This window comes from Lolium perenne, chromosome 3 (genome assembly GCF_019359855.2).
Source record: "Lolium perenne isolate Kyuss_39 chromosome 3, Kyuss_2.0, whole genome shotgun sequence".
In the NCBI taxonomy this organism is placed as follows: domain Eukaryota; kingdom Viridiplantae; phylum Streptophyta; class Magnoliopsida; order Poales; family Poaceae; genus Lolium; species Lolium perenne.
In genome coordinates this window covers 265,656,814-265,728,218 of record NC_067246.2, presented here as the reverse complement: position 1 = coordinate 265,728,218, position 71,405 = coordinate 265,656,814, and the positions used below count along the sequence as shown (strand labels likewise).

General features: G+C 43.1%; 4 protein-coding genes and 2 long non-coding RNA genes across 9 annotated transcripts; 1 reads left to right on the top strand and 5 right to left on the bottom strand.

The window, feature by feature from the left end:
* Nucleotides 1-35,032: 35,032 nt before the first annotated feature.
* LOC127344077 (uncharacterized) lies at nt 35,033-38,871 on the bottom strand. Of its 3 annotated transcripts, none has more exons than XR_007877736.2 (4): nt 38,739-38,871; nt 37,988-38,535; nt 37,746-37,876; nt 35,033-35,559 (listed from the first exon to the last, which is right to left on the bottom strand). It is a non-coding gene; the product is annotated as an uncharacterized lncRNA (long non-coding RNA). The 3 variants fall into 3 exon arrangements; XR_007877735.2 differs by lacking the exon at nt 38,739-38,871 and having other exon boundaries at nt 37,988-38,097; nt 38,194-38,732; XR_007877733.2 differs by lacking the exon at nt 38,739-38,871 and having other exon boundaries at nt 37,988-38,732.
* Nucleotides 35,558-39,298, top strand: LOC127344076 (uncharacterized). The gene is made up of 3 exons (XR_007877731.2): nt 35,558-37,168; nt 37,265-37,381; nt 38,752-39,298. It is a non-coding gene; the product is annotated as an uncharacterized lncRNA (long non-coding RNA).
* Nucleotides 39,299-42,724: 3,426 nt separating this feature from the next.
* Nucleotides 42,725-45,236, bottom strand: LOC127344078 (pentatricopeptide repeat-containing protein At1g69290). The gene has a single exon (XM_051370295.2). It carries the CDS (start codon nt 45,183-45,185, stop codon nt 43,146-43,148), a length of 2,040 nt encoding a protein of 679 aa, XP_051226255.2. The 5' UTR covers nt 45,186-45,236; the 3' UTR covers nt 42,725-43,145.
* A 2,375-nt stretch (nt 45,237-47,611) lies between these two features.
* LOC127344079 (uncharacterized) lies at nt 47,612-49,056 on the bottom strand. Its single transcript, XM_051370296.1, has 2 exons — nt 48,718-49,056; nt 47,612-48,244 (listed from the first exon to the last, which is right to left on the bottom strand). Exons 1-2 carry the CDS (start codon nt 48,970-48,972, stop codon nt 47,822-47,824), a joined length of 678 nt encoding a protein of 225 aa, XP_051226256.1. The 5' UTR covers nt 48,973-49,056; the 3' UTR covers nt 47,612-47,821.
* Nucleotides 49,057-50,611: 1,555 nt separating this feature from the next.
* Nucleotides 50,612-53,403, bottom strand: LOC127338639 (F-box protein At4g22280). The gene is made up of 3 exons (XM_051364681.2): nt 52,597-53,403; nt 51,090-51,245; nt 50,612-51,006 (listed from the first exon to the last, which is right to left on the bottom strand). The coding sequence occupies exons 1-3, from the start codon at nt 53,368-53,370 to the stop codon at nt 50,632-50,634; spliced, it is 1,305 nt and encodes a 434-aa protein (XP_051220641.1). The 5' UTR covers nt 53,371-53,403; the 3' UTR covers nt 50,612-50,631.
* Nucleotides 53,404-58,244: 4,841 nt separating this feature from the next.
* On the bottom strand, nt 58,245-62,084 carry LOC127344081 (putative F-box/FBD/LRR-repeat protein At1g78760). 2 transcript variants are annotated; one of them, XM_051370299.1, is made up of 4 exons: nt 61,934-62,084; nt 60,413-61,227; nt 58,936-59,091; nt 58,245-58,832 (listed from the first exon to the last, which is right to left on the bottom strand). In XM_051370299.1, the coding sequence occupies exons 2-4, from the start codon at nt 61,184-61,186 to the stop codon at nt 58,578-58,580; spliced, it is 1,185 nt and encodes a 394-aa protein (XP_051226259.1). In that variant the 5' UTR covers nt 61,187-61,227; nt 61,934-62,084; the 3' UTR covers nt 58,245-58,577. The 2 variants fall into 2 exon arrangements, with proteins under 2 accessions (XP_051226259.1, XP_051226260.1); XM_051370300.2 differs by having other exon boundaries at nt 61,902-62,070.
* Nucleotides 62,085-71,405: the final 9,321 nt, after the last annotated feature.

Below are 71,405 nucleotides of genomic sequence, written 5' to 3'. Positions count from 1 at the left end.
TGGACTATGGGTCCATAGCAGTAGCTAGATGGTTGTCTTCTCCTCATTATGCTTCATTGTCGGATCTTGTGAGCTGCCTAACATGATCAAGATCATCTATCTGTAATGCTATATGTTGTGTTTGTTGGGATCCGATGAATAGAGAATACTATGCTATGTTGATTATCAATCTATTACCTATGTGTTGTTTATGATCTTGCATGCTCTCCGTTATTAGTAGAGGCTCTGGCCAAGTTTTTACTCTTAACTCCAAGAGGGAGTATTTATGCTCGATAGTGGGTTCATGTCTCCGTGAATCTGGGGGAGTGACAGAAACCTCTAAGGTTATGGATGTACTGTTGCCACTAGGGATAAAACATTGATGCTATGTCCGAGGATGTAGTTATTGATTACATTACGCACCATACTTAATGCAATTGTCTGTTGTTTTCAACTTAATACTGGAAGGCGTTCGGATGATAACCTGAAGGTGGACTTTTTAGGCATAGATGCATGCTGGATAGCGGTCTATGTACTTTGTCGTAATGCCTAATTAAATCTCACAATACTCATCATATCATGTATGTGCATGGTCATGCCCTCTCTATTTGTCAATTGCCCAACTGTAATTTGTTCACCCAACATGCTATTTATCTTATGGGAGAGACACCACTAGTGAACTGTGGACCCCGGTCCATTCTTTACATCTGAAATACAATCTACTGCAATTGTTCTACTGTTTTCTGCAAACAATCATCATCCACACTATACATCTAATCCTTTGTTATAGCAAGCCAGTGAGATTGACAACCTCACTGTTTCGTTGGGGCAAAGTACTTGGTTTGTGTTGTGCAGGTTCCACGTTGGCGCCGGAATCCCTGGTGTTGCGCCGCACTACATCTCGCCGCCATCAACCTTCAACGTGCTTCTTGACTCCTACTGGTTCGATAAACCTTGGTTTCTAACTGAGGGAAACTTACTGTTGTACGCATCACACCTTCCACTTGGGGTTCCCAACGGTCACGTGCTGTACGCGTGTCAAGCACTAAGCCACCGCACCTCTCCACCGGAGATTAGCACTCGCAAGAGTGTGAACTTCAAGATAAATCATCGTGTCCCGCGTGCCTCGGTTATCTCTATACCCGAGCTCTTTACTTATGCACTTTACCTTGTGATAGCCATCGTGCTTGAAGTTATATATATCTTGCTATCACATTAGTTGCTTGTATTGCTTAGAATAAGTTGTTGGTGCACATAGGTGAACCATAGTATAGGCTTTGGGCTTGACAAAGTAAACGCTAGTTTTATTCCGCATTTGTTAAGCTCATCTCGTAAAAGTTTAAATCGCCTATTCACCCCCCCCCCCTAGGCGACATCTGTGTCCTTTCAATTGGTATCAGAGCAAGGTCTCTCATTCTTAGGCTTCACTGCCTTGAGAGTAAAGATGTCGGTTAGGGGATTAGTGCACAATAACTTGTTTATATTTGATGGCACAAATTATGAACTATGGAAAATTTATGTGCTTAATATTTTGCGGGGTATTTCCCCGGACATGGAGCGATTTCTTGACATGGGTTTTTCTTCTCCTAAGGATCCTCAAAATTTATCTCTTGAGGAGAAGAAAAACTCTTGCCTCGATGCTCTTGCTTCTCATGTGTTTTCCATTGCTGTGAGCAATGTAGTTACTTCATCAATCATGCCTTTTGGGAGCTCTCATGAATTATGGACAAAGCTTCAAGATAAATATGATTTTTTTTTTTTGACCGTGGAACCGTAGGGGAAGCCCCTACGGTGTAATTTTTATATTAATATAAGCCGAAAGGCTAACAATAATACAGAAGACTACAATCAAGGTGGGAAGAAATGGAAAAGAGACATAGTCTAAATAAAAATGGAAGCTACCCAATCAACCAGAGGTTGAACCAAGGCCGTTTTGACTCTAAACTGATGCAACATAAGATCACTTTGGACTCTCACCCTCCAGCGCTGGAATGAAGGCAAAATACCACTGAATATGTGATCATTACGTTCCTTCCACACATTCCATGCAACACAGGCAACGATCTTCAAGATAAATATGATGTGTGCAATATTATTGAGGATGATTGTATTGCTTCCGCTTCCGGCCGTGATGAGTTCTCATCTTCATCCACTTCACCAATGTGTGGCAAGACACAAGGTAATGATATGGTGAGTAGTGATGGAAATTGCAATGTTGGTATTGAGCTTACGATTGATGATCCTTCATCTATATCTCATTGCAATGGTTCATCTTTGGACTCAAACACATCTAGCACTAGAAATGATTGACATGCTTGTGTTGATAGTCCTTGCATATCATGTGTAAGTTGCTTCAATAAATCTAATGATGATATTCTTGCTTTGTCTTGTGGCCATGACAAAAATGCTTCTCTTTCCTCTACTTGTTCTGTGTCTAACAATGTAGAGGAAACCAAAGATTCTATTGGTCAGGACAAGATCTTGAAAGGAGCCTGAAGTAACTCCTCATATTTATCTCACGGTCCTCATATATGCCTTATGGCCAAGGGTTCCACGGTACCTCCTACCATGGAACCTAATATGTCTCGTGGTGATAAGGATGAGGATGAATATGAAGAAGAGGATTGGGTTGTCTCTCTACGCGATAAGGGTAAGAGTGTACTCAAGGTTCTTTGCAAAGATAAAATTGCTAGCACTCACTTCTTTGAAATCTTGACTACCGCTATTGAGAGCCAAAAATGTATTTGGTTGCATGAGAACACCATTGATAAAATGGGTGCTCTTGAACGTGAGTACGCCAATGATGTGGCATCCCTAAAGGATGAACTTGAAGAAGAACAAACCACCAAGGAAGCTCTTGAGGAAACCTTTGCTCTAGAATTGTCTAGAGAAAAGGAAAACCATGATAGAGCTCTTGAGGTGGCAAATGAACTAAAGCTAAAAAATGATAAGCTTGTGTTTGTTAATGCTAAACTCCTTGAGGATTTTGAGCAACTCAAAAAGGGCTCAAGGGTCATTGAGAGTGCGCTCACCAAACTCACCGAGTCGCATGAGCAACTTAAAGCTTCTTATCTAAAAGAGCATGCCAACTTGCCTTCTCCCATTGCTATTAATAATGATGCTTGTGCTACTAACTCTACTTCTTGTGAAGCATCTATCTTGAAGGAGAATGTTGAGCTAATGGCTCAACTTAATTTGCTAACTAGCAATTATGGGAAATTGGAAGAAAATCATGGAAAGCTTTCTAGCTCCTATGAGGATCTTCTAGCTTCTCATGATAGGCTAAAGTTAGCTCATGAGGCTATCATATCAAAGGCAACACCTTGTGAGCCTCATGTGGATACTAGCACTACTACTCAAAATGCTATATTGCCATGTGTTAGTCCTAGTAATTCATCCACTCATAGTATTGCTAAATCTTGTGATGAATTATCTTCCTTGTCTTGTTGCTCTAACAATGAAGGTTCTAATTCCTCTATTACTTGTGTTGTTACTAACCATGTAGATGAAATCAAAGAGCTCAAGGCCCAAGTCACTTCTTTGAAGAACGACTTGGTAAAGAGTCATGAAGGGAAATGCAAACTTGACAAGATGTTGAGTGTGCAACAATCCCCCAATGAAAAGAGTGGACTTGGATTCAACTCCAACAACAAGAACAAGTCCAAGAACAACAAGATTAAGAAGGGCCAACTACAAGTCAAAGACCCGGCCAAGATTATTTGCTTCAAGTGCAAAATTGAAGGGCATCTTGTTAGATCTTGCCCTTTGAAGAAGAAGCAAAAAGGGAAGCGGCCTCAAGCTCAAACTCATATTCAACCTCAAGTTGAAGAAATGCCACTTCCCAAGAAGAATCAAGCCAATGCTCCCATTGTGGAGAAATCTAGTGAGAAGGAGTAGAAAAGAACTTGCTACATATGCCGTGAAAAGGGCCACATCTCCTCCTTTTGCACTATTGGTACCTCATCCAACTCTATCACCATAGATGATGTTTACTCTCTTCGTAAGGATGAGGGTGGCAATGTGTTTGCCAAATATGTTGGTGCTCAAAGTGGTGTCAAGAAAAGAACCATTTGGGTTGCCAAGCCTATCGTGACTAACCTCTTAGGACCCAACTTATTTGGGGACCAACAATCCAAAACTTGATCAATAGGTGCTTGTTGGAGGACATTGGAGACTTGACTACACCATGAATAATTAAGGGATCTTCATCTTTTATATTAGGGTTTTTTTGTTCTCGTGCCCCTGGTTCGTAAGTTGTACTCAGTTTTCCCTAGCCTCTTAACTTTTCCTCAGTTTTCCCCTCCCTCTAGTTTGAAACCCCTCTCAGACACTCGGACGGGAGGGTTGTCGTCTGGTCAGAGGCCTTCTGTTACCGGTGACGGCTAGAGAGCCGCGGTGGTTTTTACTTGACTGTTGCTTTCGAAATGTGTTGACTGTTGACTGGAAGAGCTGACCCAAAGCTTTCCCCTCCGCCAGAGACTGGAGGAGCTCACACACCGCCCCTCCGCCGCCACACCGTCCTGCCCACCTACCTTATGGCGTCGTCCGCCGCGGAGCCGACCCCACCCCCACCACCACCCCTGGGAGGCGGAGAGGGCTCCGCCTCCACCAGATCTGGATCTACCCCTGTCCTCTTTGAATTTCCGTCTGGTGTGCCGCCTAATCCCGTCAGCCGTGGAGAAGATTGGGAATCGGAGGGATCTAACGCATGGAATCCATCTGGGTAAGCATCGTCTGCCCATGTGAATTAACAGTAGGAAGTTTTTGAGCGCCAATCGTTGTTGCTCAACTAACAGCGTTGCTTTTCGAATAGGATGGATCCAGCGCTGGCTTTTCGGCTGGTGGTTAGGCTGGATTCTAGCTTTACGCGTGATTCTAAACGCTATAAGAATGGGTTTTACTTCCCTGCGGTGGTTGCAACCACCATCTCGTTGAGGTATTTCAAAGCTAACATCTACGATAAGTACACCTGGAGCTCTTTCGATGCAGTTCATTTCGAATATTTCAACAGCCCGGAGCGAAGATTTGTTCCACTAATTTCCGAAGATGATCTGGGAATTCTTTTTTGCTTTGAATGCTTCTTGCCTGTTCGGTAAAATTCGCATCCATGTGGACAGGGGCCAGGCATCATCTGGTGCTGGGGCATCATCAGGTGGTCGGGCGTCATGTCTCCCTACTGCTGCTGCCTCTGCTAATAGTGTGCGCCGCGGTGCTCCTTGTAGGTCCACAGCAGCACCATCTGTCCCCAGTGCTAGTGGTAGCCTGATCGTTCGTACGGTCGATGTGGAGGACGATGCATACATTGAGGATCAGTCTCCTCAAGATGATGAGGATGAGTTGATGTTTCCTGAATTGGTAGATCGATGCAGTAAGCAGGCAATGGAGGATCAATACATGGAAGATATTGCTTTTGGTGCCAGATTTGATGACACTGATGATGAAGAGAAGAATGAGAACAATGACAGCCTCGTTTTAGCCGATTACGAAGGTGATGACTTGCCAACAATTGAGTGGAACAGGGAGGATCCTCAGCTTGCAGAAGGCACCGTGTTTTAAACGATGATGGACTGCTGTAATGAAATTACTACATATTGCATTCTCTCTAAGAATAATTATGAGGTTATTAAAAGTGAGCCAGGTAGGTTCACAGTTAAATGCCCATACAAGAGGTGTAGGTGGAGGCTGCATGCATCCACAATGCGCAGAAGCAGCTTGGTTCAGGTACTACGCCAACCAGTTGTGTATTTTAGATCACGGTGTAAAATTTGTTATCTATTACTGACATCCCTTATCATTATGTTTCAAATAAATAAGAACATGTCCATGCTTGTCCACCTCTAGGGGGAGAGCCAGAGCTGAAAACAAAACTAGCGAAGACTAGGTGGTTGGCAGATATAATCCTAGATTGGCTGAGAGAAACTCCTTCACTTGGTCCAACAACACTCCAGAAAAAGATGGTTGAGAAGTTTAAAATGAAAGTACCTTACATGAGGATGTTCTATGCAAAGGAAATGGCTCTTGACAAGATCAATGGTCCATGGAATGAAAGCTTTCAGTTGCTTTACACTTTCAAAGCTGAAGTGGAGATGGCTAGTCCAGGCAGTGTTGTAGCGATAGACAAGCATACAGTTCCCTACAAATTGAAAAGCGGGAAGGTAATGCACAAGGAATGTTTTAGAAGGGATTTTGTTTGTTTCAAAGCTTGCTGGAAAGGCTTTTTGGACGGTTGCATGCCTTATTTGGCCGTGGATGCAACAGCTCTTCATGGCAGGTTTAAAGGACAGCTAGTTGCTGCTACTGCAGTTGATGGACATAATTGGATGTTCCCTGTTTCTTATGGAGTTTTGGAGGTTGAGTCAGAGGAAAGTTGGACTTGGTTTCTGCAGAATTTGCGCGACCTTATAGGTCATCCACCAGGACTTGTTATCCACACAGACGCTTGCAAAGGTTTGGAGAGTGCGGTATAAGCATTATTCCCTGGAGTGGAGCATAGGGAATGTATGCGACACTTGGTACAGAATTTTACAAAGAAATTCAAGGGTAAAGTTTTTACTGACAACCTATGGCCAGCTTCATACACATGCAGCTCTAGGAAGCATCTGTTTCATTTGGATGTGTTGTAGAAACAAAAACCTGGGGTGAAGGAGTACTTGGATGAACATCATGGTAGGGTGTGGTCAAGAAGCCAATTCAATGAAATTTGCAAGGTAGACTATGTAACAAGTAACCTTGCGGAGAGTTTCAATTCAAATGTCAAGTCATTGAAAGGGCTTATGCTATGGCAAATATTTGATAAGATTAGGCAGATGATCATGATAAAGATCGATCTGCATCAAAGAATTGCATCCACAAAATATGTTGGACATCTCATGCTCCCATCTTTGATTAACTCTTTGCATGACAGGGCAAAACAATTGAGGATGCAATGCCTCAAAAAAGGAATGGAGGCCGAGGTAACCTACACTGACAGTAAAAACAGGCAGTGGAGGTATCCATTGAGTTTGGTTGATAGGACATGCCATTGTAAGGGATGGCAGATCCGTGGGATACCCTGCATACACGCATTGTTTTTCATGAGTGTTATAGGGGGTGAAGATGGTGAAGTTGATCAGTATGTGTCAGAGTATTTCTCTGTTGCCAAATTTAGGGATGCATATGCTATGAATGTTCCTACCTTGTTGGGAAAAGACCAATGGATGAAAGTCGATCTAGGCTTCAAACTGTACTCTCCAGTATTGACTAGACCGGCAGGTAGGCCGAGGAAGAATAGGATCAGAGGTAGTGCAGAGGGAGGTGCACCGATTCGAAAACGTAAATGCAAACGTTGTGGAATCCCTGGACACATTGCTAGGCTTTGTAAAAATGGAGTTGACCCAGCTTTTGGAATGGAAGATCAGGCGGGAGCAGCAAATGCAGAGGAGAATGAAGCAGCAATTCAACTTGAGATTGAAGCAGCAGTTCAACATGAGGAGATTGAAGCAGCAAATGCTGAGGAGATTGAAGCAGCAATTGAACATGAGGAGATTGAACCGATGGATCGAGAGCAGAGGGAACAGATGGATGTAGAGCTGCTTGAACCGATGGATCGATAGCAGAGGGAACAGATGGATGTAGAGCTGCTTCAACCGATGAGTCCAGAGGAGAGGGAACAGTATAATCGAGATTGCTTCGGAAGTGGTATGGCCCAGACTAGTGCTCACTTCGAAGAGCTGATGGCAGAAGAAAAAGCACAAGCTTCGCTGAAGAAGAAGAACAAGAAAGAGGGCAAAAGGAAGGTAGACACCGGTAATATCCCTGGTAGGGTTACCCAGAGTAAGGTGGTGGCCCCAGCGAGTCACACCAGGAGCAAGAGAAAGATTGTATTCTGAACAACTAATTTGAATTTGTATGAACAATTTGTATTGGGGTTCCCTTTGTATTGGGGATCCCTTTGTGTTGAACAATTTGTATTGGGGTTCCCTTTGTATTGGGTATGCCTTTGTGTTGAATAATTTGAATTTGTATGAACAATTTGTATTGGGGTTCCCTTTATATTGGGGATGCCTTTGTGTTGAACAATTTGTATTTGTATGCCACATTTAAGCCACATTTATCATTTTCTCTAGGGTTTAGGGTTTTAGGGTTTTAGGGTTTTAGGGTTTAGGGTTTAATTCAAAATAATTCAAAACATGGTGGAACCTTCCCATGGAGTCTTGTTATGTTACCTAAAATCTAGACAAATAATAATGGAAAAGGAAATATAGAGATATGAAGTTTTTATGCCAAAAGCTTCAGAATCACTTCCTAGTCCATGAGCTACTAGCTATGAAGATGCAGGGCTTTCTGCTCAATACACCTCCCAAATACCCACTATGCTTACAAACTTTGTCCAAATGAGTCCAAATTCGTCACACTTGTGTATCTTTGAATTGCAAACAATATCACGTTGGCCAAAATGTAATATATTGTTCAAATAACACAATTTTACAATTTTTATGCCAAAAGCTTCAATTTCCCTTAGTCCCTTTATTATTTGGGTGGCCCTGTTTTACTTAGTGTTACTCAGTTTTCCCCCTCCGGGCCCACTTGTTTTACTCAGTCCTACTCAGTTTTGCCCTTCCGATAAACATTTCCTCACTTTCCCCCCTCTTAGTTCTACTCAGTTTTCCTAACTTGTACTCACTGGCTGATCTCTGATTGGTCGAGATGTATGTCACACGGATCTTGGTTGGTTGAAAGCTCAACGAACGCTTGCACCGTTCAATCATTTATGATCGGACGACCTGTATATCTCTCTCTACCACGATGGACACATACGGAGAGAAGAGCAGAGCACATACCTACCAACCCTGGCAGTCGCATATTCCAGTCGCATCTTCCTCTCTCATATTTCCTCTCTTACTCCGGCGGTCGCGGTGGCGCGGATCTAACCGTGCGTGCGGCGGCGCGGATCTAACCGTGCGTGTTGCGTGGATCTAAGAGTGCCGGTGAGGATCTAACACCAAGACGGCGGCCGCGCCGACAGTGGTCATCGATGCCACGAACATTGAAGCCATCGCCTACAACATCGCTTCGATGGCGCAGATCCAGCATTCAATGTCGGAGCCTGTTGATGTCTCACTTCCGTTGCCCTCCTCAGATCCGTTGCTGATGAAGGACAACAAGACGGCGGCCGTGCCGGCAGTGGTCATCGATGCCACGAACATTGAAGCCATCGCCTACAACATCGCTTCAACGGCGCCGAGAGTGCGAATCGATGCCAAGACGATTGAAGCCATCGTCTACAACCGCGCTGCAAAGCCGCCGATCCAGCCCTCCGCAGATCCGTCGCTGATGAAGTACACCAAGACAGTGGCGGTTCCGACAGTGGTCATCGATGCCACGAACATTGAAGCCATCGCCGACAACATCGCTTCAATGGCGGATGGCGCACATGACCACCCCTCAGCCGCCCGTCGTCCCGGCCTTTCTTGCCCATTGTTGCGCGGCCGTGTTCGACGCCACAAATTGGGATAAATTATGATAAATTTGTATTTTTCAATTTCCAATTGGGATAAAATTGTTTGAACTACTACCTCCATCTAAAAAAAAGCTTCTCCACGTTCTTGATGTGTCCATGTACATCTGTATGTATGATTTGAATTCTATCCCAACTTGATTGGGAAGATATTGATATGTATGTGATCCGGGAGGCTGGTACATGCTTTCACTTTTGGGATCCCTTCACTTTTATAAAATGTTCATGCATGCTAAAATTATCGTGCGCATTACTTAGCACAACTAGGAAATTGTACGCCAAAATAGAGTGCTTAGAGCCACAACAAAATACAGTGGTTAGAGCCATCTACTGAATAACAATTCTATACTAAATCGTCTACCAGAACCACATAACTGTTAGGATAGGGATGACACCTAATAAAACTGCCCAGATGAATCTACTTTTCTCCTCTCCCATCACTTGAAGTTCATGTTCTAGATTTTCTACCACTTGATCAAATACGTCAAGATCTGTCTCAACTCTCAACTTCTCCTTGTGAATAAGCTCTGAATTCTTCTTTTCTTCCTCCACAGTATGCTTCAGCTCGAATAGCATCAGGTTTTTACGGGCCAATTCATCACCTAAATTGGCCACCTTCTCCTCCAAATCCATCCTCTGGCTACACAACTGGGTTGATTCATCTTGGTATGCAATGTACCATGGATCATTGGCTTGCCTGGCTAACTGTAACAATAATGGAAAAAAGAACAACTGAAATCACTCCAATAGGCCATGGCGGCACTTCAAATTCAACGGTACTACAGCGATCTAAAGCTATATACCTGCACTTCCGACGAGGTAAGAGAAGTAGAACGTGGCCACGACATGATCGAATCCCCACCCTCGCCGGTGTACCCGCTACGACCAGACATTGAGGACTATTTCGTACCTGCAAACTCCAATAATTTACGGGAACCGAATCGATTAGGGGGTGGGGGAGGCAGAAGCGGAGGTCTTACCAATCTATACTACCAATTGGTGCGCGGAACAAATCCCGGTCGTCGTGGGCAGCGGATCTGCTTGCGGCGGACTTTCCTGCGGTGGGTACAATGCGTGCGGACGAAACAAGTGCTGGAGCCGTGGTTGACGTGCAGCGCCGCAGTCCGTCCGACGCCACCGGGGGACAGAGCCGGTGGCGCGACGAGGCGCTGACGATGGCTGCTCCGTCCGACGGTGGGGAACGAGCTGCCAGCGGTTCTCCGGTGACTAATGATCGGTCTAGCTTAAGAATAATTAATTAGCAAACTTGTTGCTTCTCTCTATGATATTCTCTAAATAAATAGACGACCCCACTGGTCATTGGCTGCGGCGCAGCCCCACAGAATATGTCTTTTCCTGAAAAATAAACGACCCCACTGGTCATTGGTTGCGGAGGCCCCACAGAGCGGCAATATATGATTTTCTCTAAATAAATAGATGACCCCACTGGTCATTGGCTGCAGCAGCCCCAGAGAGGGGCAATATATGTCTTTTCCTAAAAAATAGACGACCCCACTGGTCATTGGCTGCGGCAGCCCTATAGAGCGGCCCCATTTGTCATTGGCAGCACCGCGTATAAAATCATGAAATAAAATGGCCCACACGTCAGCCATAGATGGATGACTGCTCCGACGTGTCTCCTGACCCTGCCCGTCAGCACGAGACGGTCAGGGAGGAGCTGCCCCTGTGCAGCCCCACCCGGTCAGACTAACGGTCAAGGCCTCTGACCTGACGGCTACCGGCCGTTCCAGCACTTGTGCGTGTTTCAAACTAGAGGAGGGGAAAACTGAGGAAAAACTAAGGGGCTGGGGAAAACTGAGTACAACTAACGAACTAGGGGCACGAAAATAGAAATCCCTTTATATTATATCAAGGCAAGTCTTTTGGTTATCTTGCCTCTATCATATATTGAATGTTCCTCCTTGCGGTAACATGTTCTCAACTCATATATATTGAAAGTTACTCGCCCCTTTGCATGTGTTAGTTTTGTTCCTAACATGTGTTTGTATATGTTGTGCTTCCTACTTGTTTTTCTTGAGAAATCAAGTCTATGCATGTTGGGTTGCACACCATGTATTTGTGTTTGTGTTGGAGCCTCTTTGCATCTTGTTGTATCTTATATGGCTCTTTTGAGCGATTAATGGACTATCCCATTTTGGGGGAGTGATATTCCTTTGGGAATTTCATGATCCTAAACAATGTGTGTACATGAGGAATATCACTTAGAATTGATATTGTGAAATTATCTAGTCGCTATGTGGTATGTCATCTTCATGAGAAATTCAAATTCTAATGTCCATTAATATCTCTAGTTGGATCTTATTTGCCTGTTATGAAAATAAATTCCTTATCACATTATGGGGGAGTAATAAGCTTTGTGCATATTACAAGCCTAGAAAATGTGAACATTTGAGGTTGTGTCACATAGAATTGATACCGTAAATTATCTCTCTCCTATGTGGCATGTTTGCTCAAACAAGTTCCAATTTGCTTAAATGGCTTCATTGCTAATATCTTTGTGGATCTTATTTGTGAAAGTTTTTCTTGGCATGGTTTTTCACAACGTGTCCCTCAATACATTTTTGGAAAACCATGTGCTTCAAGTCATACTATTAATTGCTTTGCATGTTGGTATGAATACTATTAATTGCTTTGCATGTTGGTATGAATACTATTAATTGCTTTGCATGTTGGTATGACTAAATGAAGCTATCAAGAAACTATCTTTGCATGATGGTTAAATCTTATCTTTTACCATATGCTTTATTCGTTGTAAATATGATCTTATGTATAATTACAAACTACCACCGGGAAATATTTCCTAATACCTCTTGTCCTAGGACAAGTGGTAATCAATTATGAGTTAGATATTTATTGATCATATCTACATTGGCTCTTGTGTTCAAATTGCCTTATTTATTGCCATGAATTTGTTTTGCTTTGACTCCCATGTGTCTTCCTTGCATCTTATGGATCTTATTTGTCTATTCAAACTTTCTTAGCATTTTAATAGATATAGTAGCGTGATGATCCTAGTTTTGTGCATTTTGTATTCATATGAAAAATCCTAGATAATGCACCAATCTTGGGGGAGCTCTTCTATATTTGTTAGAATGCTTAACATCTCTTGATCTTTATCAAAAATTTGGTTTTGGGAGACATAAAGTTTTTTTGGTACTTCGTGCCATCATAAAAAGTGTCGAGGTTTTGGTTTATTTGTTGGAACCTTGCTCTCTTGGGAGTTGGTTATCTCATTCCTTCGTGTTTAGGCTTAATTAGCTTCTTATAATGAGATAAGTCTTTGGAGTTAATCTTGTGTTGATTTGATTCTTTAATATAATTTGGGCAACCATTGTCTCTTGATTTATTTTGTATTTTGTCCAAATTGTATCTCCATTTGGTTCTTGAAAGTATTGTGCATGCATATTTAATATATGTATATGTTATGGCATGTGTTACTTTCTTTGATCCAATATATAGGGTAAACTCCATCAAATCCTAATTTGGCTAAGATGTGCATGAAATTCAATTTCATATCTATATGCACATAGAATTGTGGAGTTTGTCCTATATGTTGTAGTGTGTCTAACTACTTCGGACCCAATTAGTTTGGGGACCATTTTGTACTTACCTTTGTGTTAGGTACAATGGATATGCACTGGATGCTTGTCTCACTCTTGGAAAGAAGTGGTGACTCAATGGTAACTTGAGGCAAGCTAGGATGGTCAACGAACACATATCTACTACATCCACACCAATGCTATCTTGGTAACAAGTATCTTCTCATGCATACTTTTCTTGTATCCAACCTTATGGTTGCATCTTGGCATGAATCTCTTGATTTGCAAATATTGTGCTTCTTGAAAAAAAAATTATGAAACCTCTTTATTGTGAATGTGAGTAATTTGAGACGAGTGCATTTGTTGGGAAGTATTTTAAATCATGCTCATGATTCATCCATCCCAACTATGCCTATCTAGCAATTTTATTGCATATCAATTCCTCAAGGCTCTCACGTGTGCAATATAGATGAAAGTGCAAATTTAGTTATTTCTTTTGGTATCCTCGTTTGTGATACTTGTTGCCTTTCTCAAATGCATCCCAACTATCTTCTATCCCTTGTTATATTTGTGATGTATTTTAGATGTTTGTGGTTGAAGTTCATGAATGTACAATAAGATAAAATTGAGCCTTTGGTCATGCTATTAAGCAAAAATTCTTATTGGTATATTGCATGACTTCGTCTTGGATATCATGCTATATGTCTTGTGTGTCTATTTTGTGTGTGCATGTTTCTTTGTGGATAAATATCTTAGTGATTTTGTCCACTTAGAGAAACTTATACACATAAGATATGATACATCTCCATTTGATATCTTATTTATTTGTTGCATGTTGATTGGTCATGCTAAGCAATATAATTCATTGAAGATTATGATGATGCTTTTTGCTCATCCATATAATAGTCTTATAATATGCTTTGTCATGCCTTTCACATATTCTCTTGGTTGAGCCTATTATTATGGTGCATGTTACTTGTTGCTCAACCATTTGTTTATTGTAAGTGTTAAGCTTAATTTTCTATCTATGATCTATTGCAAATGTTTGTGTTTTAAATGGTAATGAGGGAGTGAGGATTCCATGTTATGCATATTGTATTCAAATGCAACATTTTAATTTATGGATGTACCTTGCGGAGCTTTCTCATTTTATTTAAGGCACTATTTTGTGGTGATCATTAGAGTTTGATTCACTTGGTATCTTTTGTTTTTGAATGATATTATGGGAGTGATGATTCCATGTTTGTGCACTTTATACTCCAATGCAAATTGTCTAGTTTTGTGCACAAACCTTGGGGAGCTTCCTCATATTATTTAGAGCAATCTTCTTGATCTTATCATAATATCTATCTTTATTTTGGTATCTTCTTTGTGGTCCATTTGGTTGCTTGCTTCATTTGTTGAAGCTTCTTGACTTCGTTATCTTTTTGCGATCTTTGATCCTATCTATAGTGTGATTCCTTCCGAATATTCGTCATTGGATACGTGCATTTGATTCCACTCAAATTATGAGAAATGCACACGCTATTGAGGAACTCTCACTATATTGGCCTTCTAATTTTTCACCCATTTCGGCAATTGGTGCTTATAGGGGAGAAGTTTGGAGGGTTTGAGGGAATTTGGTTATGTCTTTGCTTTGTGCTTAAGCATGTGCCTTTATTGCATTGCAGCTTGTTGCTTTGCATAGTTGAATATTTAGAGGAAACTCCACTAGGCTTTGAAGGCCAATATATGCAATGAAAGTCAAGATCATTCACACATGCATATATTATGGGGGAGTTTTCTCTATATATTCAACTTGTTTGATACTTAAATTCCTTATATAAACCCTCTCAAAGAGATTGTCATCAATTACTAAAATGGGGGAGATTGAAAGTGCATGGTGACGAGGGATCACCTCGCCAATGCCTATGTATTGTAGACTTGGGTTTCGGGAGAGAGCGACGATGGAGATTCCGGGAGCGAGATTAGGCACACGACGTACCCAGCTTCGGGTCCCCTCGGTGGAGGATCCCTACGTGCTGCTAGCAATCCAGTATATGATCATTTGTATGTTTACAGGGTGATGCCATAGGCGGAGTTATGTTGTCTATCTATTGTCTATCCGTTGACCTCCTTCTATCGGGTGCCCTGGCTGGCTTTATATATGCAACCAGCCTAGGGTTTTACAAGAGTCCTAGTCGACTACATCTTCGGGTTACCTTGTTGGGCCTTCTCCATATTGGGTCTTCTCCATATTGGGCCGAGCCGGGTATACTAATAATGGGTACCCGAAGGGTATACCCATGTCAGTAGCCCCCGAGTGTCTAGGGAAGTCGAAGACTTACGTAGAGACTCCAAGAATAACCATCTCCGAAGTCGAAGAAAAACAAGGCAAGGTCCATGTCGTAGATGATGTCGACGATTCTCAAATTTATTTTTCTATCGGGTGCGCGACAGCGCTCCCGATGGGAGTAGCCCCCAAGTCTATGGGTAAGTGCTTGCACTTGGGCATAGACTCAAGTTGTTGACTGTACTTCTGGAGAACTTGATGAAATCCATGCGCTCCCGATGGGAGTAGACTCCACTTGAGTCGCAGACTTGAGTTGAGTCTACAAACCTTGAATGTCATATATCATGTATAGTACTTATATTGTCAACAATTTTCAAAGTTATTCTTTATCGGGTGCGTGACCAGCGCTCCCGATGGGAGTAGCCCCCCAGGGCTACAACCAAGTGTTTGCACTTGGGTGTAGGCTCAACTCCACAATTTTTCCTCTATCTTGTATCTTATCGGGAGGGTGAACAATACTCTCAATAAAAGTAGCCCCCGAGATTTTGCTTGAATCGAAGAATCAGGGAAAATCTCCAAATTTATAATCATCAAATAAAATTTTCAAGCCATCACACATTTTTTAAATAAACAACTATATTGTACAGGGATAATGGTAATTGGGGCTAGTTCATCTGACGGATCAGGTACTAGTTAACTGCTCTAGTGGCAATCCGCAAAAACCTACTTCAAGATCACGTCCCTGGACATGATCCCGGGATACTGGTGTTAACTCGACATGTGCCGCTTAAGGTCTTACCATCTGTCGAGTCCCAGTCATCTTTTATCGGGTACATAACGCGTCCGTTAGGATTTTTCTTCGTATCTGTTGATACGGAAAAAAATAGCAAACCGACGTCAGAGACGGTGCCACGTCGCTCAGAACGGATCCGTGGTCTTACCTTCACAGAGTTTTGCGGCATTCAGAGATTATTCGTGACTTTTGGCGCTCTGAGAATATATATTGCCGAGTGCCTTGTTCGGCTGATGCAATGACCCATTTTGCGGGTTCTTCTATATTTTTCTCGGGCATGAATGAGACAGCCGAATATATTGGGTTATTCTATATTATCAGGTACATCACCGATGCTTTTGCTCGGAACAATATCACCGAGTTAATGGACCCAGTTTTTTTGGTTCCTCCTTGATGAAAATTTCGTCGAGTTCCTCCTTGAAGAAAATTTCTTCGGGTCCTCTTTGAGGACAATTCTTCGGGTCCTCCCTGAGGACAATTCTTCGGGTCCTCGTTGAGGATAATTCTTCGGGTCCTCCTTGAGGATAATTTTTCGGGACCTTCCTGAGGATAATTCTTCGGGTCCTCCTTGAGGATAATTTTTCGGGTCCTCCTTGAGGATAATTTTTCGGGACATCCCTGAGGATAATTCTTCGGGACATCCCTGAGGATAATTCTTCGGGTCCTCCTTGAGGATAATTTTTCAGGTCCTCCTTCAGGATAATTTTTTGGGTCCTCCTTGAGGATAATTTTTCGGGTCCTGTTCTTTCTTGAAGACAATTTCGTCGAGTTCTCCCTGTAGACAATTTCGTCGGGTTCTCTCTTATATACTTTGAATTTTGCTTTCTCCTGCACAAATAAACAAACTTTTTCTATCTTTTCCTTGACTCTCTTTTTCGCATGCGGTGTCAGATGCTCAGATTCGATGATATGTAAAGTGAATATATGCCGCGCAGCCCCCGAGTATCGGGTGCGACGAAAGTAAACGATAATCAACTTTGTACAAAATAAAAGAACTCTTAGCTTTTTGGACACGACGAAGTCGATGCATGATGAAGTCCTTGAGTGTAGATAAGAAATCTAGCCAAAGTAGAAACCACCAAATAGCAAATAATGGATGCCATCAAATTGTTGATGAAAAAATAGCCGAGCCCCCGAACGTTGCTGGGGTGATATCATGATTGTTACTTAGACGCCGTGTCACAGTTGTTACTCGGGGTAAAGTCATTATCGAGCCCCCGAGTGTTAGCCGTGATGTCGGAAGAAATTAATGGAGTCGTGGCGTCATATAAGGTGAAGCCATTTAAGACGAAACCATTGAATATAATATGGATCCATATAGAGGATGAATCCATTGAGCCGAAGAATCCAATAATAACCATAGAAGATGAATCCGCCGAAGAAAATAAATCCAGTAATAATCCTCGATATTAAATACACTGACCCGAAACGCCTCGGGTAATGTTGTATAAGAGTAAACCAGTAATATCCATATAGATGAATCTTATAAGATGAATCCGATGAAGAAAAAATCCAATAAGCCGAAGAAAATAAATCCACTGAGCCAAAGAAGGTAATTTCACTAAACCGAAAATAAATCCACTAAGCCGAAGGAGATATATCCACTAAGTCGAAGAAAATAATTCCACTAAGCCGAAGAAAATAATTCCACTGAGCCGGAGAAAATATATCCAGAGCCGAAGATAAGAAATTCACTCAGTAACCGAGTATATTTGTGGTAACGAAGTAATAGCGCAGCCCCAGATGTCGGGTGAATTTGCTATAATAATGCAATTGTGTAGACCCCGAGTATTCGGGTGTAGCGAAAATACAGAGATAATTGAATCTTAGAGAAAAATGAAAACTTAGCTTTTTATCGGCTGCGCCGATGTGGACGCAAGTCGTGCCGCGGACACGGTCTGTAGTTGTGCGGCGCCTGGCTGGAAGTAGTGGATGTAGCCGACATAATCGATGAAGAAGACGTAATCGATCCGACGGATCCACGACGGATAAGCCCCCAAGTATGATGAGTGCGCGATGACGGGTGTGGTCGACCGAGCAGACCAGTCAAATCTTTGTTTCAGTATCACCATGATCAGATGAGGTAACGTTGTCTACTTCTGATTTTGGCGCTGAGTCATGAATAGTCTTTGTTGAAGATGATGATGCGCTGTTGACCGGTATGTACATGCAGCGTTGAAGCCGCCGAGTTGAGCTCTGTTCTCCTACTCATGAAGCCATGAGCACTTTCGCCTTGGTGGTCTGACTCAGATCATGCGGTTCATGCAAAGCAAATCAACACGTGGAGAATTAGAAAGCAAAAATAAAAAAATAAAAACAAAGGAATTGGCTTTGAGGCCTCCACGATGGAATAGTCAGGCTTATGATTCATTAATCTTCTCCGTTGGAACTTGAGCAGCTTGTATCCTTGCGACGTGATGATTCACGTGATAGGAAGTAGAGCTGATTCTTCTTCGAACTTGTAACTTACGCACGCAACGTGCTGCTCTAGGACATAGCTACCATATCCTTCCCGTGATGATGGATGATGCCTCGCTGCTCCGCGTCTCCGTCTGCTCCCGAAGGAATTCAACGCGAGATTTTTCGGCCACGACGGAGCTACGCGCACACGCATTGCAAACTATTGGATCGCCAACTCTGCTGCCGCCATGAAGTTGTTGTTTCTTGAAGAAGACGAAGATTCTCGCCCAGATGACAAAATCCAGTCGCCGCGATCCCCACGGTCGGCGCCAATTGACGAGGGATTACCTGCCAATGCCTACGTATTGTAGACTTGGGTTTCGGGAGAGAGCGACGATGGAGATTCCGGGAGCGAGATTAGGCACACGACGTACCCAGCTTCGGGTCCCCTCGGTGGAGGATCCCTACGTGCTGCTAGCAATCCAGTATATGATCATATGTATGTTTACAGGGTGCCGCCATAGGCGGAGTTATGTTGTCTATCTATTGTCTATCTGTTGACCTCCTTCTATCGGGTGCCCTGGCTGGCTTTATATATGCAACCAGCCTAGGGTTTACAAGAGTCCTAGTCGACTACATCTTCGGGTTGCCTTGTTGGGCCTTCTCCATATTGGGTCTTCTCCATATTGGGCCGAGCCGGGTATACTAATAATGGATACCCGAAGGGTATACCCATGTCACATGGAGCCCCATGTGTGGTTTTGGTAATTAATGACAATCCCTATGGACTAATGTTTGCATTGAGTTATATTTGTAGTTGTCCATAGGCAATGCTTGAACCATTTGTTGGCTTCAAGGTTGCAATAAGAAGAAATTGATGAAGGATATCAAGTGTCAAGTATGTCTTGAAGATGAAGATGAAGTGAGCCCTCAAGTTACTTCAAGACGTCAACATAATGAAGTGCATGTTCAAGATGAACCAACTCGAAGAGATCATAAGCTTGAAGCTTGCCATGAAAAAAAATGCTTGAACCATATGTTGGCTTCAAGGTTGCAAGAAGAAGAAATTGATGAAGGTATATCAAGTGTCAAGTATGTCTTGAAGATGAAGATGAAGTGAGCCCTCAAGTTACTTCAAGACATCAACATGATGAAGAATGAAGAAATGAAGTGCAAGTTCAAGATGAGCCACCTCGAAGAGATCCTTTGCTTGAGTCTTGCCATCCAAATGAAGAAGATCAAGTGTCAAGTATGTCTTGAAGATGAAGATGAAGTGAGCTCTCAAGGTTAACTTCAAGACATCAACGAAATGAAGTGCAAGTTCAAGATGAGCCAACTTGAAGAGATCATATGCTTGAAGCTTGCCATGAAGAAATGAAGTGCAAGTTCAAGATGAGCCATCTCGAAGAGATCCTTTGCTTGACTCTTGCCATCCATATGGTGATAATGGATATGTGAAGATCGCCTAAGAAGCTCTCCCATGGTGGATTATGGGGGAGCAATCCACAAGACTTTGTCAAGCAAGCACAATCAAGAAAGGCGTTCCATCTTGTTGAGGTCAAGATCGTCTTCATCGAGCTCAAGTGGAATGCGCAAGTATAAGTGAAAGATCGAGATGTCGCCTAGAGGGGGGGGGGGTGAATAGGCAATTACAAACTCTTGCGGATTTGTCTTGTAAGAATGCGGAATTAAACTATCGTTTAGTTTACAAGCACAAACCCTAAATATGCTAAGCTCAACTAAGTGTGACAATAGCAACTAGAGCTAAGCAAGATAGGCACAAGATATATGTAGCACAAGTGATAGCAAGATATATATACTTCAAGCACGATGGCTATCACAAGGAAAGAGAGCTCGGGTATAGAAATAACCGAGGCACGCGGAGACGAGGATGTATTCCCGTGTTCCCTTGCTTTGCAACAAGGTACGTCACGTTTGGAGGAGTGGAGGTCCCACGAAGGATTCCCCGCGCCACGAAGGCTCACCCTATTCTCCGAACCACACCCACGAAGGATAATGGCCCTTTCCTTATGGTTAGCTTTTCCTCCGCTCCGGAGATGGCAAGCTCCACAACCACTTCACAAGCTCCACGAAGGAGAAGCCCGGGCCCCTTCACAATCTTCCACGAAGAGATCACCGGGACACCAACCAGGCCAACTAGGAGGTCACCCTCCAAGAGTAACAAGCTCACGGTCTCTCACTCGAACAAATCGTGGTGGAGAGCTCAACACTATGCAATGATGCAAAGCAAGAACACCGGAGGTGTTCAAGTCCTTCACACTCAAATCCCACCAAAGCAACGAATGCTAGGATGAGATTGGAGAGGAAGAACAAGGGGGAAAGTCAACTAAAGACTCCAAGATCTAGATCCCAAGAGATTCCCTCACTTAGAGAAGAAATGGTTTGGTGGAAGTGTAGATCTTGATCTCCTCTCTCAAATCCTCAAGTATGAGCAAGAATGGTTGGAGGAATCAAGGGAGAGAGCAACTTCTTCAAATGCAACAATGGAGGTGAGAGAAAGGGGAAGAAGTTATTGTCTCAAGGTAGGAGAAAGGTATTTATAGTGGGGGAAGAAGAAATAACCGTTGGAGAGAAAACCGGGTGAAAATCGCATAAAAAACGGGTTAAAAAAGTGCCCAGGCCGGCCAGCAGGCCGGCCGACCGGAGCCTGGGCCGGAGAGGCCGGTGGCCTGTCCGGTCGGACCGGCCCACCGACCGGGCGAGGCGGAAGAGGCCACCGAGCGGCAGAATGCCCAGGGGCGCGCGGGGCGCGTCGAGGGCGCAGGCCGTGTGGGCCTCCGGACGGATAGGCGGCCCGGTCAGATCCCGGTCGGGCCGGGGAGGCTGTTGGGCTAGGCCAGCGCGTGGGCCGGATGGCGCCCGGTCCGGTTGGCGCCCGGTGCGGACCGGGTGGGCCGGCGTGCGGCCCGGCAGGCCGGGCGCCCAACCGGCAGCCTTCCCCTTTTTTCTTTTCTTTTTCCTTTTTATATTTTCTTCTTTTCCTTTTTCTTTAATAACTATTGCTCCCGAACTCCGATTGACATGAAACTAATTTCGTTGGAAAGATAACAACAAATGCTATCCAATAGAAAGTGCAAACACAAGAAACTGTAGGAGGGGATTTTATCATGAATATAAAAGGGTAGAACCTTATATCATGAATAACCGGTAAAATCACCCAACCTCGAAAACGCAATAGAAGATGCATGCGAACTCCGTTTTCGATGAACTTGGGCTTGTTGTAAAGCTAGCAACAAGCTCAAGAACCTCACATAGAGAAACACCAAGAAGCAATAAGGATATGCAAAGTATGCAAAGGATTGAGCTCCCTAAGACGATGTGATCAAGTTACTCAACCGAAAGCCCCTCTTAATAGTGCGGCTATCTATCCTATAATCCGGTCTCCCAACATCCACCTTGAGACCGGTAAAAGGAAAACCTAGCAAGGCCATACCTTTGTCTTGCGCATCCCGCTTGATCTTGATGATAACTCTACAAGCTTCACTCAAGCCGGAATGCCTCACTTGACCAATGTTGCTTCGTGAAGACTCACAAATGCTCCCCCATACACTATGATGGGAAAGCTCCATTGATGCACATCTTCACTAGTCCATTATCATCAAATGGACGGCAAGCTTCAAGTATGTGATTCACTTGAGATGCTCATCTTGAACTTGCCCAACTCAACCTTGTATCTTCACATACTCACTTAAGATAGAGCATGGCTAATATTGAGTTCCACATAAGAACTCCATCTTCATTTCTTCTTATTGATCATATCACATATATATATCTTCATACCGATGATCTAGATGCCAATACACAAGGAATACCTATATCTTCATGGCATCCATACTTGAATCCAACACATGGAGTACAAGTAGTACCTATGGAATATTCCTTCATATAAACTCAATGAAAAACATTAGTCCATAGGGGTTGTCATTAATTACCAAAACCACACATAGGGGCAATGTACCCTTACAATCTCCCCCATTTTGGTAATTGATGACAACCACAATAAGAGGGTTTATAAAATGAATATTAGTGACAAGTACGCAACTTATCCGAGAATAAGTTGTATACAAGAGGTTGTATTTGATATGGTCAAGTAACACAAAGCTACAAGCCCATATCAAAACCGACTCTACTCACACAACTACAACAAATGCAAGAGATGTGAGTAGAACCAATATATATAGAGAAAACTCCCCCACAATGTATGCACGTGTGATGAACATGAATTCATTGCATATATTGTCAAGATTAACCTTTGGGATAGTTTCCACTATATATATACAACCATGCAAGACATATAAATATGAAATGCATGAGAGGACAAAACACTTAAGCACAAACCAAACTTATGTATAAAACCATTCCCTTAAACCCTCCAAACTTCTCCCCCATTGGCATCGATTGTCAAAATGGGTGAAAAATTTAGAAGGCCAATATAATGTGAGTTCCTCCCCAAAGTGTGCACTTCTCATAATTTGAGTGGAATCAAGTGCACATATCCAATGATGAATACTTGAAGGAAGTCAAACTATATTGAGGATCAAAGATTGCAAAAAGATACCATGGTGAAATGAGCTTCAACAAGTAAAGAAAGCAATCAAAGATCCAATTGGACAAACAAAGATATCATGATAAGAGAGATATAGTGCTTCTAAAAATGAGAAAGCTCCCCAAGGTTCGTGCACAATTTATAATGTTTGCATTTGAATACAATATGCACAAACATGGAATCCTCACTCCCTATATATCATTTAGAACACAACTAAGATAAAGAGAGTATGCTTATCAAGAACAACTTTAGTCCAACAATTACGAGATATGAGTGCATGAAGAAAATAAATAAACCAAGCACTCATAAATTTTCTTTACCAACCCACTAAAAACAAAAGGGGTAAAAGATGGTCGGCAAAGAACAAGGATATCAAGATGATGGATTAACGCTCTTATGTATATGAGTTTCTAAAGTGGACAAAGTGATCCATAAAGAAACACGCACACACAAGAGGTTAACAAAATAGATAAGACAAGATATCCAAGATGAAGTCATAAAATATACCAAATGATGTTTACTTAAGAAGCATATATAGCCTATGGCTCCAATTTTCACTTATGGTATATGAATGAACTTCAACCAAGTTAAACCTCAAAAACATCACAACTAACAATAAGGGAAATAGAGCTAGTTGGAGTGTTTTGAGAAAGGCAACAAGTATCATAAATATGGATTTATTTCGCAATTTCATCAATATTGCACATAAGAGCTCTTTGAGGAATTGATATGCAATAAATTGCTAGAGGGCATATTTGGGTAGGTGAATCATAAACATGATGTATATATATTCCCAACATATGCATCTTCTCAAATTACTCAAATGTACAATAAAAAGTTTTACTTTAAAAATGAGTTTTCAAGAACCGCAATATTTTTGAAATAAATAATTTCATGCCAAGATACAACCTACAAGACGTTGGATGCTATATGAGAATGCATGAATAAGATACTTGTTACCGAGATAGCAATGGCTTGATGTAGTAGATAAGAGTTCATCGATCATCCTAGCTTGACTCCAATTCTCATATGGTGACAACACCTTCCTTATAGATGAGACAAGCCTCCATTGCATCTCCAATGTACCTAAAACATTATTCAAGTACATCTTGGTCCCCAAACTTATTGGGTCCAACATGGTTAGACTAACCACAATATATAGTACACACTCCATATAAACATGTGCATATTTAGATGAAGTTTGAATTTCATGCACATCTTAGCCATTTAGGATTTGATGGAGTATATCCTACATAATGGATCAAAAGAAAGCAAGCATGCTACAAGTATAAACAAATTACATATAAGCATGCACCAAAACTTTTAAAGATCCAAGAAAGATATACTTTGGACAAAACACCAAAAGAATTAAATAAGGCATAGAGGTGCCACAAAACAAATTTGTTGTCCAAGTTATATCTAAGAAGAAAATCTCAAAAGATTTGTTCAACAAAGTTCAACAATTGAACTAAGAAGAAACCATTGAGCATAGAGGATGAAATAACGCAAACACGCTCAAAGATTTATCTCATTCAAGCTAATAAAATATGTAAGAAGGAATGAGATAGCAAACTCCCCAAAAGAGCAAGGTTCGAACAAATAAACCAAACCCTCACTTTTCACAATGGCACAATGTACCCTTAAAGAAAAGGTATGTATTCCAAAACAAACACTTGATATGAATCAAGAGGATTTATCAAAAGATTTTTCAAAGGGACAAGGAAGACATATGGGAGATATAAAGATTTCTTGGAAATAAAAAAAAGGAAGTAAGAAACAATCCAAGGTGAAGATGATCCAAAAATTCAACCACATACAAGGTTATCAATTGTCAAAGACAATGAGTATATTGGAAATAATTTCCGGTGGAGTATTGACAATGATAGTAAGGATCAACTTCGCAATAAAGGGCATAGGATAAGTATATAGAATTAAGTACTATGCATGGATGAAGATTCTTGATAACTTCAACTAGTCACACAATCACGCACGGCAATGATTAGAATAACTTGAAGCAAACGGTGTCCCAAATAAGATATAGAGATATGTACTTGAGGAAAAACCGCACCAAGAATTTCTTATTCAAACAAGAACCAAAAGATGAGCAATAAAATCTTTTTACTACAAGTGGAGCTTGTTTGAGCAAACATGCCACCTAGGAACAAGATAATTAAGAGCATCAACTCTAAGTGGCATAACCTCATATGTTCACATTTTCTAGGCTTGTGATATGTACAAAACATATTACTCCCCCATAATGTGATAAGTCATTTCTTCCCAAACAAGAGGCAACTAAAATTCAACTAGAGATGATTAATGGATATTTTAGAATTTGAATTTCTCATGAGTATGACACACCACATAGTGACTAGATAATCTTGCAATATCAATACTAAGTGGTGGTACCCATGTACACATTTTAAAGAAAGAGAGATGCACAAAGCATATCACTCCCCCAAAATGGGATGTTCCATTAATCACTTCAAAGAGAGCCAAATAAGATATCATCAAGATGCATTAGGCTCAAAACAATACACAAGTATATGATGAGTCAAACAAACATACTTGAATGCACAAGATAGGCAAGTAAGACACAACACATACATACACATATTTGGTACAAAAACCAAACATGCAAAGGGGCAAGTAACTTACAATAAACATGAAGAGTTGAAATATAAGTTACCGCAAAGAGGAACATTGGATATAAGATATAGATGATAATCCATACGACTTGGCTTGGTAAAAATATAATATATGAAGATCCCTTAATTCTTCATGAAGTGGCCAAGTCTCCAATGACCTCCACATACACCTATTGATCAAATTTGAGCTTGTTGGTCCCCAACCAAGTTGGGTCCTAAGAGGTTAGTCACAATAGGCTTGGCAACCCAAATGGTTCTTTTCTTGAAACCACTTTGAGTTCCAACAAAATTGGCAAACACATTGCCATCCTTATCCTTCCCTAGAGAATATTCATCAGCAACAATTATAGGGTTAGATAAGGTACCACCTAAGCAAGAAGAAGCAAAGTGCCCCTTCTCACGGCATAAGTAGCAAGTGTTCCCCTTTTTCTTCTTTATTGATTTCTTCTCTTGGGGAACAATATCTTGATTCTTCTTGGGAAGTGGCCTATCTTCAACTTGAGGTCGAGCATGAGCTTGACCTTGACCTTGTGGCCGTTTCCCTTGTTGTTTCTCACTCAAGTGCTTCTTCTTCTTCAATGGGCATGATCTAACATGATTCCCTTCAACTTTGCACTTGAAGCAAACCAACTTGGCCGGATCATTGACTTTATCTTGGCCCTTCTTCTTGTTGCTCTTGCTCTTGGACTTGATCTTGTTATTGGAGTTGAATCCAAGTCCACTCTTGTCATTGGGGGATTGTTGCGCACTCAACATCTTCTCAAGTGCGGATTTCCCTTCATGACGCTTTTCCAAGTCTTTCTTCAAAGAAAGGACTTGGGCCTCGAGCTCTTTTATTTCCTCTACATGGTTAGTAGAAATACAAGAACTAGAGGAAGTAGAAGCTTCATTGTTAGAGCAACAAGGCAAAGTGAGTAATCCAACACAAGGTGTATCACTAGTTTGACTAGATGGATTACAAGGACTAGCACATGGCAATATAGCGTTTGTAGTAGAGATTGTGCTAATGTCCACATGAGGCTCACAAGATGTTACCTTAGTGATACTAGCCTCATGAGCTAACTTAAGCCCACCATAGGAAATTAGAAGGTCATCATGAGAGCCCGAGAGCTTTTTATGACTTTCTTCCAACTCCCTATAATTGCTAGTTAGCAACTCAAGTTGAGCCCTCAACTCAACATTCTCCTTTAAGATAGATGCTTCACAAGAAGTAGAATTAGTAGCACAAGCATCAACAATAGTTTTCTCATTTTCATGCATATAGGATTCAATTTTTTGTGTAAGCATAAAATTAGTATGCTTCTCATCTTTTAGCTCATGCTTGAGGAGAGTGAATCTCATTTCCCCATTTTCAACATGGGACTCCAACTCCACTATGGTTTCCCTATATTTATACAAGGTATCCATAGAGTGTTCGAGATTAGCACGAGCTTCTTTATTGCCACGAAGAGAAGCATACACCATTGCCATATTATGCACCAAGGTATTATATTCTTCATCATTATCATCATCATCATTCTCATCATTAGAGGACGTGTTAGGAGTCAAAGTAGGAGATACCTTTGATCCATTTGCCATAAGGCACATGTGCATACCGGAGGATGAAGATGAAGATATTCTTGAATCCTCATTTGAAATCATGTCTTGATCCATAGAGTGTTCGGTTTCCTCTACATTGTTAGTCAACAAGCAACTAGAGGAAATAGAAGCATTTTGATTATGGGAGCAAGACAAGGCAAGCATATCATCATGAGATCTATGTAAGCAATTTACACATGATATGCAAGGACTATCAACACAAGCATGTAGATTATTTTCAATGCCCGATGTGTTTAAGTCCAAAGAGGAAACATTGCAATGAGATAGAGATGAAGAGTCATCACTATTGAGCACAATATAAATATTGCAAATTTCCTCACCACTCACCATATCATTACCTCGTGTCTTGCTACACGTTGGTGAAGTGGAAGAAGATGATAACTCATCACGACCGGAGGTGGAAGCAACTTGGAGCTCTTCATGATGTGAAGGGGAAGAGAGCTCCTCGAAGTCACCACCGACCAATTGAGAAGTGGATCCACCAAACATTTCCTTAAGCTTGATCCACATCTCATGAGATGATTTTCGCTTTATATATATCAAGAACCTACGAAAATTGGGTCTCAAGGAGAATAAAAGCTCATTAGATACTTGAGCTTCAAGATGTAAGTTTTTCTCATCCTCTAAAGATAGATTTTGAGAATCCATCGGAGGAGAAAAACCTACATCTAGAAATTGCTCTATATTTGGACACAAGGTCCGAAGTTTATAAAGCAAGCAATTTCTCCATAAAAGATAATTTGTGCCATCAAAGATAATTGTGTCATTGTGCACTAAATTACTAGCCGACATCTTTACTCTCAAGGCGGTGAAGCCTTAAACAAGGAGAGACCTTGCTCTGATACCAATTGAAAGATCGAGATGTCGCCTAGAGGGGGGGGGGTGAATAGGCAATTACAAACTCTTGCGGATTTGTCTTGTAAGAATGCGGAATTAAACTATCGTTTAGTTTACAAGCACAAACCCTAAATATGCTAAGCTCAACTAAGTGTGACAATAGCAACTAGAGCTAAGCAAGATAGGCACAAGATATATGTAGCACAAGTGATAGCAAGATATATATACTTCAAGCACGATGGCTATCACAAGGAAAGAGAGCTCGGGTATAGAAATAACCGAGGCACGCGGAGACGAGGATGTATTCCCGTGTTCCCTTGCTTTGCAACAAGGTACGTCACGTTTGGAGGAGTGGAGGTCCCACGAAGGATTCCCCGTGCCACGAAGGCTCACCCTATTCTCCGAACCACACCCACGAAGGATAATGGCCCTTTCCTTATGGTTAGCTTTTCCTCCGCTCCGGAGATGGCAAGCTCCACAACCACTTCACAAGCTCCACGAAGGAGAAGCTCGGGCCCCTTCACAATCTTCCACGAAGAGATCACCGGGACACCAACCAAGACAACTAGGAGGACACCCTCCAAGAGTAACAAGCTCACGGTCTATCACTCGAACAAATCGTGGTGGAGAGCTCAACACTATGCAATGATGCAAAGCAAGAACACCGGAGGTGTTCAAGTCCTTCACACTCAAATCTCACCAAAGCAACGAATGCTAGGATGAGATTGGAGGGGAAGAACAAGGGGGAAAGTCAACTAAAGACTCCAAGATCTAGATCCCAAGAGATTCCCTCACTTAGAGAAGAAATGGTTTGGTGGAAGTGTAGATCTAGATCTCCTCTCTCAAATCCTCAAGTATGAGCAAGAATGGTTGGAGGAATCAAGGGAGAGAGCAACTTCTTCAAATGCAACAATGGAGGTGAGAGAAAGGGGAAGAAGTTATTGTCTCAAGGTAGGAGAAAGGTATTTATAGTGGGGGAAGAAGAAATAACCGTTGGGGAGAAAACCGGGTGAAAATCGCATAAAAAACGGGTTAAAAAGTGCCTGTGCCGGCCAAAGGCCGGCCGACCGAGCTCGGGCCGGAGAGGCCGGTGGCCTGTCCGGTCGGACCGGCCCACCGACCGAGCGAGGCGGAAGAGGCCACCGAGCGGCAGAATGCCCGGGCGCGCGGGGCGCGTCGGGGGCGCAGGCCGCGTGGGCCTCCGGACGGAGAGGCGGCCCGGTCGAGATCCCGGTCGGGCCGGGAGGCTGCGGGCTAGGCCGGCGCGTGGGCCGGATGGCACCCGGTCCGGTTGGCGCCCGGTGCGGACCGGGTGGGCCGGCGTGCGGCCCGGCAGGCCGGGCGCCCAACCGGCAGCCTTCCCCTTTTTTCTTTTCTTTTTCCTTTTTATATTTTCTTCTTTTCCTTTTTCTTTAATAACTATTGCTCCCGAACTCCGATTGACATGAAACTAATTTCGTTGGAAAGATAACAAAAAATGCTATCCAATAGAAAGTGCAAACACAAGAAACTGTAGGAGGGGATTTTATCATGAATATAAAAGGGTAGAACCTTATATCATGAATAACCGGTAAAATCACCCAACCTCGAAAACGCAATAGAAGATGCATGCAACTCCGTTTTCGATGAACTTGGGCTTGTTGTAAAGCTAGCAACAAGCTCAAGAACCTCACATAGAGAAACACCAAGAAGCAATAAGGATATGCAAAGTATGCAAAGGATTGAGCTCCCTAAGACGATGTGATCAAGTTACTCAACCGAAAGCCCCTCTTAATAGTGCGGCTATCTATCCTATAATCCGGTCTCCCAACATCCACCTTGAGACCGGTAAAAGGAAAACCTAGCAAGGCCATACCTTTGCCTTGCGCATCCCGCTTGATCTTGATGATAACTCTACAAGCTTCACTCAAGCCGGAATGCCTCACTTGACCAATGTTGCTTCGTGAAGACTCACAAATGCTCCCCCATACACTATGATGGGAAAGCTCCATTGATGCACATCTTCACTAGTCCATTATCATCAAATGGACGGCAAGCTTCAAGTATGTGATTCACTTGAGATGCTCATCTTGAACTTGCCCAACTCAACCTTGTATCTTCACATACTCACTTAAGATAGAGCATGGCTAATATTGAGTTCCACATAAGAACTCCATCTTCATTTCTTCTTATTGATCATATCACATATATATATCTTCATACCGATGATCTTGATGCCAATACACAAGGAATACCTTTATCTTCATGGCATCCATACTTGAATCCAACACATGGAGTACAAGTAGTACCTATGGAATATTCCTTCATATAAACTCAATGAAAAACATTAGTCCATAGGGGTTGTCATTAATTACCAAAACCACACATAGGGGCAATGTACCCTTACAATAAGGTTTACTCTTGATAGGGTTTCTTTCTCACTGGTCTCATAGTGTAGTTGGAGACCGGTTTATAGTTTAGTTGCTGTACTATCAAGAGGGTTCTCGAGTGAGTAACTCGATCGTATCGTTCGGAGAGAGCTCAAACCTTTGCATTCTTGAATCATCTTTCTTGGTTGTTATTTGGATCTTATCCATGTGATGTTTTAGAGCTTGTACTTATTCTCATGACAAGCTCTAGTTCATCAATAATGGTTTTTGCCCGGGCAACTTGTTGCATTTTCAGGGTTGGAGGTTTTTACCGGTATGTCTTTTTAAGATAGATCAAACCTTTCATCATTTGTTTCTATCCTACATTGTTGGATTATGATGGTTCCCTGCATGATCTTGTAGAGCTTGTTCCTACCTTTAAAACAAGCCCAAGATCATCAAAATCGGAGTCCGGATGCTAAAGTTATGCCCGTTTCAGTTTGATGTTTTTGCCAGTTTTCAGGGGGCGGATATTCCGGCCCAAGTTTGGGGCGGATAATCCCCCCCCCCCCCCCCGAAAAATCCGGCCTCTGGGAAAATCCGGCCAAATATCCGGCCCCCATCCAGGGGCATGTTTTTTCTGGTCCTTAGCCGTTTTTCCGGGGCCGGATATTTTGCAAATATCCGGCCCGGAAAATCCGGCCTGAGCATACCCAAACGGTCATATTTCGATGGGAGGGGTATTTAAGCACCCCTTCTTCCTCCTTGGGCTGGTTGGTTCACTCTCTCTCTCTCCCCTCCATTGTTGTCCTTCAAAGCTTGCCCTAGTTCTTGATTCCTCCCATGATTCTTGCATATTCTTGAGGGAAAAGAGAGAGGAGATCTAGATCTACATCTTCACCAATCAAATCCATCTCTTTGTGAGGGGAACCCACTAGATCTTGATCTTGGAGGATTTTGTGTTCTCCTCTTTGTTCTTCCTCTCTTATTCCCCCAATAGCTTTTGTAACTTTGTTGGAATTTGAGAGAGAAGGACTTGAGCATCTTTGTGGTGTTCTTACCATTGCATTTGGTGCATCGGTTTGAGTTCTCCACGATGATTCGTGGTCGTGAAAGCAAGAAGGTTGTTACTCTTGGGTTCTTGGAACCCTAGACGGATTCTAGGCCTTTGTGGCGATTTGTTGGGAGCCTCCAATTAAGTTGTGGAAGTGTGCCCCAACCTTTGTGTAAGGCCCGGTTTCCGCCTCGAAGGAAATCCTTAGTGGAACCGTGACCTAAGCCTTTGTGGCGAGGGTCACCGGAGATTTAGGTGAGGCGCCTTCGTGGCGCTCGGTGTGTGGTGTGACTACCGCATCTTGGGGTGAGGCCTTTGTGGCGTTGGTGTGCATCGAGCAACCCATCTCAAGGTGAAGCCAGTTGTGGCGTTCGAGAGCACTAAGCCACCGCACCTCTCCACCGGAGATTAGCACTCGCAAGAGTGTGAACTTCGGGATAAATCATCGTCTCCCGCGTGCCTCGGTTATCTCTATACCCGAGCTCTTTACTTATGCACTTTACCTTGTGATAGCCATCGGGCTTGAAGTTATATATATCTTGCTATCACATTAGTTGCTTGTATTGCTTAGAATAAGTTGTTGGTGCACATAGGTGAACCATAGTATATAGGATTTGGGCTTGACAAAGTAAACGCTAGTTTTATTCCGCATTTGTTAAGCCCATCTCGTAAAAGTTTAAATCGCCTATTCACCACCCTAGGCGACATCCGTGTCCTTTCAGCCGACCACGAAGCGGTAAATGCAACCTTCTAATTCCCAGTGAAACAACAGATCACACAAGACTTTGAGAGTTTACACCAAATCAAGGCAATATGGTGTAGGGATTCAATAGAGTTTCAAAGCAATCAACTATGAACTAGGGTTTATCTTAAACGTGGTTTAAACCTAATTTGGGGGCGTCCTAGGCACTTATATAGGGGTTCAGGACGACCTCAGGTCGAAAAGATACATAGAAAACCGATCAGATCGGATCTGGTCGAGACAGACTCGGAGTCGGCCGCTCATACGGCCGGTCGACCGGACTTGGGACCGGGCCATCCGGTTTCAACCGGGTCTGGCGCCGGCGGGAACCAGGCTAGGCGTCCAGGCTTACTGGATAGTGCCCGGATGGCACAAGCGTGGCGTCCGGTCGGCGCCGGGCTGGGCCGGTCTGGCGCCCGGTTGGACCGGGCCTAGGACCGGGCGCGCCGGCGTGGCGGCCGGTCTGACCGGCCCTGGCGCCGGCCTGGACTTCTTCTTCCCTCACGCATGCTTCCCTCTCCCCCGTCGCGCTTCCATGGAATGTTTTCTTGTCCAGCTTCAGGGCCAGCTCCATGTCCACCTTCACGTCCAGCTTCTTGTCCAGCTGCTCCTCTCCTCCTCGTGCGATGTTTGCTCCCTCTTCATACCTGATCATACATAAGTAATAGGACTTAGGTAGTATAGAGTTCTCATCGATCAAAGTATCACTTAGGAACAAATTCACCTGTTGTTTAAGTAGCTTCGCACGAGCTCGTGTCATTGGTCCAATCCTGACTTTATTGGACTTGAGCTTCACAGCAGCATCGTCTTCATTTTGCAATGACGGAGGTAGTAGTGTAGTAGGGATGTCCTCATCACATCCTCCACGGAAATCCCTTCCTGGTGTCCTCGCTAGCCACCATCTCCTTGCAGCAGTACAGCAGCAAGCCGGGACGTAGGCAAGGGACGAGTTCGGGGAAATTTTCTGGACGCGGGGGAGACTGTTCATCGGGAAGACAACGACATAGTGATAAGGTGGGCCCTTCACCGTTTTCTCTCCACGTGGGCACGTAGGTGGACACGCGGCATGCAAAGGAGGCGGGGGATCACGAGGTCTCATCCACCGGTTGCTAGTCAGCATTTTCCCTAAAAATAGGTGTCTCACTTTTATCTAGGACTAGTAAAGATGCACGTGCCACGCACGATTATATTTTATAATAAAATATTTCATTCTAAATCTTATTTTCATTTTTGGGAGTACTATTTTTTACCGAGCCATTTAAATGTGTAATGCCAAACCAGGCCAATAGTAACTGTAACACATGATCCACACATGCCTTCACATAAAATTTGTGATCATATAAATATATGTATCATAATTTAATTGTAAAAATACTTAAAAATAACAAGTAAGCATCTTTGTACCTTCTGCTTATTTGTTGATGTTGGTTCTTTCTTAAAGATCCACCTATTTACGCCGAAAATTCAATTCGGCTCCCGGGTGCGTATGCTCCCTCTACCAAAAAAACATATTTTAAAGTGACGAAATTTTTTGACGAAAAAATCTACATGTACATCTCCATGATATATGTGAGTTCGTCAAGTTTCACGAAAAACCAATATATTTTGTGGTCTATGTAAAAAAGAGAAAAAAAAATCTTGTTAAAACCATTATTTTTAGCACTTAATTTTATCTTTTTCACACACGTCACATGATAAGTTGATTTTTTTATGAAACAACTTTGTGAGCGCGTAGCACGTGAAGATGTACGTGCGAATTTTTTGTTTCAATTGTTTGAAATTCAAAATTTGTGTAAGATGCATTTCAAAATATAGGGAGCATATGCTCCCATGTTCCAAAACATCACTCCCCTATTTACGCGATCTATAAGAAGGCTCCGTTCAATAGCTGGAATAGTGCTTAAAGGTTCAAAGATTGGGGAGATTGCACATGTTTATCAAATTGATGTCATTCTCTTTTAGTAGCATTTTCCTTAGAGAGCCACATCATTCATTTTCAAGTAGACTAAATTTTTTTTAGTGTCATACATTGTGTAGGTGTGGCATGCACTTAGCAAGTAGTAGTATATTTCTAAAGGGTTAAGTGCACTTTTAGTCCCTCTAGCCTTGTAAAAGTTTGACTTTGGTCTGTCAACTCTGTTTTAGTCTAAATATACCCTCAAACTATTAATTGAGAACCAATTTTGGTCCCTGACAATTGTTTAATACGATGGCTGACCGATTTTGACTCTTTTTTTTGCCATCGTGGACAAAATTGGCCGGTTTTAATATACGTGGGATCATTTGTCCTCCGTCAACAAATAAAAGGAATTCCCTTGCCCTAACAGACATATGTGCCACCTCCGCCTTTCTTGCTTGGTGCAGCCGTCCTCTCCACTTTAGCCGCATCCGCCTTCCTCCGGGCACAAAAGCCCTCGCATGTCCACCGTGCCTTTCTCGCCCGACTTATCCATCCTTGTAGTGTTAGGCCACCGCTAGGTGTCAGGAAAGAGTTAGGGTTATTACGTCAAATGGATAATAATCATGGTCTCGCCGACGAACGTTCGTAATGCCAATTGCATAACTGATCTCGAGGTGAGATGGTCCTACCTGGAAAAAAAGAGTCAAAAAGCGGCCAACCAACGTTAAAGCGCTACCAGGGACTAAAATTAGACTTAATTAAGAGTTTGAGGGCATATTTAAACCAAAACAGAATTGATGGATCAAAATTAGACTTTTGTAAGACACGTGGGACTAAAAATGCACTTAACCTATTTCTAAATAACATTACAACATATAACAAATATCATGATTTCAGGAGGGAGACAAAATATCCCCTTTATTACTCCACAAAGAACCCAACTCCACTCTCTAGCTAGCCCCAACTCCACACTCTTATCTCTCTCGTCATGGTCGTCGGACGCCCCCTCACTTGCATCTCCATCCCCACCGCCGGCGGGAGGACGGCTCCCCTCCTCCGCCACATCCGCGACAACAACCCCCTTCCCGCCACTTCCGCAAGGCAACCCAGTGCTAGGCGCTGACCGGCCGATGGAGACGGAGGCGCGGCCACGGCCACCACACGCGTGTTAGATGGCTCCGCACCGCCGACCTCCTCCTCTCGCGGGACACCTGCGAGGGTTGGCTGTGTCGCGAGCCTTCCTGGGCGTCGCAAGTACGGCATACTCCTGGTGGACACCCCTTCCCACGTTGCCCGTGACTGGCAATCTCCCCTCCCCCTGACGCAGTTCTGCTCGATTGGTTGTTGTCCGACCTCGCACCTGAGTTCTGAAAACGCCATAGGGTGGCTATCAAGTTTAATAAAAACGAGGAAGAGATGATATGCGCATGTACTTTGCTTATCTTTCATATTGGTATAATTATGGATTTCCCTTTCGCTGGATGGTGCTAGTGTAGCTGGGGAATTGGTAAATGCACTATCCGGACACAAGTGATAGGCTATATGTTATAGTTTGTCCGATGGACCGATAGCATTTTTTTTATTCATATACCGTAGTTGCAGATTTTCCATTGCTTCATGTAGTTTCAGAAAGAAAAAAATGATTTATATGTAAATTTTGTTGATTAAGTCACATAGATTTTCTTCACTCTTGTTTCTCCAAGTTTTCATGAGTATGTATCATGGTTTAAAAATTTTGTGTCCAAAACATTTTGGCCACCACTGAATTGTCTCAAAATTTTGGTTTTCGACCCGGCCAAATAGTTTCACTTCAGTTCTACGACATTGGAATATTCTTTGGGCTGTTCCTAGTTTGCAACTTAATTTCCAACACTCTCCTCTGTGCTATATGTTAGTTTTTTATGGCCATTTTCTATTATAGGGGCATGTCTACTCCTTTTGCAATATTCATTACAGTTATGTCAGTATACCTTGTGTTTTTCTTGGATTTTTTTCTCTAATCAGCTGGATGTACAAGTACATCTAGAAGTTCGAGCCTCTCCAGTTTTATATTAGAGGCATGTGTACACCGTTACTTCATTTTGTTGAATTGTGACAATGCACAATAAGCTTTTTGTTTTACATCTCTATCTTTGGTTCACTTGCCTATTTGTGATCTAAACATCATGTTTTTCAGGTCCGTATTGGTTATTTCGCTAGAGACGTTGCCATGATATTTGGGATTTAACCTTTCATCGGTGGAATGGAGTCATTAAGTAAACATATTTTGTCTTACCCTTCCTTCCCCTTCCACTTCTCCCATTTTCCATTCAAATTGAATATATAACCTTTACCTACTACTCTCACTCAACTTTTATAAAGTTCATTTTCTGTATCTGCTGCTTACTTTTAGGTTGTGAACCACACGTCTATCTTTTATAAATTGCGAAGATGATTCCCTCTCATCTCCACACTCAGTACTTGATAACAGCATAGTTGAGTATGTGCAGTTCATTTGCCTTCTCCAAATTGTAAATAGGTTGGTGTCCTGCAGTATAACAATTAGTGTAAGCTTGTACATGGATCCTTTGCCATCTCAATGAAATATTATTGGCCAACATGTAATTGATACTACTGATTGTGCTCGCTCTCATTCTTGAGTAGATTTTTATACTGGCAGTTTTTTTGGTCATTCCAGGCCCTTACAACAACCGCTAAACAGATCTTTTGTAATTACTATTTTTTGCATAGATCATTCTTCCATCACGATCTTTTATCAGAGCAACAAAGAGAGGTTTTTATTTCATACAAACCTGTATTTCATTGCATACTACATTCACTTGCAATATGTTTTACAGTCTTGATTCTGCTCTTACAACCAGAAGTAACTCTGTTGGAATGAATGAGAAAAGACATTCTGTTGAAGCAAAGTATTAAGCTCTTAGAAAATTTGCAAGCATGTTGTAGTGATGGAGTCCTTGCAGCTAGTATTTCAAGGTATGACTATCATAAAGGATGTTTATGTTCCTTAATTTTACAAGATTTGGCATCTCGAGGCTGACCTTTATTTTCTCCATGTCCTTTTTTAATTAGGTATACAAAATATGGCTCCCTTTTGGTCTGGATGGACCTAAAGGTTCTGGCGGGAGCTCAAGTTATCCTGTAGGTTCTGACTGAGCATTCTCTATACATGTCAAAGATTTCATATAGGTATGTTGCATTTGCAAAATTCTTTGAACCCTTACCATGTAATTTTAGTGTTCAAGACTCACACTTTTCAGTACTATGTGTTATCATCTTAGCTGTGTGCATGTGTGTTACCCTTGCCACTAATGGGATAAAGTCCTGATGTACAAGCTAATCATGGTGAATGCACTTATGTTCAAGCAATCAATGCATATGGACTTTTTGGGAATGTCTGCTGAGAATCTAGACAAAGCCTTAGTCTCGTCAAGTCTGGTGTTTCACTTTCTAGAGGTTAAAGCTCTACTCCATCTAGAGTTGTTTTTCTTTTTGGAGGATGTATCCACACAAAAAAAACATAATATAGATTGCATTGAATTAGGAGGTGTACCCATCTGTCTGCAGGTTGCTCTTAATTCACTCTTCCCTGGGCTATGTGGTGATGGTTAGGTCCTTCCACTCATCAAATTTTAGTTCCATGTGAAGCGATGAAAGTTTGAATATATTCTCTAGTCCTTCAAGCTGTTGCACGAATAAATGACAAATAATTAGCATCGCAAGCGAAGAATAATTCTCTAATTGAGATACATATAATAATCTCCATATAGATGTTTTTAGGTTCATGTTACATACCTTTGGACTCATTGTCCACACCGACCAAAGAGACCCCACCTAATAGTTGTGACGACTGGCTATAGTAGTCCCCAGAGATGCCCCGCTTTGCTGAACAATTAGATCCATACCTACAATTACATTTTATGCAAAAAATCAGCATTCCGTATATACATTTGCAATACAAAAACATGACAGCCGTATGTTGGGAGTTTAGAACACATGACCTCCTGCTGGTGCTCTGTACTGCTGTTGGGTGACTTCGAGTTTGTCCAGTAGCTGGAGTATCACAGAAGGTGTTTTCAAAATTCACCAGGTGGGTTGACTGTTTTTTAAACTCCGGTACCTGTCGCTGGCACTTGGAAATCTCATCTTTATATTTGCCTACCACTCCCTATCCCTCTGTTTTTTGACTTCTTTAGGATCTTCAGTTGCGTAATTGCCCACGGTTTTTAGATTGCCCACATTGCTGTTGCATATATGGCATATTTAGATTCTTGTTAATTACCTTGTTCTTTCCTGTTGGTTGTGTTCTGAAATGGATTATGGCTGGAAGGTGACATTATGATCTGTCCAAGAAAAGTAACTGACAATAACTCGAACAGTTATGCTTATGGTTCTGATTTAAAACCCCAGAATCACCACTAATACCAAGATACCATGATACATGGGAAAATAGATTGCATTGTTCTGCAATTCTGAAATGAAACCTTGATTTTCCAGACTACAAAAGAAACGTGCAGAGATGTAGCGTGCAAGTCTGAAATAAAACCTTGATTTTGCAGACTTCAAAAGAAGCATGCAGGGATGCAGCGATGGCAGTGGTTGGAGGCTGGTGCAGGGGACGCGACTGCGGGCAGCAGTGGCGGCAGTCGGCTCCTGGCGGTGCAGAGCAGCGGCCGTGCGCGAGGCGTGGTGTAACGGACACGGCGGCAGACAGCGCCGCAGTGGCAGCGATCACCTCCTGGCAGTGCAGAGCAGGCGGCCGTGTACGCCAGGCGGCGTGCAGAGTCAAGCTCGGCGGCGACAGGAAGGTCGCGACAGAGGTGTCGCCGGCGGGCGCACGACTGCGTCTGCGGATGCACGGCCACGGTTACGCACGATCTGAGGGGGGAAAGTCACGGGAGCGGGAGCTGCGGTTATGGACGCCTCTGATCTGAAAAAATAGTCACGGCAGCGGAACATTGTCCGTCCCTGTCCGTGAGAGTGCTAGTCGTTAGATGAAGGATGTATGGCCCTGATTTGTTGGATCACCACCCTCTCTTCCTTTTAATAGTAGTGGTGATGTATCTAGATACATTTTAATTAAAAATACATTTATATTTACATATAGTTGAGACAGCTATTTTTGGAAAAAGGATTACAAAGATTTATAAAAAAAATCGATAAAGACAAAGATTTATAAATACTTGATTATAACTCCACTTTAGGAGAAGTAATTGGATATACCCCAAGATATAGCTTATTTGGTTGAGTGTGTCCTAATCATGTCGCTAGCAATCATATAGTGGGTTTTGACTAATTGTTTGTGTTCCACATACTAACTATTTTTCATTCATCCGGATGAAGCCTCCCGGCTAGCTTGTCGTGCCCCCCTCCCCCGCCGAGCTCATGCGCCTCCGCTGCTCCGTGCCATCTATTCTTTCCATGTCCTCCATGCCCATGGGTAGAGGAACCCCACCATGAGCAACAAATGTAAGAAAATTAGGAGGAGCAAACGTTGGCGCAGCCGGGACTGCTTGAGCTGCCGCAATTTCTGTCCAGGGCATGGGGATCAACCGTATCGCCTTGGCCTCTCGACCGCCGACATGGACACCCAGGGTGCCACAACTAAAAAGATGAGCGGCGTGGATGCATGGAGGAGGAAGGTGAAATTCGCGGCGCCATGCGCACACGGCGCTGAGAACCACAACTCCATGGTGGGAGCAATATGTCCCCCTTCCAGGTCACTTTGCAGCTCTCTAGTACACGTAGCGATGGCGCTGCCCAGCTAGCTAGCTCACAGATGTTTTTCTTTCAATGATTGCATATAAACTGGGGAAAGGGTAATTTGGTAAAAAAAAAATAGAACTCACGGTAGAGACTAATGGAAAGAAATTTGCATTTATTGTCTACAATAGGGAAGAAAATGTTTTTCAGTATCGAATGGGGAACCCAAATTTACAGTAGTGTCAAATAAGGAATTCTCTATAAGTAATATTTTCAAATAATTCATTATAACTCCACTTGAGGATAAGTTTGGTAAATGGGTCTCCACCAGAATATAGCCTACTAGGTTGAGGGTGCCCTAAGCATCTCACCAGTCAGTCATCCATATAGTGGGTTTAGGCTAAAAAATCACCTTATCCTCAAGTTAAGGTTGGGGGCTATTTTGGAACTACCAAAAAAATCACCTTCAAGTTATATACCAGAGAATAAAAACTATTAAGACAGAATATTGATATCATGTTCTATTCTGCTATTCCAGATTAATTTCAAAACAGATCTCTCACAATATTTCTAGAAATCTAAAATAAGTTCACATCTCACAGTTAATTATCCATCTCCAAATCTCGAGCACTACCGTACAGAGCAATTGATCCATTATTAATTCCTTGGGCTCTAGGGTTTAGGAGCATGAAGAGGTAGCAGTAACACAAATGGTCTGGAAACACCGTTAAAAACAGAACTATCCAATGGTTTGCAAAATTGGTTAGAAATAAAAATAAAATATGTCTACTTAAAAGCAGGCATAAGAAAAGAAGTGGAACTGCCGTAACTTAAAAACTGGAGTTTCTTTAAGAAAAGCAACTAAAAATAATAATATTCGCTGAAACCATGACTAATTTGTAACAGTTAAATCTAAGAAATAAGTAGGTCCAGGACAAAAATCGCTTCGAAGGTGCAAAGGCTAAGGAACAGCTGAGACTAATGCTCTGTATCTTCTAGTACAATGATGTACAGCCAATTTTCAAATCAATGGAGCACAATGTTGCGTAAAGCATTTTTGGTCTATTGTGGTTCAGTTTTAAATGCTCCACAACTATTTTTAACTTATTTCACTTCGCAGATATTAAGATACTATCCAAGTGCACAAATGATTCATCTGATCACACCTCAAGATCTCACCTTGAGCCGACCTAAGGCGGCCATCAAGCAAGGGACTGAATAAACTCAGCGAGATCAATTCAATGTCGAAGTATTTTTTCAATGGATCTACAAATGAACAAAGACAATACAATCTAAGACTGAAAATGGAAAAAATCTAGCATGTAAAAGCAGCAACGTCAAGCGCGAAAATGTATGTATGTACCACCAAAGCAATATACTTTTGTGCAAACTTGCTCATCAGTAACTTGTTAAGAGCTCTTGGGTCTTCAGTTCTACACCTTTGAATTTTTTAAGGTTCTTAATGCCTTACAAAACTATGAAAGTTCTAGAAACTTCTTTTGCCTGCACCAAATAATATTTCTAATATTGCCATGATGATCAAAGATTAGTTTACACTTTTGTCGACAACTCGAAAGCAATATATCCACAACCCTGATTGATGAACATTAAATGTTACACTTGTATTTGGAGTCTAATTGTCTAGTACATGGTAAGTAAATTTTGGTTATACACAAATAGAAGACAAACCAAAAAGCACATAAATTTCCGATTCCTGGCATGAGTCACGGTAGATGTACATGGACATAACTGCTGCGAAGCACAAACATCAAAGAATCATGTGAATACAATAGTTGAGCAAGATATTACCTCGTCTGCACGCAGGAGCTTGAACAGCTACTGCCTTCGGGTGGGATGACCTGCCCGGCTGTTATTCCTGCGGAGTGTTGTGCGGATATGTTCGTCGCCGTGATTCCTTCTCCGCAGATCGTCGGCTGTCTTGCCTCCACCTGCACCGAAAACTGCCCACGCCTATTCCATAGTTGTTGCCAGTTTAAGTGGAGCGGAGGACAGCTAGCCGGCTTGGCTCCACCTCCATCCTAGTGAGTTTTGTCATTCTCGGATGTTGTACACCGCCGCCTGAATTCCTCGTCCCCTTGCGCCGATTTATAACGGCGGTGGCTGCTTGCAACCCCGGGTCGTGTGGCCTTGTCGTCGCATCCTCCATCGACCTCTCCTCCGACGCAGACCTCCCTCCTGTCGGGGAGCGCCAGCCACCGGGTGTGCGACACGATCAATGCAGGGAGGTTGAGGAATTGGGGATTTTCCCTGCTATTTTTAAACCTCACTTTGTTCATTAATTTGCACTGCACAATGCTGTATTAGGGTTTTGAAACCCCTTTAGACACAGAGTTAGCATACAGTTTCCCTGCTAGATGCCCAACAGAGAAATCCCAAATCTCACAAGAAGTCCTACTGTTGACCATTATACACTTCATATCTTCAGTACCACCTCAACGCCAATTTTAGAACGGACTCGATTTTAATATCGTGGCGCTTTGTGGAGTCTTATAAGTTCAAGTTTGAATGATTTCCAATTTTCAAACCCGGTTGTTTCTACCATTTTTTCTGGTTTTTGGTAGTTATTCCTGCCTTCACTTGTCCACACTAAGGGGCTATTTGGATTGGTTCCAATATATCTATGTCCACCTGTATTTAGCTCATAACCAATCCAAGCAGGCCCTAAGGGAGGCCCCAGATTTCTGTTGTACTGCAGTCCGTATGTTCTGTAGAATTAATTTAGGAGGAGGCTCCATGACAATTTGCATTGAACAGTAAGCGGAGAGTGAAAACATTAAATAATAGCGTATTGGAGAAAACTGGGGGAAATTTATCAGTAAATATCATAGTGTTTATCACCAGTTCACAACAACAGCTTCTGCATCCTTGAGAAGCATTTGAGGGAAAACTTATTATAATTTATTTACATGGCTTAGAGACTTATCTATCTTACATGGGTTTGGACTTTGGAGGTTAGAACAAGCTAGTTAGAAAATAGTATGAAGTCAAGTCAGCCAGTAAATTAAATGGTCCATAAAGTAAAACAGCTATACCTAGAAACAAAATAAGAGAAGACAAGTGCACTAGCTTCCCTAACCTCATAGTGTACTTATCATGATCACATATCACCTACACTTGTTCATCTCTGGTGGTTTTTAGCTTGCTACAGCTTCCAAAAGGATTTGGATTGTCATCTCACAGAAATATGCCTGATCAAATTACGCCAGGAATAGCATGATAGGTTGCAATGTTATGAATTAAGACCAGCCCAGTTCTTGAATGCGATTAGAGCTTCCATTTTCCTGAAGTTGCGCTTTCTAAGCTTCGCCACTTTAAGTTTCTTGTGGGTTTCCATGAACGCCTGTTTGTGCCTCCACTTATCCACAAATATTTTCAACTCTTGTGCCTTCTCAATCACCTGCATTGCCATATCAAAAAATCCACCCTTGACCAAAGCATATAGAAAGGAATCAATCAACTCATGGTTAAAATCAGCCCCCTTCCTCTTCACTTCTGTCCATAATATGAGCACATAAAAGTACTTCTCAGCTGAGAGATACCCATTGATAAGTGAGAGGTATGTCTGATTGTTCGGTACAAATAACAGGAATACCATCCTTCGATATGTCCTTCGAGCATCCTCTAACCTCCCTACCTTGCAAAATGCATGTATTATGGAGTTCCAATCGTGTGTGGCGATCTCTATTCTCGGGTCATCAACCACTGCATCCAAGAACGATGCCATGAGCTCAGGCCGGTTGTTCTCTGTCAAGCCAGTCATAATAGTAAGATAACTTGTCCTAAGATCTGGTAGCCTCGCCTCCCTCATATCCTTGAAAAGAGCAAATGCAGACTGGAAATCATGGGCTGTCATGGAAGCATCGATAAGAGCATCATAACTGGCAGCATCTAGTTGTAGCCCTGCTGCACTAATCTCCGCCACAAGCTGTGCAGCCTCTGCAGTCTTTTGCTCCTTGCAATATGCTTTCAGGATTGGGGAGTATATACCGAGCCCCACAGAGGCTCCTTGAGCAGTCATTTCATCGAGTATGTTGTGAGCCTTGTTCAACAGACCAAGCCCAACACAAGCATTGACAATTCCAAACCCAACAGACTCATCCACTACCAGCAATTGATTGGTTAACTCAATCTCCTGTGCTTGGATGATCAGCTGAGCCAACTCCCTGATCCTTCCATTGTCAACAAAGCATTGCGCAACCTCTGTATAGCACTCATCATCAAATGCACTGGCATCCCCAGCTCTTCTCTCTTCCACCGCACGAAGCATGACAGATGAAACTGACTCGAAGCTGCAACATTTCAGATACCCACTCACTAATTTCTTGAAAAATCCCTTCTTGCTGAAGCCCAGAGCCTCCAGCAGCTTATCGAGCTCATCAACCCGGCTAGGAACAGCCCTCCATGCATACAAGAATGCGAGATACCCAAAGCTCTCGGCGTCCGGCGACACCCCAACAGCTGACATAATCTCCAAGACCCTCTCGGCGTCTTTAACTGAGCCGAGCAGGCAGCAGCATCCCTGGAGAACAGCGTTGCAGGCAGCAAGGTCGGGCCGCATCAGCGCTACCACAGACTGGGACTTCTCCTCCGCCATGAGCCTGCAGGCTTCGTCGAACACCTTCAGGAAGGCAGCGAAGGAGGGCGCGTCGGCGCGGGTGAGCTCTACCAGCGGACGGCCCCAGGCGGAGAAAGCCGGGAGGCGGCGACCGCAGCCGAGAAGAGCGCGCGCGAGCGCCAGCGCCGGGCCGGCGGAGCCCGACGAGGCGAGGGAGGAGAAGAGGGCCTCGAGCGCGGGCTCCGGGAGGGGGGAAGCGTGGGGGCTCCTCTCCAGCAGGAAGACGGCGGCGGCGAAGGCGCGCTTGAGGCCGAGGCGGTGGCTCCCCGCGACGAGGTGGGCGACGAGGGCCGCCGCGGCGGGCGGCGACGGCGGGAGCGAGGCGGCGGCCAGGGACTTGAACGCGAGCCACGCGTCGTCCGAGCGGTCCTCGGCGACGGCCGCGAACAGGCCTGACTCGAGCGCGGCGGCGTCGGTGACGGGCAGGGGTCTGGGGGCGGGGTCCGGCGCGGGAGGTGGCGGCGGCGGTTGGGGCCTGGGGCGCGGCGCGAAGATGGATGGCTGGAGGAAGGAGTAGACGGTTGGGATCTCGTGGGTTGCGGCGGGGGAGGAAGACGACGACGACGACGAGGAGGAGGAGGAGGAGGGCCTCGCGTTTAGGGGCAGATACAGCCGGCGCCGGAGGCGAAGGCGGAGGCAGTGGAGAGCGCGCATCGGTGGAGAGGTTCTGTCGTTAAGGTGCTCGAGCGTTGGCGAAGGAAGAGATTTGCAGCTAGTTTGAGATTTTACTTGAAAAGCCATCTCGAGTCAGCTTTGCAAAATGAGCGTGAAAAAATTGTACTAGTTGGTCAGCATTTTGATAACTTTCAGCATCTACAAAGGTATAAACTTAGTGACTGTTCTTATCAGCTAACCACCTCCATTCAATTGCGGAGATGTACATGTTAAATTTTTTTGACTATTAGAAATATGTTTCTTGGGTGAGGGAGCATATGCACACGGGTACCGAATTGAATTGAATTTCCGTTACAAAGCATCTTATGCTAGAGAACAGATGAAGTAAAAAACAGCATCTAAGTTCACTCCTACAATGAAGTGTCAAGGCTCCAAGCCTTCCATTATTTTGCCTCTCTGATGTAACTCTTGCTCCTAAATTCTAGTGTGTATTACATTTCAGTGCTTCTTATATGTTTTTATATTTGGATCATGTACAACAACATATCGTGAGTCTCGCCTTTGTGTATGCCCTAAAACTTGTACACATATTTGTGCCATAGGGAGTGAGCTCATAGGAATAACATTTCGCTCTACCATGGGATGCAATGGTGGGGGAGAAATTTCCGCTACGAAGGAAGCGGGTTGGAGGGGAAGAGCTCATTGGGGAGTGGGGATTGGGTCCTCCCTAATTGAGGGGAGGGGGGTAGTGTTGTCGATTGACCTTTTTTTTGTTATTGGGCCCAAAATAAATTTTTTTTAGGGGCGTTTGGACACATGTCCGGACCAACAGGAGCTGGTGCCCCTAGCGGCACCCACAATCAAATGGTTCTTCTCATTTTATGGATATTTTCATTTAATTTTAATGTTATATCCAAATGAGACAACTCTATTGCATGGTAATTTTTAAAACACTAATTAATTTAACAACAGTTCAAACATAAAAATAATAGTTCATATGGTAATTTAAATTCAGATTAAAATTTGGGAAGTTCTAGAAAAATAGATAGCACAATCCACTACAACACATGACAAATCAAACTATTTGCTTCCTTACATTGTCCACATGTGCTTAACTAGATCATCTTGTAAATTTGCTCGTTGATGAAATGCTCATCACGAATCCGCTGATGCATCGCGAGGAGGCCAACGAACTTGGCTAGGACTCCCATATTGGGCTCTCCAAGAGGGCTTTGGTAGTCCCATTGTTGATCAAACACTTGATGATTATCATGCTCGCTCTCCACGATCATGTTGTGCATGATGACACAAGCATTAATGACTTCCCACATCAAATAGGGACAGATGGTGACAAAGGCGGCGATTCGACGGGAGAAAGGGGAGATGGGGCACATGAGAGGGGATGAGTGGGGCCAAATGGCTGGGCCGCTTGCAAGTGGTGGCCATATGTCGGCGTCTAGCTTGCGGAGCATTTTCGGACACCCCTTGACCTCCACAAATGTTGGGGGACAAAACAAGGCAACTTCGAAGGCGGCGGCGATTCGTCAGGAGAAAGGAGAGATGGGGCACGGGAGAGGGAATGAGTGGGGCCAAATGGCTAGGCCGCTTGCAAGTGGTGCCCACATGTCGGCGTCTAGCTGGCAGGGCATTTTGGACACCCCTTGACCTCCACAAATGTTGGGGGACAAAACAAGGCAACTTCAAAGATGACGGCGATTCGGCAAGAGAAAGGAGAGATGGGACACAGGAGAGGGAATGAGTGGGGCTAAATGGCTAGACCGAGTGGGGCTAAATGGCTAGACCGCTTGCAAGTGGTGCCCACATGTCGGCATCTAGCTAGCGGGGCATGTTCGGACACCCCTTGACCTCCACAAATGTTTGGGGACAAAACAAGGCAACATCTTGGAGAGTGAGAAATGTTAGGGGACAAACAATGCAACTCCTTGGAGTGAGGAGGCCTGCTAGAGCATGTTTTTTGTGTCCGGATTTTGAAGATGCTCTTAGTAAGAGTATGCATCCGTTCTTCTAATTGAATTTTCTCGAATTTAGTGGTTCCTTTTTTTATATAGCGAAATGGAGTGATAGTTATTTTCTTCAAACTAATTTGCTGGAACAGCTTAGCGCGCAACCCACATTTAGATGCACTTGGTTCATTGGCTGGTTCAAGGTAGGTTGTGAAGGGTTCCCTATGTTAGTGAAAGCTGTATCCACAGCACAACGCAAAACACCATCCATCCAGCGGTAAGCATTTTGCCCACCTAATTCATGCAAAAAGGTCAAATTAAGTTGATTTTTTTTTAAACCAAACGACATCCAGATCAACGGCATGAACACAGTTGAGTGTAGAGTATTCTCTGCTCAACAATAATGCAGAACTGTGGAAATACAGGACAGCTATGGTAACTATTCAGCAATTCCCGCATCCATAAGCATGTTTAAATGAATCAACAAAATAGACAGCAATATTTCACATATAGAGAAGTAAAATATAACATGCAGTAAGACAGCTGTTTCTCAGAAAAGCTCCCAAGAACATATCACGGCAAATATCACTACAAATCTCTACCATATCGAAGTTGTTCTTCATAACAAGATTCATGGCATAGGGACACAGATTAGCTGATACAAAACATTATGAGGCCAAAACTGCAACTATATGATTCGACCAAACTCATTCAATACCTTTCTGCCAACCTAGCAGATACAGCCCTTAGCTTCGAGTAGACCTTGCCAGCAGGAGAACCTAAGATAAGACTACAAAGAGAATCCCTGGCAACCTTGATGTTGACGAAGGACCCAAGTATGTGGATCTTGGTGTCAGCAATGACTATGCGAGTCCTGGTAGAGTTCTCGATGGCGTACTTGGTCTTGCCTCCTTTCCCTGATAGACGGCCAATAGCACGCGACTTGTGCTCCCCTCGAAGAGTCTTCACATCCTTGATCTCAAAGGAATCCACGTAGAGGTCATCGAGACGAAGCAAGGCAACGGCGTCCGCAATGTCGAATCCGAGCATGAAAGCATGCACAAAGTCTGCGCATTTTTGGAGGTTGCTCACATCTGGTGTGTCTTTCCTTGTTTTCAGCTCAACCCTTTTTGCCTGGGGAAGAGGAAACAGATTAATGAAATTGCTTCAGAGGAGAGAGCTTAAGAGTTCAGCATTAAGGAGATATTAAAACTCGTTTTTTTTCTTCAGGGAAACTCGTTATACTCCATGGGAGGAATTAAAGGTGCATGTTTGAGCTGAGCAGGTAACAACCACCAGTCACAAGGCAAACCAACTAAGGCCGATGTATCTATCTAAACACCAAATGATATGTCTATGTTTTTGTAGACAGAAGTAAGCTAATTGTTCCTCATCTGCTTTATTGATGAATTTGATATAATATATGCAAATAATTATGTATCCAGCAAACATGTTCATCAATTAGTAGTATACTGGCTTCAATACATATTGCTAACAGTTTATCCAAAGATCACTGGGAAGGTTGCCACGGGCATGGAATAGACACTAATCGAACCGAACCCTGTCCTAATTGCAGAACCGGTAGCAAATCGATCCGAATTACCCACCTTGAGGTTCATGCGGATGTCGACCTTCATGTGCTCGTAGACGGGCGTGTAGATCTCCAGCCACGCCTTCTTGAGCGGCGCGAAGCGGTGCGGCGGCACCTGGACCTTCCGGTACTGAGGCCTCCCGCCGCCCATCTCGCTGGGCATCAGAGCGCCGAACAGAGGCTTCTGCACGCCGCCGGCCGCGTCCACCGCCATCGCGCCGGATGAGGACGCACTCGGCGTAGCGGCCGTCGGGGCTTTGTCGACTTCCATCCTGAACTGCGGCGGAGGTGGGAACTGGGAAGGCGCGGCCGCTGAGGGTCTCGAGGGGGCTAGGGTTTGGCGACCGAGAGGAGAGAAAACTTTGGAGGCGGAGAGGGTTATAAACCACGAGATACTGGGCCGAACAAAAGCAGTATGGGCCAGCCCAATATGGCAGGCTGCTTCCAGAGAAGAATTGGCGTAACACGGTGGGCTGCTTTAGGAGAAGAATTCCATTACCCAAATCAAAAACACCAAAAAAAGTGCCGTTCTACTTCTACAGCCTTGTTTACTTCTAGAGTATTTATGGGGAGGGGATTATTTCGTATCCCGAAAAATCCCTACTAATCCGTTTACTTCTCCGATTTTGAACGACATAATCCCGAGATATCCCCTTCCATTCCCTCCCATCCCCACATTTTTTTGGCTAAATCAAAAACTCTCCATCATACTAGTGTATTTTTTGGGGGGGTATTTGAGGGGATTGGGTAAACACCAAATCCCCTCCCATCCCCATACCCATTGGGAAGGAAAATACGGGAGAAGTAAACAAGGCCTACATGTGTTCTGACTCCTGACAACGATATACATCCTCGCAAAGATACTATTTTTTAATTCAAGAAGATCAATGGTGATGTTTCCAGTTAATCATAAGGAAAGACATGGTTTAAGTTACCAATTTCTCCATGGAGAAACGACAACTCATGTCTTGCCATGATCTTGGCCATATTTCCCGCTCAGGCCTTGTTTACTTCTCTCGTATTTTTCTTCCCAATGGGTATGGGGATGGAAGGGGATTTGGTGTTCACCCAATCCCCTCAAATACCCTTCCCCAAAAATATACTAGTATGATGGAGAGTTTTTGATTTAGGCAAAAAATGTGGGGATGGGAGGGGATGAGAGGGGATATCTCGGGATTATGTCGTTCAAAACCGAAGAAGTAAACGGACTAGTGGGGATTTTCCGGGATACGAAATAATCCTCTCACATCCCCATAAATACCCTAGAAGTAAACAAGGCCTCACCGTCTAAGGGAGGATACTAGGACAAGTATGCTCCAGCAATAGTTAGCAAAGTTTAAAAAATCATCTGAGATGCCGATTTATCGTAGATCAAGTGGTAATCGATAAGATTTACTGATGAAAGCGATATTTCGGTTGATTTAGCTGATATTTCGCTCGATTTTCAGTGTCATGGGCAATATTTTGGCCGATTTTTAGTGAAATTTTGTTGAAATTTGGCATGGCAGTCGATATTTTCGTCCTATTGTTTTGTAAAACTGTGCATTAGCTCAAATTTCCATTTTTATTGATTCAAATGCAAGAAATTAAGGTAATAGTTATGTTCAATGCTCTAATGTTATTTTTACATAACATATTATAGATAATTCAGTGCCAAAAAATAGGATTTGCAAACAAAAAAAAAGCTGATAAATGGTCGATAGATAAAATCGATCAGTCCGCCGATAAACGATTAATCAGCAAAGACACCACACAGCTATGTTCAAACAGTACAAATGCTTATAGCACACCGACGACTTGTTCATAATCCTGCAGACACCAATTTCCAGAACACGGTAAAACAAATGATCAAAGATGAATGTGAACAAAAGGGCTACTATTGGTGGGTAAAAAGTAACCCTGCAGGGATCAACAAATTTCATGGTACTCCTCAAAAGTCATCAAAATCGTCGGATTCGTCGCTTTCAGGGTCACTCTTTTCGCTGTCACCGCCACTCTGCTCGCTGTCGGGGTCACTCTGCTCGCTGCTGGGGTCATCATCTTCCCATTCTGGATTTTCCTTCACCCTCTTCTTCGGCCGTTCCTCTTCGGCACGGATCTTCTCAGCATGAGCCTTGTTGTTTATATCTTCACACGAAGTAACCGTTATCTTGTCTGAACTAATCCCGTTCGCTACCAGAGCATTCACCAACTTATCAATTCCAACGTCGCCCTCTGAACACTGAATGATGACACTTCCAAGGAGTGGGCATTGGAAGGTCACCCCGTCAGTTGGCATACCATCTGTTTCTGCTCCTTTGTCAGGCTAGAGATAAACAGGAAACAGAGAAATGAGAACCTTATTTTTCCAAATCAAAAAATAATGGAACAATTGTATATGCTCCGTACCGGTCCATGCATCAAAGTTAGTTCTTCAAGTCTTGGTGAAAGCTGCAGAAAGCGAAGCACGGCGTACAAGTCCTTGGTTAAATCCCATCTACCAAGTTCAAGAGTTGTAAGGTTCTGAAACACTGAACATGTAGGCAGCTCCTTTTCCAGCATAACCTTGCATTGAGTGAGTGAGCAAGTTATAACTAGGACAAAGCAAAAAAAAAAAAAAAAGTGCTTGTATGATAATATATAGTAACTTGGAGCTATATTGGGAAAGCATGAAATGATCATTGCCACACAAGACATCATGAAAATGTAGCAACAAAAACTTGTGCTCCAGAAGTAACAACTAAAGGTGAAACTATAAAGAGCTAATGACCAAATGCCCCACTATGAAAGAATATGAAACATTGCCATGTGTTCACACAACAGCTGCACCTTGAACTTATCAAACAAAATCTCTGAAGTTGATTTTTTGTTCTTCCAAATCAGTAAGTGCTTAAAATATCCATATCAAGCAGAACGACATTTTCTTCATATCCGATGAACTTTTACTTGAATTGAAAGTGTGCTCTATTCTAGTAAAATGACTAATATAGGAAAATTAAATCACGAAAACATATCAATAGAGCAAAATATTAATTCAGTTTTTGTTAGAACTTAGGCCAACATGCAATATCAACACTAATTCAGATTTAATGGAGCAATACGATGAGTTCAATGATATTAGTTTGCATATAAGCATATTCACATCAACTTCAGAAGACTATACAACAAAAAGAAAGGTAGACCAACATTAAGCATGTCACACCAACATTAAACTCCAACAAACGTAGCTTATGAAGAACCTCCCAGAAAGAAAGCTGACAATTTCTGAGTTCACGTACACCCCAGTAAATACATGGCTGCAATTTGGTAATGTTAATTCGACCAATTTTTTTGCAAAAAAAAAACAACCAATATTCAAGAATCGATTGCAACAAACATAACAAATGAAGAGCCTTAAGAACAAATAAAGCAAATGATCTCAATTACGCCCAAAATAGGGTAAAATCTATTACTGCATTTTGAGGATATAAGGGAACAAATATTCAATCCATCAGGGTATGAAACTATGCATGTAATACCCAAGTTTGTCCTGCAGGCATTTCCATATATGTGTTCATATCTTGAAAACATTGTAAAAAAAGTAAAAGATTCAATCCTCGGAACTTCTCCGGAGGTAAATTAAGCAAAGCATCAACAATTGTTCATTCTTATTTAACACAGCTTTGAAAATTTGTCAATCAAATTATACTTTAGCTGCGGCAGAAATATTTAACTTTTAAGTAAACCTTCATTACTGGCTTACATTTTTCTTTCGGGAAACATGGTAATACGCACAACAACTCTAGATAGAGAGCAGATTAGTTATATTTAACCCTTTATCATATATGATTTGTAATAGTAAAAGAGAATCCATGCCATTAAAAAAAAGTGGAAAATAACATGAAGAAATAACGGGCTTCACTTCTGAAAAGCATACCTTTATGTCAGAACCAAATAATGCAAGTTCTTTGGCATACACAAGAACCTCTGTGAACCTAGATTCATCACAAAATGTAGGCCCCCAAGTATCTATGCGTGCTCTCTCTAGGGATGGCTGGTCTCTCCAGGAAATATCATTCAGTGAACAACCTGTGCACTCAAAGCTAATGAGATGAGGGGCAGAAATTTCAAGGCTCTCAAATCCATACATGGAACCATCAAGTGTCAGCCTTTTTAGTGCTTTTGAAGCTATGCGTTTAAGATACGTTACAGAATCTATCAAATGCAAGTCTTCTAGGCCAGGGCTCCGGTCAGTGAAACTGCTCAGAGAAAGCTCATCCACTTCCACATCACGTAGAGTCAATTTTTTTAGAGAAGGAAGCTTGATTATGTCAGGCAGCACAAGTCCCTTATGTTCATAATCTCGATAAGGAGCTCCACCCCACTGCAAATTTAGCTCCTGAAGTGAGCGGCAGGTGAAAATGCCAGGAGGTAAATTAGTCTTATCATACAGACAAAGTTCCACATCAAGCACTTTAACATTATGATTCACCGCATAGCGAATCCACAATCTGAGATCATTGCAATTCAGGGGAACATGAGGATCCCAATGTAGATAGAATGTGTGCAAGTCTACATTTCGACGGGCGAGCAGTAGGTTGCTAACATAACGAGCAAACTTTTCAACCTTCCAACGTCCAAAATCTCTGTAATCAAGGTGTATGATCTGATCACTGTCAATTTTCATGACCTGCTCGTTACCTTTCTCCATAGCAACCCTACCTCAGGTTGCTTACCTCATAGGCCGGAACACCTGCCATGTTTCACATTCCACAGTTAGTACATGAAGTAATGATGCAACAGGGGATTAAATGTGTCCGAAAAAGAAGAGCAAAGCAAAGGTAGCATGACCAAAAGTGAGGGTCCATGTTAATGTTATCATGCTACATCAATATGGAGGTTTTGTTAAACGTGACCAGGGGGACGGATCCCTCCCTTGGTTGTCCGTTGTTGGGTAGAAGATGAGACCTCTCCAGCGGCGGATTTATATGCCCTAGATAGCACCCTGTTTAATTCGATCACACCTACGACTCGAACCTGGGTGGGCGAGCTCACCACCGTGAGCTCAAGCCACCAAGCCAGCGCTTGGTTCTCAGCATGCAGCAAATCATGGTTAGTACTCATAAATCATAATTGTTATGACTTGATCACCAAATTGGAGGTCAGGCAGCAGAGCAATTTACAGCCACCTTGGGCAATCGACCTAAACAGACAGTGTGTGCATAGCACAATAGGGCATAAAACAATTCAATAGACAAGTAAGAAATCTTGCTTGCATTACGCAATTCCTAGCCAGCTATGGACTCAGATCCAAAAGTCGAAACCATGACATGATTTCTATAACACTACACCACTACATGAGTAAGGAGCTCACCTATAAGAATCTAAAAGAAAAATCCAAATGTAAAAAAACCATCACTAATGTTTGGTCTGAACTCTGAAGGACCCTCATAACAGGATGGGGTTTGATCCGGTCGATCGTATACAGTATTTCGCAGTTTAGCAAGCACGTGCGCATAGATTATCAGTGTCGCAGCAAAGTGATCTGGAAAACTACGATGGACTGAAATGGGAAATGCGGATTTTTATTTTTTACAGAGGGCATCTTGGTCTGACGATCCAAGAAGCTTGGGAATCTAACAAAAGGGGGAAATGAGAGCCAGAACTAGATCTGAGATGGAACCAATCTATGCTCATAAGAAACCGCAAAAATATGATGTATTCTCACCGGCAAGAGAGAGAAGTGCTCCCGCGGAATCGCCGGCCAGGACGGGAGCCGATGGCTTTCCTAGGGTTTAAGGCGAGCTCCTCCCTAGTTCGGAGTTTGTTGGGTTTAGGGTAGAGCTAAACCGGGTGTCCGGCTTTAACAATGGAGTTATCCTACCACCGAAAGAAAAATATTTACCCTCTCAAGATTTATTATAGTACCCTACATATGGCAGTTGTGAGTTTGTGACTATTTTTCTCTCGAAAGAACCCGGATCTGTTATAATGATTCAATATAAAGCACCCAAAACTTAATAAAAATTACATCAATCTCCATGGACCGCCAAATGACCACTTTCGCCACCGCAATGAGCCTCTGACGCGTTGTTGTCGCCGCTCCCTTGCTGGAGCCAACTTAACTTTGTTGATGACAGTCTCTTCGTGCACGAGGCCCTAAGGACTAGCGCCCTAGAGCTGAAGTCGTCACTATTGAATCCTTTGATTCGTCTGAAGCACCTGACACCAAATCTTGTCGTCTTGCACGAACATGGAGAAACCTTCTCGCATCCATTCTTGTCAAAGCATAAACCTCTGAGATTTCCCTCTTTGGTGTTCCAATCTTGTTAATACTTTAGAAAAATATAGAAAGAGATATAGATCTTGTGATTCACCAAAGGAATTGAATCCACCTTGCTAGATATTGTTACCCTTGGGTGCTTGGGCACCGTAAACAGAAGAGGTTTTCACGGAGCTCAATCATCGCGGTGTAAAGCTTTGTTGCGTTCTTGGGAACTTTCAACTGAATTGTGTAGCTTGTTCTGAACTTGTTTGTGAATATTTGGTTGCCGCTTCCAAAAGCACCACATAGATATCAAGATACCTCACTATGGGAGGCCATTATGGCCATTGGTGGACATTTTGTGACCACACCACTTCAACGGAGACTACCATCCTCAAAGTTTTGAACTTTGGGATACATCACTGTTTCAGTTGCGTGGTTATCTCTATAATTTTACTTATACTAGCTTGCTAGATTGCATATCTTATGTAGTCAGTTGTATCTTGCCATACAATTTACTCAATTAGTTGCATGATCTAGAAAACATATATTCTTGTCAATCCCTAATTTTCTACAAAGATATGAAATTTGTAGTCACCTATTCAACCTCTATAGTTGGCATCTTCCATTCTTTCAACTTGTTTAAAATAGCAGGATGTTTCCTGAATGTGTTATGGGCATGCAAAAAAATAGCGTCATATTTCGACCATAATAGCTCGCTATAGTATACCTAGAGAGTTCATGCTAAATTTTACTATTTTTCCTCGCTGTGGCGCTATCTGCGAAATAGGATGCTACATCGCACTAAACATCGTAGGGTTATCGCATTATTTTTCCTCCCGCCTATTGGCCCAAAGGCCAGAGTTTTCCTCCTTAGGAAGAATAAACTTATTCATGTTTGTCATGGTGATGCTACAATATGTTGGTTCCTCTTCTGAATTAGAAGCTAACATCGCTAATTGATGATTCTTCATAAGTAATTTATGATATGTTGTTTCCACCTAGGATGATGTCAGGCTTCTAAACAATTGAAGAATGACATTTTTGGACTATACTTTATTCTTGCTGAAATATTTTAGTTTTGGGCTATATCTTGTATCTTTTTAGCTATAGAATGATATTAGCGCGATATGGCTTGTATATCATTTGGTGGAGGCCGTCGCTATATCTCTTAGCATGCTATTTTAAACATTAGTTACAGATCACTCTAAACATCTGGTTATGATCTACAACATGAATAAACATATCAACTTACTCTTCCACAAAAGTGTGGATGTTATCTTATAAAAATCTCCTCTTCTTGAACCTTTTGACAAGCTCGTAAAAAGGGGCTTTTCTCATCCAGAACATTCCAACAGCCTCTACATTGTTGCAATTGTGGATATACGTAATATTTGGATTCGGCTCATATTCTCGGGCCAACATAGAACCAGTAAGACCTATACCTGAGTCACAACTATGAGTGATATTTCATGCATGGTAAGAATCATCCGGTCGACCAAATGAAACCGAGGTTGCTTGAGTGTTGGCCAAATCGACCTACACATTTACATACACACTATGGTAAAGGGGGGTTACCGACGCCTTGGGAGATGGGTGAGAGGAACCGGGGTCGTTGAAGGAGAGGAGCTCGTGCTGGAGATGAGGGAGAGGGTTCCATGCTGGAGACGAAGGGGTAGGAGACGAGGGAGAGGGTTCCATGCTAGAGATGAAGGGGCTGCGTCCGCGCCACCACCATCGCCAAAAGAGAAGGTGATGATTTCTGCTATGCTCCTATGTCGCGAGGTGACCAAATAGAGAAGGTGAGACTAGCTTAGCCGCTGAACAGAGTTGGAAATTGCGTGGGACTCCACGCCGGTTCAGCTATTAGAGCAAGAGAACAATAGGGCTATAACAGACTAGCATGGCATCTATAGCTAACTTATAGCTATCATATACAATACTCTCTCCATTCTGAAATACTCTGGATTCTATTGCCAAAATTTATTCTGAAATACTCTACTTTTTTTGATAAAGGGAATATATTAATATCAAAAGATACCAATTACACCCAGCCTCTGCAACAACGCACCACCCTAATGGCACTACGGATGCACACAGCCAAAAAAAGGAAAAGAAAACTAAGAAACAAAAGTCCCGCTACAGTATCTCGGGCCTAACAACAGCAATACATCCACCGCCAAGACAACACCTGAAATACAGACTCTCCAAAAACGACGCCTCCAAGAAGGGAACAGTGCTCTAACACCGACGTCGCCCGATCAAAGATCTTAGGTTTTCACCCTGAAGATAGTCCCCACTCTCAAAACAATGTCTTCAACAAGGTCATTGCCAGACACAACCAGTTAAGGCCAGACCTTGGGTTTTCACCCTGAAAGGTAGGACTCTGAACTTCACCTGTGTTGTCGCCCCCACTTTCATATCGCTGTTGTGAAGCCCGGAACACCAAGCAACTCCCTCAACAGCACGGAGACTTAAACCTCCCTTAGCTAGTCCTCCCCTCCGGCCTTTATGAAATTCTCTTCTTCCGACTTTCATCATGGATCCATAGTCACTTGATGTCGACACAGAAAAAGAGCTTCGCGCCGCTCCCTCCAGAACCAATCGGTCAGAATAAAAGCATGGTGCGCACGGCCGAATACCATCGATCCAGCAAACTTCAGGCAAAAGCACTGTTACATTCTAGCTTTTAGTTAACAAGAATACGGAAAACGAAGTGTTCCTCCTTTTATAGTATATTGGATGTCACTATTTCCAATGTAGCTTGAATATGTTTACCAATTTAAGTAGTACTAATAAATGCACTACCATTTTGTTAGATTTTTCCTAGAATGTAGACTAAAAGAAAACGGAGGGAGTACTTGACTCTAAAAATATATTACATATTTTACTCTCGCAAAGTGCTGTAATTCCTTGATGTAATCCGGCTGTTTCCTCGCAAAAAAAAAAAAAAAAAAAAAAAAAGTGCATAGGAGCACGTACTAGAGCTGGCTAAAAATCCACTTATCTTCTCTCTCTTATTCCCGCTCCTCCAAACTAGACCTTATTTTATTTGTTCTTACCCTATTACCCTCGGCCTCGGGCTTGTATCAAAGCAATCAAAGGGCTTTGAGCACCACGGTCCTCGTGCACACATCCAAACAATAACTTTTACATCCCGGGTACTGTACACCATGTAGGCCTCCGACAAGATGCAACACGAACTCTAGATTCTGAGATATCACTAACAGCTAACTAAGCAGAGCTAACGGCAGAGCAACTGCGAGGACAACACTGATGTTCACAACAGGTCAAGATATTTCGGCCGAACAACAGAGGCGAAAATCGAATGCGGAGCAAATACACCACGCAGCTACTATGCTGAAACAGTGCAAATGATTACAGCATACAGATAAGAGCAAGACTCGTTGCTCCATAATCCAGCAGTCACAAGGTTCCAGTACATACTTAAAAGGACTGAAAATGAAGTCTCATGCAAAGCTCTACTTAGAAAACAAAGGACGCCTATTGTTCGGTAAACAGTAAAACCTGCAGAGCTCTACTTAGAAAGCATCATGGTCAGAATCATTGGTGCCAAGGCCACACTCCTCAAAAGTCATTAGGATCATCATCTGCTCGCTAACAGGGTCACTCGGGGTCCGCAAGGATCATCATCAAACCATTCTGAGTTTTTTCTTCGGCCGCTCCTGTTCGGCACGTATCTTGTCAGCGTGAGCCTTCTTCTGGATATCTTCATAGGAAGTAACCCTTATCTTGTCCGAACTAACCCCATGCGCAACCAGAACATCCACCAGCTTATCAACTCCAGTATCACCCTCTGAACGTTGTATGGTCACACTTCCAAGGAATGGGCACTGGAAGCTCATTTCGCCAATTGGCATAACATCTGTTCCAGCTTCTTTGTAAGGCTGGAGAGACAAACAGTAAGCAAAGAATGAAAGAAAAAGGTACATGTTAGCGAACTCTTTATTTCCAAAATAATAATTGAATAATATACTACATGATGCATACCAGCCTATGCATTAAAGTGAGTTCTTCTAGTCTTGGTGAAAGCTGGAGAAAGCGAAGCACAGCATAGATGTCCTTGGTTAAATCCCATTTACCAAGTTCAAGAGTTGTAAGGTTCTCAAACACTGAACATGTAGGCAGCTCCTTTTCCAACATAACCTTGCATTGAGTAAAGCAAGTGAGTTATAGCTAGGACAATGGAAAAACAAGTATGATAATATATAGTAACTTAGAACTATAGAGAGCAAGCATCAAATGACCATTGCCACACAAGAGACCATCAGAAGTGCAGCAACAAAAAAAAATTGCACCACAATTAACAATTAAATTTGAAACTATAAGAAGCCAACAGACCAAATGTCTCACTATGGGGAAAAAATGAAACATTGCCTTATGTTTGCACAATAGCTGCACCTTGAACTTATCGAACCAAATCTCAGAAGTTGACTTTTGTTCTTCCAAATTATTACGCACAGCAAGTCAGTAAGTGCATAAACTATCCATATCAAGCAGAGTAATGTTTGACATCCAGCTTTCATCCTCTGAATGTTTCCTTCATATCTGATGGACAGTTACTTGAATCGAAAGTGTGCTCTATTATGGTGGAAATGGCTAATACAGGAAAATTAAACCACGAAACGTGTCAATAGAGCAAAATACTAATTTGACTCAATATCAGCGCTAATTCAGATTCACATCCACTTCAGCAGCTATAACAAAAAAGGTAGACCCACATTAAGCATACCCCACCAACATTAAACATTTAAACTCCAACAAACGTAATTTACGAAGGACCTTCCAGAAAGAAAACTGACAATTGCTAATTTCAAATACACCGCAGTAAATACATGAGTGCATTTTGGAGCTCAACAAACATAACACATGAAGAACCTTCAACAAATAAAAATAAAGCTATTGATCACAAATACGCCTAAAAATAGTGCAAAACCCGTTGCTGCATTTTGAAAATGTAAGGCCAACCAATATTCAATACATCAGGGTACGAAACTAAGCAATGCATGTGATACCCCAAGTTTATCTTGCAGACATTTCCATATACGTGTTCATATCTTGAAAAACATCATAAAAAACAACAGAATCAATCTTCGCAACTACTCAGACAGTAAAATAAGCAAAGCATAAAAAAAATGATCATTAATATGTAACACAACTTTGAAATTTTTTCAATCAAATTATATTTGACATTTAGCTGCGGCAGAAATGTTTAACTTTTAAGCAACCACTCATTATTGGCTTCCATTTTTCTCTCAGGAAACATGGTAATACGCATGTTAGTAAGTAGTAACGACTGGAAGCAACAGTTCACATGCACCACAACTCTAGATAGAGTTCAGATTAGTTATATTTAAAGTCTTTCTCATATATAAATTTGTAGTAGTAAAACAGAAACCATGTTATTCTAGAAATAAAGTAGAAAATAACATGAAGAAACAATAAGCTTGTCTTCTGATAAGCATACCTTTATGTCAGAACCAAATAATGCAAGTTCTTTGGCGTGCACGAGAACTTCTGTAAACCTAGATTCACCACCAAATGTACTCCCACAAGTATGTATGCGTGCTCTCTCTAAGGATGGCTTGTCTCTCCAGGAAATATCCTTCAGTGAACAACCAGTGCACTCAAAGCTAATGAGATGAGGGGCAGAAATTACAAGGTTCTCGACTCCATACATGGAACCATCAAGGGTCAGCCTTTTTAGCACCTTTGAGGCTATGAGCTTAAGACATGTTGCAGATTCTATCAAATGCAAGTCTTCTAGGCCAGGGCTCCGGTCAATGAAACTGCTCAGAGGAAGCTCGCTCACTTCGACATCGCGCAGAGTCAATTTTTTTAGAGAAGGAAGCCTGATTATGTCAGGCGGTACAAGTCCCTTATGTTCGATGTCTTGGTAAGGAGCTCCACCCCACTGCAAATTTAGCTCCTGAAGTGAGCGACAGGTGAAAATGCCAGGAGGTAAATTAGTCTTATCATACATACGAAGTTCCACGTCAAGCACTTTAACTTTATGTTTCACCGCGTAGCTAATCCACGATCTGAGATCTTTGCAGTTCAGGGGAACATCAGGATCCCAATGCAGACGGAATGTGTGCAAGTCCACGTTATGACGGTCGTGCAATAGATTGTTAACATAACGAGCAAACTTTTCAGCGCCCCAACCCCAAAAATCTCTGTAATCAAGGTCTATGATCTCATCACTGTCACTTTTCACTGCCTGCTTGTCACCTTTCCCCATAGCAACCCTACCTCGGATTCCTCAACCAAAGGCTGGAACACCTGCCATGTATGTACATATTCCACAATTAATACATGAAGTAATGAGACAACAGGCGGGAAATTCAATGATCATAAGGGGTCCATGTTAATGTTATCATCAATCAATATATTGGTTTTAGTTGTTTAGTTGGACCCTTCATATGCAGCAATGCAGGTCATGGTTAGTACTAAATAAATGACAATTGTCAACAAACTGGGGGTCACGCAGCAGAGCAATTTCCAGACACCCTGGGTAAACGACCTACAGAAACAGTGTGCGCAGGCATGCAAAGAAATCTTGCTTGGCATTGAGCAATTCCTAGCCAACTATGAACACAGATCCAAAATTCCAAACCATGACATGATACTTTCTCACCACTACCTGAGTAAGGAGATTGCCTAAGACTCTAAAAGAACCAAAATGGAAAAGAGAACATCTCCAATGCATGGTCTGAAGGAGACTCATAGGATGGGGTTTGGTCCGCTCAATCATAGATTAAGCAGTTTGGCAAGCACGTGCGCATAGATCATCCGTAGAGCAGCAAGATAACCTGTAAAACTATGATGGATCCAAATGGGGAAGGTGGGTCTTTCCACAGAGGGCATCTTCCAAGAAGCTTGAGCACGCACAGTACAGCAAAAGGGGGGAAATGGAAGCAAGAACCAGATCTGAGATGGAGCGAACGTATGCTTACAAGAAACTGGCAGAAAGATGTCGTGTTCTCACCGGCAAGGGAGAGAAGCGCTCCCGCGGAATCGCCAGGACGGGAGTCAGCGGCGGCCGACGGCTTTGCTAGGGTTTAAGGCGAGCCACTTCCTAGTTCGGACTTCGGAGTTTGGGTTTTGCGCAGCACCGAACCGGGAAGTCCGGCTTTAAGAACAGAATTATTTTGGACCCGAAAGAAATGATTCCAAGGTAGGAGTAGCCAGTAGGACAGTTCTGGCAGTGTCACAGTGAGTACTTTATTTAAGAAAAGTGCCACCAATGTAGTACTCATTTACAATACTTATTGATACAACTCGTTTTGAAATTTTATCGACACACTGTAAGGCTGCTCATAGTGGGAAGTAACTTAGACTAGTAACATATGTCATGTTACTAGTCTAGGTTACTACCTTCATAGTGGATAGTAACTTATATGTGGTGTCATGCACTGTGTTATTTATTATGGTGTAGACTCATTTTGGCTTGGGGTAGCTAGTTACCACCTCACTCTCTTTCTTCATTTATTTGTATGCCATGTCACCAAAATGTCTTGAGATGTGTGATGTTACTAGCTATGTTACTCCCACTATGAGCAGTCTAACACTCAGTTGAGGAACTGATGTAATGGCACAAACTAACAAAACCTATAAAAGACAAAATAATTAAAAAATGTGCATTATCAAAAAATACACAATATACACATTTACAGTTTATTTCTAAAATCCAAAATTGTCGAGATATGCAAACTACCGGTTACACATTTCTAAATCCAAAAATGCACAAATATAATTATGTGCACTTTCATGGACCAGTGCAAATAACCCAATTACACATTTCTAAAGCCAATATCATTAAACTTGTGCAATGTCATGATTTAAAAAGTGTAAACTGCATATTTCTAACACCCAAATTGCACAAAACAATTAAGTACACTTATTTTTGGCTTCAATCCTTAAGTTTCAGATTTGAAAATATGCAACTTCTACTGCCTAGTTACGCGTTTTTAATCCTAAATCTGCACAATCTGAAAATGAACAATTACGTAATGAATGGATAGAAAACTCGTAAGAAATCTAAACTCGTAGTCGGTAACAAATAAAGCTTCCAAATGCAAATTCAAAACTTTAAATAAATATGTAGATACCAAAAACATAAACATCACTACTCCTTACACTGTAAATGTGTTAAAAATGGTTAGATAGAAATGTAATGATGACTACAAAACATAAAGGTAAAGAAGATGAACTTGGTCTAAAAAACACTAAACCTTCATAGTTCGATTGGAAACTGGAATCACAAAATTGGAAAATCCATCGTTTCTGACCGAATATGTAATTACCTTTAGCAATAAAAATTCCTTCAACACAATATTCTTCATCATCAAAACCCTTCAAAAAAATAATACAAGGCTTATTTCTCTTACTGCATTACCTGAACACACTGTAGTTTGTTGCTAATGCCCTAAGGCTGGTGCCAACGCACCGCCCCGCTCCCGCCCCGCCACGTCAGCTTTTGGCCCACTCTCACCCCACTCTCACCCCACTCTCACCACACGGTGCCAATGCATGGGCTATAGTCCCCACTCTCACTTCTCTCTCCTCCACATCACCATTTCTTTTCCACATTAAGTTATTTCACTCGATTTTGTTTAGACATTCAAAATAATGCAAGAAATTATTCAACTAAAAATGTTACCGATTACATAATAATTAATAAAAATACAAATTATGTTTCTTGTTTTTCTAAATAGCCTATATGACAAGTGTGTACTTGTGTTTGTATTTTGAACTGAAAGAGTAAAAAAAGGAAAGAAAATAAAAGAAAGAAAGAAAATAAAATAAAAACTGACATTTAAAGAATAAAAGAAGGAAAGAAAAAAAGAAAAAAAGAAAAAAAACCGACCAGGTCTCTTCTTCTACCTCCCGCCCCGCCTCCCGCCCCTCTCCCGCCCGCGTCGCCATCGCGCCGCCCCGCCTCCCGCCCCTCTCCCGCCTCCCTCCCGCCGCCAATGCGGGCGCCGGCCGGCGGGAGCGGGCGCCACCGCCGGCGCCCCGCCGCGCGCCCTCCCTCCCGTCCCGCCCGCCTCCAGCCCCTCTCCCGCCCCGCCCCGGGCGGTAGCGCCCCGGCTGCCGCCCGCGTTGGCACCAGCCTAAGGTAGCTAGGAGTTTGAGATTAAGCTAACACGGCCAATTCTTTGCCTGGTCGCTCCTACCTCGCTCTTATAGCATCTCCAGTTGCGTCCCTCAAAAAACGTCCGGCACAACGATTTGGGACTCGTTTGGAGAGAGCACCGGACAAAAAGAGACTAAAAATATTTACAAAAAAGAGACTCTTCCCAGCCGCGTCCCTCAAACAGCGTCCGAATGCATGCATTTTAATAGAGGGGACCACCCCATGTGAAAAAAGTAGGTGAGAGAAAGTGTGGGGAAAGAGAATGACATGTGGGGAGTAGGGCTGCATGCATGGTCCGGACGCTATTTTTTTATAGAATCTCTACCGGGGACGCCGGACATAAAATGAGGCACTATTTAGCTTTGGGGGACGCGACTGATACGTATTTTTCTCCATTTTTTGTCCGCCGTCCCTCAAACGTCATTTGGGGGACGCTACTGGAGATGGTCTGTAACATCCCAACCTTGTTTATCTAAATAAATGAGTGTTCATGTGCATCTCATGCATGTAGTTTGAGTTTGAACAAAATTTGCATCTCCATTTTCAATTATGCAAATCCCTCTAATTCAATCTTATTCAAAATCTCTCAAGTTTTCAAAATGGACAACATGGCATTGTTCATTAAACCAGTCCATGTGTGTTTATTACTTCCCTGGAAAAGTTGAGTGTCAAACAAAATTCAAAAAAAACATATTTGAGTTTGGGTTAGATTTGGAGAAATAAAAATAGAAAAAGAAAACTAGAAAAAAAGGGGAGAAACCCCTCCTCTCTCTCCCTGGGCCGCAGCCCACTTCTCCCCTTCCTCTCTCTTTTCTCTCCCTGGCCAGAACGGCCCAAGAGGCCCAGGCCGCACCCCCACACAGCCCAGGAAAACCCCCAGGGGGGTTTTTGCAAAAATGGCATCGTCTTCCCGCCGACCGAAGCAGCTCGGTGGCTGCTCGCCGGCCACCCGATGGCCTGGCCGGCCAGGATCCTCTCCGCCGCCCCCCGGCGGCTATAAGAGGCGCGCCGCCGGCGAGCTCCTCCCGGCGCCGCCGTCGACTCCATCTCGCTCACGGTGAGATTCCGCGCCTCCCGGTCCCCTCGCCCGCCTCCTCTCCTCTCGTATCGCCGCCGCGCCGCACCACTCGCCTCGCCGCCGCCGCCCATGGCCGCTGCGCCGTGCTCCGGCGACCAAACGCGGGCGGCGCCGCCACCCCTGGACTCCCCACGTCGAGGCCGGTCGTTTGCCCCCGCACACGCGCGCTATCGCGCCCTGAATCGCCGGATTGCATCCCGGCCGAGCTCAATTGTGAGCTCATGGCCATGCTGACGTCAGCATGACGTCAGCATGACGCCATAATTGCTTTTTCCTATTTTTTCTGTATTTTCAGTAAATACCTTCTGTAATTCTTTAAATAGAAAATAATATGACATGTGGGTCCCCTGGTCAGGATTTTAATAATTTCATAAATGTTTAGAAAAGAATAAAATTATGACATGTGGGTCCAACTTTATTATTATTTGTTTAATTTTCTGAAATTGATTTAAAATGAATTAAATTTTGGAAATTCATAAGTAATTCATTTTAAATCAGAAAAATATAAAATTATATATCAAAATGATCAGAAAAACATTTCCTAATTGTTTATCCATGATTCATACATGCTTGAACCACTTAATTGTGAGCCTTAGTAGAAACCCTAAATCAACCCCTCTCATATGTCGGGTTCGATGCCGAACCCCCTTTAAATTCCGTCGATGCACCTAGGGTTTAACCCAACCCCTTTAATATGACATGTCATCATATTGTATGTGCATTGCATTGTACCTTGTCTTGATCGTGCTATTCCTTTCCGGTGTTTGGTTCTTCTCGATAGGGACCGAACGCGAGCCTGAGATCAACGCCCCCGAAGAGCAGCATCAGAACAACGAGGGACAAGGCAAGCCCTAACCTGGTTCATATATGGTTTCGAAATGCTTTACTTCTGGTTCTTACATATTGCATCCGCTTCAAATATGTTTTATCGGCAGTTGTAGATATCCTATGTGTGCATAATTCCATCCTTGTAGCCCAGAGTTACTGATCCACCGCTCCCAGCAAAACTAGGTCTGAGCTTATTCGCATCGCTAGAGCCGTATATGTGTTATGCTTAGCCATGCTTAGCTATTAAAGTCTGATCCATCTGGTTGATGAATCAGAGCTACGAATGAACCTAGTTTGACAGGATGACGTGGTAAGATCAGTGATGATGTTAATAAACATGCTAAAGGCTTGGATGGGCCGCCACATGGGGATGTGGTGATTTGACTCGTTCTCGCCGATACTAGGACCTGAGTTCTTGCCTCTGGAACCAAGACTGAGCGTACAACCACACGGGGCCCATGGGAACCCCTTGGCCCGAACTTACCTAGCTTACCCATGAGTCAATTAGTTTGCGAGTTCCATTTGCCATACGCATGGGGGGAAGATGGAAAAGGTTTTCAAAGTGCATCATACAGGGCGTGGCCGGGGTGAAGGATGCTGGAGGCATTGAACTGGATCCCCTGCGCACAATGACCGGGACCGCCTCGGAGAATGGCTACCTACGATGACGGAGCTCCCCAGTTAGTTTGACTCATGGAATAGGCGAAGTAAGGGAAAGGTTTTGGTCGACCACCCTCTGCCGGCACACCAAGGAAGTGTGCTAACGATCTGGCATTAAGAGTCGGTCGGCGCGTGTGGGTAAAGTTGTACACCCCTGCAGGGTAAATCTTTTCGAAAAGCCGTGTCCACGGTTAAGGACGACTTGGGAAAGGACGTGATGATCATAGACAACTTGAACCTGATCGTAAAACTTGATATCTATGTGTGTTTAACGATCCCTTCTCAGGGTGTCGAGGGGTGATCCTAGGTAACAGGTTCAGGTGATGATGAAGATTCGGTGGATTCAACATGATGATCTTAGAGCTAGAGTTGATATCGCTCTCTTACCCCTTTTGAAAATGGTCTGAATAGACGAGCTTCTGCTCCTTCCTGTTTACAAAGGAAAACTGGCTTTCCGCAAAATAAGCTCCACATAAAGCCTCGCATACCCGCTTTGCTAATAGGTTGTACTAAGTCTTGCTGAGTCCCTGTACTCAGCCTTGCATGCTTTGTTTCAGAGGAAGCTCTTCCAACTGATGGTGGCTTCTACCTCGACGTCGACGAGTAGTTCGGAGTTCCTCAGGCGGCAGCCTGAGACTTATGGGCTGGGACGTCGCCTTATGTTATGGCCTCTTAGGCCCTTTGCAGTCTTGTTATCTAGATAACATAATTTGCTTTCCGTTGCTTGTTGAATTGTGGTCAGTGACCTCTGCGTGTAATAAATTTGGATCTTAACTCTGCTAAGAGTTGTAATATATTTGCTTTCAGTCGTAGAGTCACTGTTGTGTTACCAATTCTAACCCTGTAGGCCCTAGAGATCTAGGTTAGGCTTATGCCAGATGTGATATCTGGGTTTGTCTAGCCCTGACCTCCGGGGTCGCGACAGGTTTTGGTATCAGAGCAGGACTGCCTATAGGAAACCCTTTCAACTGGTCGATGTTGAGTCTAGTAGTTGTGAAAACTATTTGAAACATAAAAGTAATTGCAAAAACATCTGAATAGGATTCTTTTTACTCCTTATCTGGTGTCACTCTAATGCTGAGTCATCTTACCTTGCTTTGATTGAAAAAGGTTTACCTCTACCCTGTTATTTTCAAACTTATAGGATCTACGGGTTTGGGTTGTTTTCTCTAAAAAGTACTCCGTACTTGGTTGCTTAGCTCAGTGTTTCTAAAGTTACCTCAGTTGATATGAATCTTGTTCCTTCCATTCAGTGAATGTTATCATTCCGTTGAATCCTTTCCAAGGTATCTATTTCTCATGGTCTTTGTCTTTCTCTTCAGGATGGCTGGTCGTGGTCGTGGTCGTAACCGACGTGGACAAAACAATGCTGAACCGGAACTGCCGCCACCTCCCACAATGGCGCAGGTTCTTAACAACATTGAGACCAACCGCCTGAGGAATGAACAACTCCTGGAGCGTGTAGCTCAAAACACAGAGCGTCGTCCCGACAACTGTGTCACACTTGGGGACTTCATCCGTGCACTGCCTCCTGTCTTCACCCACCCCAAGGAGCCTCTTGATGCTGATGATTGGCTTCGCACCATCGAGCGCAAGTTCAACGCTCTTCATGTTCCACCAGGTGAACGCGTGAACTTCGCCACCTACCAGTTAGAAGGTGCCGCTGGTTCTTGGTGGGAAGGTTTTCTGGCTCTTCAAGCGCCCGGACATGATGTTACCTGGGAGGAGTTCGTCACAGCTTTCCGTGCAGCCTATATCCCAAAGACTGTCATGGACATCAAAAGGAGGGAGTTCCTGGACTTTTCTCAGGGGAAGCTGGATGTGGAGACATATGGACGTGAGTTCACTCAGCTGTCTCGCTATGCACCCCGTGATGTGGTTGATGATGCTGATAAGCAAGATCTGTTCCGCAAGGGACTTAACCCTGAGCTTCGCTATGAGATGCTGCCTTTCACCTTCCAGTCATTCCAAGACCTACATAACCGTGCTCTTCTGATGGAGAACGGGAGGAAGGATATGGAAAAATCCAAGAAGCGTGAAGAAGGTGATTCTCGTGCGTCTTCCTCTCACAACAAGAAGCGCCGAGTCTGGATCCCTTACAGTGCTGTACCTCGTGCTCCCTATGCACCAAGGTCTTCTGGCAATAACTCTAAGCCACCCTCTGGTGGTTCAAGCTATCGTCATGCCATGGGTACTGTGCCTAGTGGTGCTTGCTACTCTTGTGGTCAGCCTGGCCACTACTCAAAGGAGTGCCCCCATAAGCCAGCTGGTCGTGGATATTCCCAGCCCAAGAAGGATGACAAATATTCCTCTGGTCGTGCTCGTTTGACCCATGTCTCGCCGATGAGGTGAAGAGGATCCAAGCGTCCTAATGGGTACGCTCTATATAAACTCAATCCTAGCTACGCTTCTGTTTGATTCCGGAGCATCGCATACATTCATATCTCAAGAGTTTGCAAGAAAGCATGATATACCCTTTGAGACAATGCCCTCCCCTCTAGAGATCACAACTCCTGGGTCTCGTTGGCAGACCATTTGGATTACCCGTGAGGTCATAATCAGTATAGGGCCAGTGTGGTTCCCCACCTCTCTCATTGCCCTCAAGTCAACTGACATTGATATCATCTTGGGCATGGATTGGCTAGTAAAGCATAAGGCAGTCATTGATTGCGCAGCTAGGTCTATTGTGCTGACCAATCTTTCTGGCAAAAGTGTTCTGTACTGGGCTCCATCCGCAATACCTCCGTCGGCAAGGTTTACCCCTGAAGCCGAGTTATATGCCATTGAAGCTCTACCTAAACCAGAAATCTCCGATGTCTGGGTGGTCCGTGACTTCCCAGATGTCTTTCCTGAAGAGTTACCTGGCATGCCACCTGATCGAAGTGTGGACTTTGTCATTGAGTTAGTCCCTGAATCGCTCCTGCTTTCCCGGAGACCATATCGTATGCCTCCGGAAGAGCTGGTTGAACTGAAGAAGCAGTTAGAGGAGTTAGAAGAGAAGAACTTCATACAACCCAGTACTTCTTCCTGGGGTTGCCCTGCCCTCTTTGTCAAGAAGAGAGATACCAACATTCCGCGGCTGGTTGTTGATTACCGTCCGCTCAACGCAGTGACAATTAAGAACAAATACCCTCTTCCTATAATCAATGACCTTTTTGATCAGTTGTCCGGTGCCACAGTCTTCTCAAAGATGGATTTGAGATCAGGGTACCATCAAATCAAAATCCGCAAGGAGGACATTCCGAAGACAGCGTTCACAACTCGTTATGGTCTTTACGAGTATACTGTCATGTCCTTTGGCCTCACAAATGCTCCTGCCACTTTTATGCGGCTCATGAACTCTGTTTTCATGGAGTATCTTGACAAGTTCGTCGTGGTCTACATCGACGATATTCTGATCTACTCCAAAACTGAAGATGAACATGAGGAACATCTCCGTCTGGTGCTAACCAAACTTCGTGAGCACCGTCTCTACGCCAAATTCTCAAAATGTGAGTTCTGGTTAAGAGAGCTCATATTCCTTGGTCATGTTATCTCTGAAAAAGGTGTTGCAGTCATTCCAGATAAAGTTCAAGCCGTTCTTGACTGGAAGACACCTAAGTCAGCTAAGGAGATTCGGAGTTTTCTTGGTCTGGCGGGTTATTACCGCCGATTCATTGAGAATTTCTCCAAGATTGCCAAACCAATGACCGATCTTCTCAAGAAAGACAAGAAGTTCGAATGGTCAGAAAAGGCTGAAGAAAGTTTCCAGGTTTTGAAAACCAAGCTGACTACTGCTCCTGTGCTCGTCCTTCCGGACACAAGCAAAGACTTCGTTGTCTATTGCGATGCCTCTCTCCAATGGCTCGGATGTGTGTTGATGCAAGATGGCCATGTGGTGGCCTATGCCTCTCGACAGTTGAAACCACATGAGCTCAATTACCCTACTCATGATCTCGAGCTTGCAGCTGTGATCCATGCTCTTAAGCAATGGCGACCTTACCTTTATGGTAATCGTTGCGAGTTGTACTCAGATCATCAAAGTCTGAAGTATCTTTTCACCCAAATTCGGATCTGAATAATGACGAGAGAAGATGGCTAGAAGTCATAAAAGATTATGACTTGGGTCTCAACTATAAACCCGGCAAAGCCAATGTCGTTGCTGATGCGCTAAGTCGGAAGTCCTATTGCAACAATCTTATGGTTAAGCAAGCGCAACCTTCTCTCTATGAGGAACTTGCAAAACTCAACCTTGAGATTGTTCCTAGTGGATTCCTTGCTAATCTTGAGGTGAAGCCCTCTCTTGAAGACCAGATCAATAAGGCTCAGAAGCAAGATTCTGGCATTACCGAGATCAAGAAGAACATTGCTAGCGGAGTTGCTAAATGTTTCTCCATTGATGATCAAGGTACCGTTTATTTCGGTAAGCGTCTAGTCGTGCCGGATAAATCGGATCTCAAAGAGCTAATCCTTAAAGAAGCTCATGAATCACCACTCTCCATCCATCCTGGTAGTACCAAGATGTATCGGGATCTTCGCCAAAGATTCTGGTGGTCCGGGATGAAGCAAGAGATCGCTAAGTTTGTTGCTGAATGCGACGTTTGTCGTCGCGTAAAAGCTGAACATCAAAGACCTGCTGGCACTCTGCAACCTCTATCAATTCCAGAGTGGAAATGGGATGAAATTGGCATGGATTTCATTACCGGTCTCCCCAAGACCAAAAATGGAAAAGATGCTATATGGGTAGTGGTTGACCGTCTATCCAAGGTTGCTCAT

Excerpts from the sequence above, each read along its gene's own strand:
- LOC127344078 (XM_051370295.2), bottom strand. The coding sequence starts at position 45,185 with ATGCGCGCTCTCCACTGCCTCCGCCTTCGCCTCCGGCGCCGGCTGTAT.
- LOC127344079 (XM_051370296.1), bottom strand. The coding sequence starts at position 48,972 with ATGGAAGTCGACAAAGCCCCGACGGCCGCTACGCCGAGTGCGTCCTCA. Across the intron at positions 48,245-48,717 it reads ACATCCGCATGAACCTCAAG|GCAAAAAGGGTTGAGCTGAA; the intron begins GTGGGTAATTCG and ends CCTCTTCCCCAG.
- LOC127338639 (XM_051364681.2), bottom strand. The coding sequence starts at position 53,370 with ATGGAGAAAGGTAACGAGCAGGTCATGAAAATTGACAGTGATCAGATC. Across the intron at positions 51,246-52,596 it reads TATTTGGTTCTGACATAAAG|GTTATGCTGGAAAAGGAGCT; the intron begins GTATGCTTTTCA and ends ACTCAATGCAAG. Across the intron at positions 51,007-51,089 it reads TAACTTTGATGCATGGACCG|CCTGACAAAGGAGCAGAAAC; the intron begins GTACGGAGCATA and ends GTTTATCTCTAG.
- LOC127344081 (XM_051370299.1), bottom strand. The coding sequence starts at position 61,186 with ATGGGGAAAGGTGACAAGCAGGCAGTGAAAAGTGACAGTGATGAGATC. Across the intron at positions 59,092-60,412 it reads TATTTGGTTCTGACATAAAG|GTTATGTTGGAAAAGGAGCT; the intron begins GTATGCTTATCA and ends ACTCAATGCAAG. Across the intron at positions 58,833-58,935 it reads TCACTTTAATGCATAGGCTG|CCTTACAAAGAAGCTGGAAC; the intron begins GTATGCATCATG and ends TTGTCTCTCCAG.